General features: G+C 33.6%; 7 protein-coding genes across 7 annotated transcripts; all 7 read right to left on the bottom strand.

The window, feature by feature from the left end:
- Window positions 1–5,975: 5,975 nt before the first annotated feature.
- Window positions 5,976–6,821, bottom strand: LOC122141223 (C-C chemokine receptor type 8-like). Its single transcript, XM_042747845.1, has one exon. It carries the CDS (start codon window positions 6,819–6,821, stop codon window positions 5,976–5,978), a length of 846 nt encoding a protein of 281 aa, XP_042603779.1.
- Window positions 6,822–29,415: 22,594 nt separating this feature from the next.
- On the bottom strand, window positions 29,416–32,580 carry LOC122141224 (chemokine XC receptor 1-like). Its single transcript, XM_042747846.1, has 3 exons — window positions 31,905–32,580; window positions 29,670–29,704; window positions 29,416–29,544 (listed from the first exon to the last, which is right to left on the bottom strand). Exons 1-3 carry the CDS (start codon window positions 32,578–32,580, stop codon window positions 29,416–29,418), a joined length of 840 nt encoding a protein of 279 aa, XP_042603780.1.
- Window positions 32,581–33,526: 946 nt separating this feature from the next.
- LOC122141327 (uracil nucleotide/cysteinyl leukotriene receptor-like) lies at window positions 33,527–34,444 on the bottom strand. The gene has a single exon (XM_042748462.1). It carries the CDS (start codon window positions 34,442–34,444, stop codon window positions 33,596–33,598), a length of 849 nt encoding a protein of 282 aa, XP_042604396.1. The 3' UTR covers window positions 33,527–33,595.
- A 14,154-nt stretch (window positions 34,445–48,598) lies between these two features.
- LOC122141225 (C-C chemokine receptor type 8-like) lies at window positions 48,599–49,469 on the bottom strand. Its single transcript, XM_042747847.1, has one exon. It carries the CDS (start codon window positions 49,349–49,351, stop codon window positions 48,599–48,601), a length of 753 nt encoding a protein of 250 aa, XP_042603781.1. The 5' UTR covers window positions 49,352–49,469.
- Window positions 49,470–55,355: 5,886 nt separating this feature from the next.
- Window positions 55,356–56,195, bottom strand: LOC122141226 (C-C chemokine receptor type 8-like). The gene has a single exon (XM_042747848.1). The coding sequence runs from the start codon at window positions 56,193–56,195 to the stop codon at window positions 55,356–55,358; it is 840 nt and encodes a 279-aa protein (XP_042603782.1).
- Window positions 56,196–61,578: 5,383 nt separating this feature from the next.
- Window positions 61,579–62,536, bottom strand: LOC122141273 (C-C chemokine receptor type 8-like). The gene has a single exon (XM_042748136.1). It carries the CDS (start codon window positions 62,516–62,518, stop codon window positions 61,682–61,684), a length of 837 nt encoding a protein of 278 aa, XP_042604070.1. The 5' UTR covers window positions 62,519–62,536; the 3' UTR covers window positions 61,579–61,681.
- Window positions 62,537–63,428: 892 nt separating this feature from the next.
- Window positions 63,429–64,569, bottom strand: LOC122141205 (uracil nucleotide/cysteinyl leukotriene receptor-like). Its single transcript, XM_042747769.1, has one exon. The coding sequence runs from the start codon at window positions 64,405–64,407 to the stop codon at window positions 63,562–63,564; it is 846 nt and encodes a 281-aa protein (XP_042603703.1). The 5' UTR covers window positions 64,408–64,569; the 3' UTR covers window positions 63,429–63,561.
- Window positions 64,570–72,089: the final 7,520 nt, after the last annotated feature.

Consider the following 72,089-nt stretch of genomic DNA (forward strand, 5'->3'; position numbering starts at 1 on the left):
GCAAAATATCAGTGCTGGTATTGCTAGATCTCAGTGCTGCGTTTGACACTATCAATCATAACATAATACTAGAGAGACTGGAAAAAACTGGGTCGGGCTTTCTGGGATGGTACTCAAATGGTTCAGGTCATACTTAGAAGTGAGAGGTTATTATGTGAGTATAGGAGAGCATAAGTCTAAGTGGACGTCCATGACATGCGGAGTCCCACAAGGCTCAATTCTTGCACCACTCTTGTTTAGCCTGTATATGCTCCCACTAAGTCATATAATGAGAAAGAACCAAATTGCCTATCACAGCTATGCTGATGATACACAGATTTACCTAGCCTTATCGCCGAATGACTACAGCCCCATTGACTCCCTCTGCCAATGTATTGATGAAATGAATAGTTGGATGTGCCAGAACTTTCTTCAGTTAAACAAGGAAAAAACTGTAGTTACTGCATTTGGAAACAAAGATGAATTTTCAAGGTGAATGCATGCTTTGACTCTAGGGGACAAACAACTAAAAATCAAGTCAGGAATCTTGGTGTGATTCTGGAGACAGACCTTAGTTTCAGTAGTCATGTCAAAGCAGTAACTAAATCAGCATACTATCATCTAAAAAACATTGCAAGAATTAGATGTTTTGTTTCCAGTCAAGACTTAGAGAAACTTGTTTATGCCTTTATCACCAGCAGGGTGGACTACTGTAATGGTCTCCTCACCGGTCTTCGCAAAAAGACCATTAGACAGCTGCAGCTCATCCAGAACGCTACTGCCAGAATTCTGACTAGAACCAGAAAATCTGAGCATATCACACCAATCCTCAGGTCCTTACACTGGCTTCCAGTTACATTTAGGATTGATTTTAAAGTACTTTTACTCATTTATAAATCACTCAATGACCTAGGACCAAAATATATTGCAGATATGTTCACTGAATATAAACCTAACAGACCACTCAGATCATTAGGATCGAATCAGTTAGAAATACCAAGGGTTCACACAAAACAAGGGGAGTCCGCCTTTAGTTACTATGCCGCCTGCAGTTGGAATCAGCTTCCAGAAGAGATCAGATGTGCTTAAACATTAGTCACATTTAAACCTAGACTCGAAACTCATCTGTTTAGCTGTGCATTTATTGAATGAGCACTGTGCGATGTCCGAACTGATTGTGCTGTATTTTATGTAAAATCATCTTCTATTTTTAACTGTTTTAAATTCATTTTAAATAAGTCAATTTTTAAATAATTTCCAAAGTTTTTATTTATTATTTTTCTTCATGATTATTTTACTTTCTTTTATGTAAAGCACTTTGAATAGCCATTGTGTACGAAATGTGCTATATAAATAAACTTGCCTTGCCTTGCCTTATCTGGTAAGTTAAGCTTGGGTCGTCTTTATCTGTGTAGCTAAAGGTTAGCAAGGGACTTACTGATTCCATAGCTGATCCAAAGTTGTACTCTACAGTGGTGTGGTCATGATACTTGGACTCGGGATCGTTAATGGGAAGGACTCATGCGATGGAAACATGCTGCATTAGAAGATCAAGGACCTCTTCATCCTCAAGAGTGTTAATTGGTCCGCTGACTAGAAGAGCATTTAAGATTTTGAAACTTTCCTTCTATACTATCTCCATGTTTTGAAAGTCAATTCACTTGCCACACTAAATAAACTGATTTGAATGTCTGGTTTGTTGATTTTTCCTTGGATGTAAAGTATAAAAAAGCTATTAATTACACCTCCTGGCTGGCTCGCTACTTTTTATGTAACACCTGCGTCAATTGACAGGCACTGATAATATACTTATATCTATAGGCCAATAGGTTCGGCTCAGAAGGCATAAATTAAACAGCTTAACTTTGTGGGGAAATAAATCTGTATTGAAAATAAATTGATTCTTTGTAGAGAATAAAGTAAAAAAAATGTATCAGTATTCACAGTTTAAATTGAATGAGAGGTCGTAATAACAAAGAAACTCAATCAAATTGCAATACATGGATTATGAGTTAACAAGAGCAATTCAGGAAATTTTGATTCAATAGATTCTGTTCAATAACTCTGTATTTTACATTCAATTTGGTAAATAAAATTCAAAAAGGTTTGGTTCAATACATTCAATTCAAAAGATTTCAAGGGTACAAAGGGGGTGCTGATGAGCACACTTCAGAGCATTAAAATGCTGAATGGGACAGCCTGCGGACTCATAGACACGGCGAGCACGCGCAGTTTAAGTCCACTAGACTGAAAATCCACATGAAGTGCGTCATTTGGGACAGAGCCTCAGTAATCTCAGTTCAAAAAGATTCAGTTCAAGTGACTCGGTTCAAAATGGTTCAGTTCGATAGATTCACCAGGAAAATGATTCGATTTCACAGTTCTGCAAAACTCCGTGGTACGAACAATAAGGAACAACAAAAAAATTGTTCCGTCTTCACAAAGATATCCCTTTGAGCGGTCTCTTGAAGGAAAAATAAATAAAGAAAATGTGGCTCCGTTTCTGTGAACTAGCAGGTAATTGGAATTTTCCTACCCGGTTCCTGGGTTAGATTCAACTGTTTCGCCTCAGTCAGCATTAGTCTCATGTGGGTTGACTCGCCATCTTGCATCCTCCTCAAATTGAAATGATCGGAGTTCCAGCATGAAGAAAAAAAAAAACCTGACCTGTATACACAGGCAACATTAAGTTCTCAAGCATATCAATTCACTGTTTCTAGTACAACAGTACAGATAGCATTCATCAGCCTGCTAAACATTTAACAGTAACCCTTTCACCGTAATTCAACAACTCAGTCGACATAACGCCATCTAATTAAACAATAAATGATGTTTTATTAACAAGGTTCGGGAGGAGCACAGATACTTAGCCTAATTAGCACAGGTGGAGCTCACTTAAGTTAATCAACACTAGGGTATAAATTCAGCTGACTTACCTCTATCCATTGATGGTTTATCAGCATCCACCCTCCACCCCATCTCCTCCACTTAGAGCAGGTGGTACACTTATGTAGGGTGGGGGGGGGGGGGGGGGTACTCTAGGTTCCGGTCATTCCCGAGCTCGGAGCCCTTCCCCGGACTGCATGCAAAATATGCATTATAATACTTCAGCTAATTATATGTAAGTGTGAACTCATGAAATATCATCATCATACAGTATTAACACTTGCAACTCATACACATTATTGCTTAGACAACAAACCTCTTCTAACCAGAACTCATCAGTATCACATTATCTCTCACTCAAATACATCGCTGCTCTAATTTATTCCTTTTTTATAATAAATTTAAATTATACAGGGTTACACATGCAGAACAAACAAGAGCCAAAAATAAATATCCAGGCCACAGTGCAGCAGATCACTCTGTATCTGAGAGGTTTGTACTTCAGAAAGGTTGCAGGATGAACCACTGCCAGGTAACACTCAACACACATCAGACACTTAAACAGAGGACAACCAGTGAAAATAACTCCAAACAAAAACTGTGTTACTGATGTGAGACTTGGAAATGGAAACCATTTTGTGATTAGAATGAGCAAAGATTGCACAGAGAAAAAGATCCCACAAACTGACATATTAAGGTTGAAAAATTCTAATGCAATTCCACTTCCTGTTCCTGTGATGATGAGTCAGATTACATAAGAGTGTATAGGAAGACCAGATAAGAAGTTGAAGGTCAGCATCCAAATATCTAATATGTCCATTTTCCAAAATGAAGATACTGTGAGGTTGGCAGATGAACGAGGTTCAGTTAAGTTCTTCATTAGTTCCATGTTTATCTTCTCCAACCACAACCAGAAGAAAAAATTAAAAATGTTGTAGTTGTGATCTATGGAATGAGAAATGTTCAAGTGCTTCAAAGAACATCAATAAAAAGCAGATTATGAAAAAATAGTGTAGGTAAATTTTATAATTCTACACAATACCCCAATTATATCCAGAAAATAAACAAATGCATAAATATCATGCTATAAAATATACTAATTTAAATGTTTAACATTCAAAGATTAAGTTCAAATTATTATTAATATTTTTTTTCCCCACAGTTCAATAAAGTTTTACTTAACTAATCCATCGAGCATGCTCATAACCCTTGTCCTGTCTCAACCACAATGACTGTTATCATAGAGTAGAGACAGACAATGAATCAAAGAAAAAAAGAGTTTGTCACCTGAATAGTGAATGTTCAGTCTCTCTGGTTTGACTGCTGTTTTATATAGTGACTTCATAGCTGTTACAAGACCATATGTGCATGATTTTATGGAGACAGATTAGTCTCAAATATAATTCACGCAAAAAACACGATTCACACATGCGTAGACAATTTCACATGCATGAAACCTAATTCACGTACACACAAAAAAAATTCACGTGCGTGAAAAAAAAAATATATTCACAAAAAGCAATTCACATGCGCAAAATAAAATTATATATTCATAAAATACATTTCACAAATGCAAAACACAATTCGTAGATATACAACTGTGCACAAAAACCTTTGAATGTTTAAAATGTACGAGTGTCTGAATGTACAAATCGTCATTTACTACGAATCCACTCTGATTTGTGTGTGTGTGTTTTTGAGACTTTCCTGGCAGAGCTCTCTTCCCACGTGGGTCTGTCGTACTCTTTAGCCAATCAGATGCGAGCTTAACCATTCAACCAATCATATCATAAGCCACCGAGAGTGCATTCACGGAGCACGATTCTGCGCACCTTTTGTGCAATATGGATTAATTAGAATAGAAATTAAGCCTTTACATCAGTAATCCCATAGACAGTAAAAGAAATGGACACAGCGACCCAATTGGAACTCAATTGAGACAAGTGAAGCCCATTTTTAGCGATTTTTAGAACTTCCATTTCTGACGCGCAGACTCAAACTAAGCTTGATGACGTCAGCAACCTGTCTGACAGATGTAAATCTTCTAGTAGCTGTGCGTGCAAACTGCCATCGTTAATCTTGCAGAGACTGCGAGCTTGAGCGGGGAGTTCTTTGGCGTGAGTGAGCAGGAGTAAGTATTCTGATTAATTATTTTGTATAGTGTTTTAAAATGTAACGCCAGGGCTTCTATGGGCTTCTCTCTTGACGTCTCCCCGATTGCCTGCGAGCTTCTGATGCACTCTCAGTGGCTTATGATATGATTGGTTGAATGGTAAGCTCGCATCTGATTGGCTAAAGAGTACGACAGACCCACGTAGGAAGAGAGCTCTGCCAGGAAAGTCTCAGAAAACACACACACACAAATCCGAGTGGATTCGTAGTAAATGACGATTTGTACATTCAGACACTCGTACATTTTAAACATTCAAAGGTTTTTGTGCACAGTTGTATATCTACAAATTGTGTTTTGCATTTGTGAAATGTATTTTATGAATATTTAATTTTATTTTGCGCATGTGAATTGCTTTTTGTGAATATATTTTTTTTTTTCACGCACGTGAATTTTTTTTGTGTGTACGTGGATTAGGTTTCATGCATGTGAAATTGTTTACGCATGTGTGAATCGTGTTTTTTGCGTGAATTATATTTGAGATTAATCTGTCTCCATATGATTTTGCTATGTAAACATCACATACAATAGAACATCAGCTATGCAAATATTTAAAGTGAAAATCAGGAGGTTGAAAAAAGACAGTCTTGAGCAAACATGAACAGATTTTTTATTTATTTATTTATTTATTTTTTATTCTCTGTGGAAAACTAGCAATTACCAACTAAAATACTACTGACAGGATAAAAAAAAAAAAAAAGTATTACAGATTAAGTACAAGTATAAGCCGATTACTAAGACTATTCTGTCTGTTTGTCAGAATAAGCATACTGAAGTAATTGTAAAGTATATCTCTGATTACTACATAAAACATGGACAAAGTACACTGTCCTATAACAGAAGTTATAGCACACTTAAACTTTATTTAATTATTATTTTAATTATTATTTTATTGTAATTTTTTATTATTATTATTATTATTATTATTTGTAGAGGATGCTTATGAGGAACAGCGGCAGGAGAGTTTACCAATGCGGTGCAGATAAAGAACTGGCTGAACAAAACCACCCAGTGTGTAACAAATCACAACAGCAATTCGCAGTTCCAGACTTTGTTGCTGTCTTACAACACGATACAATGAAAAAATAATAAATGGGACATTTATGAAAATCGTGTTCAAACTAGTTATTAGAATGAGATGAAATGCTTTTCTCTTCATTTTGTTTTCCTCTTCTTTCTCTTTCACTCTCTCTCCTGGTCCTGACTGCTTCAGAGCTCTAAGAACAGCCACAAGACAAAACAACTGGATAGAGAAGAAAAGGAAAAACTGCAGTGTAAGGAACCATCCGTGTGCAATAATATTGAGCGCCATTAAAATGAACATGGTGTACAAACAGGAGCCAAGAGTGAGTATCCAGACCACAGTGCAGCAGATAACTCTATATCTGAGAGGTTTGTACTTCAGAAAGGTTACAGGATGAACCACTGCCAGGTAACGCTCAACACACATCAGACACAAAATCAGAGAACGACCAGTGATTCCTAGCCCTTGGATAAAATTTGACACTATCTTGAGATTTGGAAACCAAATTGCCATTGTATCTAAGAAACAGAATATACAGATTCCAATCTCACAAACAGACAGATTGAGGTTGAAGAACTCTAATGCAACTCCACTTCCTGCTCCTGTGATGATGAGCCATATAACATAGCAGTGTGTTGGCATACCAAACAGGAAAGTAAAGCTGCACACAAACAATTGTAGACTGTCTATTAGCCCAATGGATTGAGTTGTGGGATTTGCAGATGCTGCAAGTGTGATGAAGGTCACTGTAGAGTTATTCATCTTCTTGTCTTGTATAAGACCCCTGACAATAAATAATAATTTATCTATAGGAAAAGATAAGAGTAAGTATATTAGATAAACAAGCTACTAGATAAAAAAAAGGATGCACTTTATAATAAGCACTAATAAAGTACTTACAAATCATTTGCAAACTATAAATAGTTAATTCATACTTTATAAACTGTAGTTAATATATTAAAATAGGAAGTTTGTATAGTATTAAAACGTTTACACCTGTGGAGAGCCCCTGTAAACCACATATGCCAATGTGTGTGTGTATCCTTAATGCACTTGTAAACATTTTAAGGAAGACTAGTGCAATTAATGTTCAATAAAGTTTGGTTTAAATGACTTAATTACATTTTCTCATTTTCTATTTACATTTACATTTACATTTAATCATTTAGTAGACGCTTTTATCCAAAGCGACTTACAAATGAAAACAATAGAAGCAATCAGATCAACAAGAGAACAACAACGGTATACAAGTGCCATGACAAGTCTCAGTTAGTCTAGTGCAGAACACGCAGGCAGGTTTTTTTTTTTTAAAGAATATGATAGACAAGAAAAGAAAAGGTAAGTACTAGTATTAGTATTCTATGACTGAATCTAAACTGAGAACTATTCACTGATAATTCCTAATTAACAGTTCCTTTACTACAAGTTAATTAAATTGTAATAATTGTGTTAATTACAGAGACAATGAATGAAGGATTTACTATTTGTATGGAGTATATTGATGTATTATCTACAGTTTATAAAGTATGCATTAACTATAAACTAATAGTTTGCTAATGATTCGTAAGTACTTTATTAGTGTATATTAGTGTTACAAAAAAAAAAAAAAACCTTGCTTTGTTTTACTCAACAGCTAATTCATCTAAATAGCCCCTAACTCAAACTACAATATGTCTACAAATCACACTGATATTTGCATTTCACTGAATGGAATAAAAAAATAAGTTAAAATATTTCACCTGAAGCGTGAATGTTCAGTCTCTCTGGGTGTAAATAATACCGGTCCTGTTTGTGTAGTCTCACTTCAGAGTTGCCACAAACATTTATCAAAGACGTGTCACATTACACAAAACATAAGCAAATGCATGTGGTTGAAAAATATGTGATTTGAATGATGTTCATTCAAATTAATTAAAACATTTGAATAGACTGAGAAATGGTGAGCATCTTTTCCCCCCTGTGGACATTACATAAATACTATTAAATGTTAATGATGAATGAGACTTTCATTCCAAGTGACTATGCATTCAAGGTATACATTTCAACGGTGTAAACTCTACTTAGCTCATATGCAGTGCTGTGAATATATAAACTTGTCTATGTTTTAAATATAATGACATATTTGTATAATTTTCAATATAATTAAATATTTTTCATGACCCACAAACTAGAAAAATCAGATACTGCATTACTGCAGTTTATTTAAAAATAAATAAATAAATGAATAAATAAATACAAATATGATAACCACAGACCACACTATTACATTTTGTGCAAACAAATAAAACGGTGCAAAAAATGTTATGCACAAGTCAATTTAATGTGATGGACCTCTCTAAATAAAATGTGAATGTTATTAATAATTACAATTCAGGAACAAAGCTACATATTTTGAAAGGAAGAGAGGCAGGAGAGTTTTCCAAAGTGGTTCAGATAAAGAACAGGCTCAACGAAACCAGCCAACAAATAAAAAAACAAACAAATGCACCAAAGTGCACGAATATTGTTAAAATGGTAAAGAATCCTGAGATTGTAAATGGGACATATATGATTACTGTGTTCACAGTAAATATTAGAATGAAATGAAAAGCTCTTCTCTTCATGTGGTTTTCCTCCTCTCTCTCTCTCGCTCTCTCTCTCCTGGTCTCCTGGAGAACAGCCACAAGACAAAACAGCTGGATGGAGAGGAAGAGGAGGAACTGCACTGAAAAGAACCATGTATGTGTTATAGTATATGGTGAGATGAACACAGAGAAAAGACACGAGCCAAGAATAATTATCCAGGCTGCAGCAGAGCAGATCACTCTGTATCTGAGAGGTTTGTACTTCAGAAAGGTTACAGGATGAACCACTGCCAGGTAACACTCAGCACAGATCAGACACTGAAACAGAGGACGCCCAGTGACTGCTAGTCCTATTAAAAAAACATATTAATTTTGTGAGATTTGAAAACCAAAATGACAATTTAAAAATCAAACTTTCCACACAGATACCAATTTCACAAACAGATAGATTAAGTTTGAAGAACACCGATGCAACTCCACTTTCTGTTCCTGTGACAATGAGCCATAATACAAAGGAGTGTATTGGAAGACCAACCAGGAAACTTAAACTGCACGCACACATTTCAAGAATGTCCACTAGCACAAAGGAATGAGTTGTAGAGGCTTCAGGCGTGGTGAAGTTCACTGTAGAGTTGTTAATTTCCTCCTTGTGTTCTCAAAATCTCACAAAATTAATAATTAGTTGCAACAGTCATCTAATTGAAAAGAGAAGAGTATTTTTTCTAAGCAAAAGGGGCTAATGATTTTATTTAATATAAAACAAATATAGAGTATTTCTTCAACCTTTTTATATATTTTTTTCTTAAAATGCCTGGTGAAATAATACAATTCAGACTCTTAACTTATTTTACCTAATTCATCTAACTCACCGATAACACAAACTACATCTAATAATCACAAAGATTTTATTGCATATTACTTAATGGAAAAACAAACAAACAAATCCATCAAAAAGGAGAGTTTGTCACCTGAAGAGTGTATGTCCAGTCTCTCTAGGTGTAAATGATAGTCTGTGCTGTTTTTGCAGTATCACTTTACAGCTGTCACAAGGCATGGCTTCATATATGTCACATAAAACAAAACATATGCAAACATATGCAACATGCATGAAATTCAGAATTATCCATGGGCTTCTATTCAAATGGATTAAAACATTTGAATACAAGTGAGAAATTGTGTGCATTTGTTTTTGTGGACCAATTTAACCACAGAAATGAAATTATATATAGCACTAGTGTGGGTTTGAGTCTACATTTTTCAGAGTGAAAAATTATAGGGTGGGACTTGACTTGATTCATTGTTTCAGTAAATGTATAAATTCAAGGGTGGGGGTGGAGGGAACTTGGAAAAAGAGTCCTGAAGTGCAGAAAATGCACCTCTTATCTTTGAGTTTTATATGATGAATGGTTAAACCTTAGACAGGGTAGACGACATTTAGATTTTTTTTTTCTTTAAAATGAGGCTGTGAGGGATAAACCTAGTCTTTACAATGACACACTGTGTATAAAATCCCTACATGTACTTTAACTCACCACTGTTTTATTTTTGAATGCATTTAAAGTTAATAAACTGCATTATGTAAGTAGTAATTAATGATGGGCGATTGTATTATTTGAAAATAATGCACACTCAAGGTGGTTTTGGACCCATAAAACTATTTCCGCAAAGATGTTAGAAAAATATTTTTTCTTGGAAGCTAGAAGCTGCCAATAATAATATCAAAACAACAGCAAAAACTAATACTAATTTAAGTAAAACATTCTCAAGCTTGCTGAAGGGAAGTAAATTGTCTAATTATTAATTAATAAATTAATTATTAAGCAATAACATGCGAAAGATAACTTAATTTGGTCTTCGCACACTGACTGAGAGGCGCTTTGGGTGAGCACACTTTTGTGTGTGCACATAAACCTGTCGGTTTTCAAGTACTAGACTAGACAAAAAACATACAAAAACTGAATATCATTTTTTTGAAAATGCATCAGTGACATTTCCATCAACTGCAACTGGACTCAGTTAAACTTAGTTTTCTGAGTCCCAAAGGCTGGAGTCCATGTCAAGTCCGAGGCTATGACAAGTCCAAGTCCGCTACAAGCTGTACTCAAGACCAGACTCGAGTACGAGTCCAAGTACATTGAAAAACCATCACAGGTCTCTCTTATCTCAGCTACTCTACAGTATGGTCTGCGTTCATGACTCTATATAAATCTATCATCATAATATTATAAGCCTTTTTCATAAGATTCCTTAGACAAAACTATATATATATATATATATATATATATATATATATATATATATATATATATATTATATATATATATATATATATATATATATATATATATATATCTGAGAGGTTTGAACTTCAGAAAGGTTACAGGATGAACCACTGCCAGGTGACACTCAACACAGATCAGACACTGAAACAAAGACCGGCCAATGGTGGAGAATTCAAGTTGACACTATGATGATCAAAGTGTTCAGACAAGCACAAATATCACAAACAGAGAGATTGAGGATGAAGATCTCTGATGCAACTCCACTTCCTGTTCATGTGATGATGAGCCATATAACATAGCAGTTTGTAGTAAGACCAAACAGGAAACTAAAGCTGCCCACAATTACTGCCAGTCTATTAATGAGTTAAGAAGAAAAATGTATGTATCCTTCAGGTTCAGTGAAGTTCATTGTAGAGTTATTAATTTGCTCCATGTCTTCTCAGTTCAGAATATACTGAGAAGACAAATGAGAGCCAAAATCATCACAATTAAAAGAACCAAAGACTTAAACTACTTCAGTCTGTGTGCATTGCATTTATTTAAAACACGAGTTTCACAATTTGAGTTGAATTACTGAAATAAATGAATTTTTCCACAACATTCTAATTTACTGAGATGCACCTGTATAATTAGCTGTAGCGGTGATCTGATGGTAGAAAGAAGTGTAAATGTATTTGCACTGAAGAAGCCAAAACAAATGGAATCAAAATCAATCAACCCATTCTCTAATTGAACAAAACTCCACATAACCAGAGTCTTCCAATATTAAATTATTCTGGCATAAAGGTAATTTTCAATTAATTATAAAATAAAAATAAAAAAGTAGCTAAATTCTATTCCATAATTAGTAATGTAAATATAAAAAGACCTAAATATTACAATAAAATAATTAGTATTATATTTATAATCAAACTAGTGAAACAATACATTTCAGACCAATTTTACTCAATAGCTAATAAATCAAACCTGCCAATACCACACTACGTGTGACAAAATCACATAGATTTTTTTGCATACTACTCAAAAAAATAAATCAATCAAAAAGGAGTTTGTCACCTGAAGAGTGAATGTCCAGTCTCTTTGGATGTAAATGTTACTCTGTTAACTGTGCTGTTTTGTAGTCTCACTTTACAGCTCTCACAAGCATATGTGACCGCGGACAAAAAAACAGTCTTAAGTGTCAGTTTTTCGGAATTGAATAAATAAGCTTTCCATTGATGTATGGTTTATTAGGATCGGAAAATATTTGGCTGAGATACAACTATTTAAAAATCTGGAATCTGAGGGTATAAACAAAAATCTAAATACTGAGAAAATCGCCTTTGAAGTTGTCCAAATTAATTCTTAGCTCTGCATAGTACTAATCAAAAATTAAGTTTTGATGTATTTACAGTAGGAAATTTACAAAATATCTTCATGGAACATGATCTTTACTTAATATCCAAATGTTTTTTGGCATAAAATAAAAATCTGTAATTTTGACCCATGCAATGTTTTTTTTTTTTTTTTTTTTTTTTTTTTTTGGCTATTGCTAAAAATATACCCCAGCGACTTAAGACTGGTTTTGTGGTCCAGGGTCACATATATGCAATATGTCACAAAACAAAATATATGCAAAATAAGGTCTTTTTTTTTTAAAGATCTTGGGGCATCTCTCACCTCAGCTAAGGTCTGTGTTCATGACTCACAAAAGCAAAACTGGAATCCTTACTCAAGAAAAAAAAAAAAAAAAAAAAAAAAAACTTTGCCTTTTGTTTACCAGGATCATCCCTTAAGAATTCTGGAACTACACTCTAAAACAAAGGTTTCAAAAGAGGGTTTTCACAGCAATGTCATAGAAGAACTACTTCACTCTGCATTGCTTTGTATAAGACAGAAAAAAGATCTGAGACTGCACATATTTATTAGAGCATGAAACGAAATTATATATTTTTCACAATGTATGTCAATGTTTTTCTGTAACTTGTCTTATACAAAGCAACCTCTTGCTAGATGTATCTATTTATTTTGATATTTTAAACTATCTTGATGTGGGAATTGGTTAAATATTGAAAATGTGACTTGTCTTATCTAAAGTAACTTGTTGTAATTGCTCTTTGTCAGGTGATACCTGTGCAGATGAACACCTGTGCTTCTAGGTCATGTGACCACATGCGATTGGGTCATATATATATACATATATATATATATATATATATATATATATATAGCATGCAGTCTACAGACTGCCATTTTGAATTTGCATTGAAGAAGGCCACAGAGGCCGAAACATGTTGGCATGTGTTAAATGGATAGCCAAGTTTAAATAAAGGCTTTTTAACTTACATTCCTTTTGAGTGCCTCAGAACTACTGATTATTTGGGGCAACATGTATATTGAAAATAGCAGAGGACCTAGGACAGATCCTTGTGGCACTCCATATTTTACTGGTGATAAATGAGATGACTCCCCATTTAAATAAACAAAGTGGTAACATAAAGTGCATGCATAATTATTATGCAAGTAGATATTCTGATCATATTTTTTTCCAAGCACATTTTACCAATTTCAAACAACAGCAATCTTAATAAGTACTATTTATCTCGTATTTAATCATTTATAATTGATATATAATTATTTATGAAGGCTGGAAGTGAAAAATGTCTTCAGAACTAATACAACACTAGAAATTGCAAAGTTAATGCATAATCATTGGAAAGCAAAATGCTCAGTGGGTCAGTCAAAAACAGGTGGAGAAGAAAGGATGCCTGTTAATAGCGAAAGAATTAGGAATTAAGGTGAAGAATTAGGTGTGAAATCACCAAGAACCATTTAGTCTTCAGCGCCACTATTTTCCAGAACTGCAACCTACCTGGAGTCTCCAGAAGTACAAGGTTTCAGGTTCTCAGAGACTTAGGTTAAAGGGATACTCCATCCCAAAATTAAAATTTTGTCTTTATTTACTTACCCCCATGTCGTTCCAAACCCGGCAAAGCTTTGTTTGTCTTCGGAACACAATTTAAGATATTTTTGATGAAAACAGGGAGGCTTGAGACTGTCCCATAGACTGCCAAATAAATAACAGTGTCAAGGTCCAGGAAAGTATGAAAAGCATTGTGAGAATAGTCTATCTGCCATCAGTGATTCAACCGTAACATTATGAAGTGACCAGAATACTATTTGTATACGAAGAAAACAAAAATAACGTCTTTATTCAACAATTCCTCTCCTCTGTGTCTCTCCAAATCAGCATAGAACCATTTTGACAAATCTGACTAGTACGCAAGTGGCTTACACTCTTCTGCTTCAGCCACACCACAAGGAAAATTTTTTTTACGTGTATTTACGATTTGGTTTGAAAGCAAACAGTGTATCGGCGCAGCACGGCTGACACAGAAGAGCGTACACCATCTGCGTATTGCTCAGAGCTGCCAAAATGTCTCTACGCTGATTTGGAGAGACACAGAGGAGAAGAATTGTTGAATAAAGTCGTTATTTTTGTTTTCTTTGTGTACAAAAAGTTATCTTGTCGCTTCATAATGTTACGGTTGAATCACTGATGGCAGATGGACTATTCTGAAGATTTTTTTTTTATACTTTCCCGGACCTTGACACTGTTATTTATTTGGCAGTTTATGGGACAGTCTCAAGCCTTCCAATTTTCATCCAAAATACCTTAAATTGTGATCCGAAGACGAACGAAGCTTTGACGGGTTTGGAACAACATGGGGGTAAGTGATTAATGACAAAATGTTCATTTTGTGGTGGAGTAACCCTTTAAGTATAGGATCCTAAAAAATGATCCCTACTCAATATGAATCACATTCTGAAGTGTAGTAAAATACTTGAATACTTGAAGACTTACGAAGATTTGCATAACGCCGCCCAAATTTTCACACAAAGAAAGAAGGTGTAACTTTACTGTTGTTGCCACCGCAGCCACCATGTTGTGAAGTGTAGAGTGTGTTGTGAAGCCGCTGTGTGTTTCATTGTGAAAGCGAAAATACTTTGTACTCTTCCAAAAGAGGACACAACTAGAAATCAGTAGTTAAGTTGTATTTATAAAAAGTTATACCTAAATATTCAGATGTGTGCAGCACATTTTATGGAGGACTGTTTCCTGATCCTGGTAGAGTAGACTACAATGCCGGCTGTTTCAACTCACAGTCTGTAAGTACGTTTACATATTTAAAGGATTTGCCACTGATGATTCAAACGCGAGTGTTGAGCACTGTAGACAGTAACGGTTTTTGGCACAGTCGAACCGGGCAGACGCCCGGGGCAGCATTTTATCATGATATATGGGGGGTGGCATGAGCAGTTAAAAATAATCATAATAATCCTCTGCACCGCCGCCGCGAAACGGTTTTCTATTATCTATCATTTCACTGTGTGGGGAATTGGCAAATTGTCGCCCCCTGCTTGCTGAGAAGGTGCCGTGCACAGAAGCTGTGTGAGAAGGGGAAAGGGGAGCGCGGCGCAGCGCGGGGGACCCTTCACCTCTGGGTCTCTCCCAAATGGAACGGACAAGGTCCACTGTATAGAGCAATACTCTAATGGAATTAGTGGGCTAAAGTCAGTCACACCTCGACTTTCTTCCACATAACGCACATTTCATTCATAATATTATAGATACAGGCCTATAGTTCCTGTGAATTTTTGTTTTTCTGAATTGTGTGAAATGGATAATAAAAATAGGTAATACGAAACGATTATGTGGTCACCACGATTAATTGGTTTAGTCTTGACTTCTGGTCGTGAGTGACAGTTTTGGGGGGTTGGGAAATCTGTTGATTGTCGAGTGCCAAATAAACACAGAGATGGACAGGAAAACGCCAAAGCCATCAGATGCCCAATTTAGATAAAAAGAAGAGGAGGAGAAACGAGCAAAAGATAAAGGTATGCAACTATGTTCTCTCTGTATGATTATTACGGTATCCATGTCATGAATGAAGGGCTAATGTTCATTGGTGGGTATAACTCTTAAGTTTGTTAGCCTTTTTGCTATGATGCTTGCTATGCTTATGCAACAATAATTTGGTTTTGTAAGGAGTGAAATTATTTCCTTATGAAATGAATTCTTTGTGAAGACAAACATTCAGGAACTCTCGCAATGCAAATGGAAATGCAACAAGACAATGGGCTTTGATCTCCTCGTGGAGCCAAACACTCCGAAACTCTCGCAATGATTTGATCAGATAGGAAGATCTAGAAGAAAGACCATTTACTCTTTGGTCCCTTCACTCATCCTTTCCCCCTGGGTACATGGTCCAGGCCACTAAAAGTTGACAGAGAAATGCCAAGAACTCAAGTTACTATTCTTACATGAAACATTTACTATATCTTCAGGATTCATGATCGTAAACTTTTCATGCTTGGTATCATTTTAAAGGTCTCTGTGTGATTGGTACAATTTCATAGTAGTCATTTATATTATGAGAAAGATTGAAAACTTTTGTAGAATTATGTTCTGCTGAGAAGGGGGTGTGTCCCCCTTTAGGGGTCTGTGAGAATGTTTATCTCAAGCTAGGTGTGACCCTGATGTGACTACGGGAACAAAAAAACCTCAAAAACCTCAACAGGGCAATCAGCACCCAACATTCAATTGGGAAAATGGTGAAACTGGGTGAAGCAGGAAGTATTTATTCAAATCAAATAAACCACAAATAAGTGAAACAACCACATCTGACAAACATGTACATAAAAGGCTTAAAGTGTATGCAAATAACAGTTAATTATTTAAATCACAAAGTGGTTAAAGTGATGGACCTCTCTAAAGAAAGAATGACCATTTTATCTACACTAACAAGTTTTGGGATCACAAACTCTGAATAAAGAGAAATTATATAATTCCAGACAGTTAAAAATAAATACATAAAATAAAAGCATTAGTGACAGCATGTATGATTAGGAACAGGTTAATTTTCCAGTTCGACGCAGAAAAAGAACAGGCTGCACAAATCCATCCAGCAAATAACCAACTGAAGTGATAAACCACAGAGCCGAAATATTACTATGTGTTAAAATGAATGCTGAGATTTTATATGGGACTAATATGAAAACAAGGGCCATAGTGGTTATTAGAATGTGAATAAATGCTCTTCTTTTCATTTGGTTTTCCTTCTCTTTTTCTTTCTCTTACTTTCCTGGTCCTGACGGCTTCAGAGTTCTGAGAATTACCACAAGAGAAAACAACTGAATAAAAGTGAAAAGGGGAAACTGCACAGAGAATAACCGTGTATATGGACTACTGTTGAAGGAGATAAACATGCAAAACAAACAAGAACCAAGAGTGGATATCCAAACAGAAGTGCAGCAGATTACTTTATATTTGAAAGGTCTAAACTTTAGAAAGGTTACAGGATGAACCACTGCTAGGTAACGCTCAACACAGATCAGACACTGAAACAGAGGACGACCAGTGATGGAGAGTCCTTGCAAAAATTGTGACGATGTGTTGAAAATCGAAAACCAAAATGACAGAATATCAATTAAACATTTCAGACAGTTTGCAATTTCACAAACAGACAGATTAAGGTTGAAAAAGCCTGTTACGATTCCGGTTTCAGTAACAATGAGCCATATAACATAAAAGTGTAAAGGAAGACCAAGAAGAAAATTGATGCTGCACACACACAGTGTCACACTGCTCACTAGTCCAATGGAATGAGTTGTTGAGTTTGTAGTGAAGTTCACTGTAGAGTTCATTTCTTCCATATCTTTTCAGCTTAAGACGGCATGGAAAAACAAGATGAAGATGTAAATCCAAATTTAAAATCCAAATACCATAACAAACAAAGAGTACAATTTAACTTAACTGTCTCCCGTCCCCTCTGTGGGACGCCTAAGTTTACTTCACTATTACAATTAAATCCTAATCTAATCATGACAAACTATATATCATTGGAAATGTCTAAGACTCCTAAACAGATATTTTACCAATGTTTTTTGTTAAAAAATTATGTAGGAAAAGTAATAGATTAATTTATGACAAGAGTGCACCCTCAAAAATCTACATCATAAAAGGAGTTCTGGCCTTTGTCAAAAAAAAAAGTCTTATCCATTGCCTTTTTCTCTATCACACTTTAGAAATCATCAGAAATTATAAATCAACTGAAAACTTAAAATCTCAAAATTCACCCTTTAAAACCCATTTTTAAATCAAACATTGTATTACCATGAAAATGGTACATCAATATCATGTTACAAAATGTTTTCGTTCATGAATTATAAAAAATTAAGTTGGGATCGTGCACTTTCATGTCTATGTTCAAAAATGTGAGTTGCAGTTAAGGGGTTAAAATATTTTCGTGTGCAGGTATGATCGTTAAGGTAACTTAATAAATGCACACTTTCAGTAATTGTGCTGTGCAATACCCAAATCACTTAAAAAATATAATTGCATTCATTAATATCAAACAAATGATCTTTATCTGATGATCACATTGGTATTTGCATATTATTGACTGTAAAACTAAATCTATCTGTTTGTCACCTAAAGACTGAATGTCCAGTACCTCTAGATGTGAATAATACTTACTGTGTGCTGTTTTTGTAGTCTTTAAAGCTGTCAAATGAATAAATGGTTTTATGTGCATAATGATACATTTGATTCAACTTCTTGATGACTTCTATGATAAACATTTTGTTAAAAAATTACTACATTGCAGTTGGTCCAAAATGCAAAAGCATGGCAAGGTATTAAACTTGTGGTATAAACACAAATGCAAAACAATGCAAAGACAAATCTGATAGAATCTCTTAGACAACTCTTAAACTGGAAAATGGTAAGCCTGTCATGCTTCATTCAAAAACAAAACCACATAACAAATAACCATGTATATTAGCTATATCTGATAAACAAGCATAGAAAATACATAATTTGCATATGAATAAAACAGTCGATGAAAATCTGTGACAATGTCTTGAGACTTGAAAACCAAAATGACAGTAGAACGAACAAACCTTTCAGACAGTTACAAATTACACAAAGTGAGATACTGAGGATGAAGAATACTGATGCAACTCCACCTGTTCCTTTGATAATAAGCCATAAGAGTGTGTAGGAAGACCAACCAGGAAACTGAAGCTGGACACACACATTCTGCTGATAAAATGAATCCATTGTGGAGTTTGTAGATGTGTCAGGTGTGGTGAATAACTATAGAGTTATTCATCTCCTCTCTCTTCTAAGCTCAAAAGTTTCAATAGTCATCTACACTGAACAAAATTATAAATGCAACACTTTTGTTTTTGCCCCCATTTTTCATGAGCTGAACTCAAAGGTCTAAGACTTTTTCTATGTACACAAAAGACCTATTTCTCTCATATACTGTTCACAAATCTGTCTAAATCTGTGTTAGTGAGCACTTCTCCTTTGCCGAGATAATCCATCCACCTCACAGGTGTGTCATAAAAAGTTAACGATGCAATGCATCGATTAAAAAAAAGTGAATTGGATACAAGTTGGCATTTTAATCGCGATGCATAATTTCTAAAATATTTGCATCGGTAAAACCAATTTATTTATATAATTACTAGTGGATGCACTATACTGTGCACATGTGTGCTAAACGGAGTGCAATAGAGTACTAGCATAATAATTTTAAGTAAAATATACATTTTGCTAAAATATTTGTTGTTGGACATTAAATGTCCCTTTTGTAGAATTTTAAACCTATACATACAGTAAGTGTTTTTATGATAGGGAGTATTGTAATGGGTAAATAAAATGTTAGCTAATACAGTAGCCTACTAAAATTACTAAGCTCAAATGAGTTAATGTGGGTTTCTTATAGCAGTTAAAATTGAGTCTTTTTCTTTATTTATTGTCATTTTAATTTTGTGATTGTAACTTTTAATTTTATGACTTTAATGCTTTAAAGAACAATTATAGATTAATTTTCTGCTATCTGTTCTGCTAAAAGGTGCAACTGTCATAAAAACAGAGAAAAAGGCTGCATGGCTGTAAAAAGTAATACCTAGATCTAACTTGTAAAAAGTGAGGCAAGTGGCTGCATTGGATGTTTTAAGTTGAGTCGACCTGCAGCCTTTTTTAAGTATAATAAACATTGTAACATTACTAAACACAAACGCAACAAAATCAAGTTGAGTTAACTGATAGTACTAGTATTACTCAAGTTAGATAAAGCTACTTTTCTTGGTACAGGTAACATATTTATGGGTTGCTACAAGTAACCTGTATTAATTTTAATTAGGTTTTAATTAACCTAATCATATCTGAATAAACATTTTAATTGAGTGCTGGCTATAACCTCAGAAAAGAAATCTAAATGTCTATATTCTAAGCACTACAGTGATTAACTTTACATAAACAGACTTTGTCAATAATAATTACAAATTCAACTGAAGAAGAAAAAGATGGGAAGATAGATTGAAGACAATAACATTTATTCAGTGTCAACCAGTGTCACTTTTTCTATTCTGAAGTTTTTCTTACCTGGATGTGAAGCTTGAAGACCCCAGGTAACAAAAGCACTTGGGTATCTAAAGACCAGGAAAATGCATATTAGAATAAGGTTAAAAATAAGTGGTAAATGTAACTTAAGTAATGTTTTAGAAATAGTTTTAGAGTTTTTTTTTTTTTTAACCAAAAATCTGTAATTAATTGACTATGCAGCATTAAAAAAAAACGTGGATCAAATCTCTAAAATCAGAAGGACTACTAAGCATAGATCTCTACAGTCAAATCTGTGCATCTGCTTTAGTAATGCAAAAGTACACTAACATGATCTCTGATTCCAGAGTTCTGTCAAAGGCACACAGCTAGCTTGTTTTGCCTGCTGTCCACAAAACACTATATCTTACTTTCCCTTATTTGCCCACACAACTATTGCCTGAAGGCTCGAAACTGCGACCGTTTTGATCGCGTATGATCCCGAAATTAAATCTGTGCAATCTAAATCTAGGCCTAATAAATCTATTATTCTCAATTTATCCAGAATCTTCCAGCTCTAGTTTACATGTTGTTCATCGCTGCATATAATTCATTAAAATAGAAGTTTAATTCCATTAAGTACAAGTTGATTTCAAAATGCATATACAAAGTTTATTTTTCCCTATATATTTCATCATTGAGGATTTCTTCAAAAAAAGTCTAAAAATCTCGTCTCGTCTTGTTCTCTTGAACCCAGTCTCGTCTTGTCTCGTGGGATAGGTGTATCGTCACACCCCTATTTGACAATAAGCCAGACTAACTGAAATAAACCTGGTTAATTTGGTAAACTTGAAACAGACCTTGAGGCATTAGAAGTTAGAAGACACTTAAGTTAATTTATTATTTGCAGTCTGTCTGAACCAGAGAAATAAAAGTGATCATATTTTTTCCATTGCATCATATCACATTGTGTTGAATCAAATTGAATCGAACAGAAATCAGATCACACTGCATCGTAATAGGGGGGAATTGTTTCGCATGGCATCTGTAGCTGCTTCATATGTATCAGGGTATAGTATCACTGGCTATGCATCGAGATAGGCCTTAGTTATGAGATGCACATCCCTAGTGTATTCAAGCCACTCACCTTACATCATGAGGCGATTCAGCATGATTCAAATCGCTAAACAAACATGCAGACGAAATGTAAATGAGGATTATGTGTAGGGGTAGGGTTAGGCCTGAGGGTGGGGAGTGTGTGTGTGTATAGGTTTAACTATACTTGTGGAGATCTAAAATCTCACTATTAAAAAATGTCCTCACTAATAAAATGAAACCTGTTGAAAACCAACTTATGGGGCAGACATCACTAGTTTAAATAAGAATGTCTCTGAACAGATTCACGCCCACTTTTAGGGGAAAACAAACCGCCATACAGTATCGGATCGAGGAAGTGGACTAACCTTACAACATGCCAAAGAGTTGTTGTGTGGTTGGGTGCACAAATAATGTTTGTAAAAACCCAGATTTAAAAATTAATTCCTTTGCCATGTAAAAAGAAATATCCGGACAGAAGGCAATTATGGCTGCCTGATTTAAATTTTGGCGACCTGGCAATTATGGCTGCAGGCGATGGCTGTGGGAACCTGTATCTCAGCACACTTATGTTTGCGGATAACATTTCATATCAGGTAGGCCATCATTAAAATAAAGTATGATCTACTCTTCACAGCACAGACAGGCTAAACATTATTGAACAATATTATCTCAATAATAATGTATTGCATGACATCTCAAGCTTGATTAGAAAGCAGGACACTATGAAACCTTAAACATACAGTTTAAGTTATTTAAGTTTCCCACAACTCCAATATTTTACAACCAATCATGATCATAGTGTTATTTTAGATAGATAACTCTTGGGCTGTCTTAGTGTATGTCCGTTATCAACTAGCCCAGGCTACCTGCCAACGGCATTCACTAAATTCCAGGGGTTTCATTACCACGACGTAAAATGGGCGTTTCTGATGGTCTTGGTAGTGTTAAACGCCCTCTTTCATTACCCACGTAAAAAAAAAAAAAAAAAAAAAAACAAGAGGTCACCGATCTTGCGCAGAGTGCGTTTCTTTTTTTTTTTTTTTTTTGCAGCCATTTTTAATCCCAGGATCAACTCAGATGGATAATGAAGGAGAAATAAAAGCATACCTACGATGGATAATGAAGGAGAAAACAGTCATACAGGTATATATTATATTGTATATCTATTATGTTTTATTGTCTTACAGTTAAGCTATTTTCGAAAACAAATAAACAACCAAAAAATGTAAAACGTGCCATAACGTTAGTACTCTACTTATGTTTTACCTTAAGTTTTACTACAAACCAAACATGGTTATTGACGTCCATGGTAATCACAAAATAATCATGGGTTTGATAAGCCACTCACATTCAGACATGTAAAACAGTGCTCCTGTTCACACCTTTCACTCCTCAAATATTTTATTATCTATCTCTTTCTCTGTAGTGTGACAGTCCACTCTTCAGAAAAGTGATGGTTTGGGAGATAATACCTCAGAAGATCCTGTAAGCCCTGAAGCAACCAGTCCTTCAAACATTATTAAATATCTTATGTTCTTTCTGTGTAAATTCAATTTAGGATGGAATTATGAATAATTACAAGAGTTTTCTTTACAAGCAGTGGGCTTTGGAAAAGTACTGAGATTAATAAAATCTGAGGTTTAATTGCAGACTTGTCTTGTGTGATAGAACTCATGATAGAATGGATGTGAAGTCAGTAAGCTTATTGAAGTGAAATGGGTATATCATAACTGAATAGTATATTGTGAACATAGGACGATCAGGACAGGGATCTGAAGTCATAACTGTATTAATGTAATCTGACACGAAACACCTGAGATCAGGACAGGGATCTGAAGTCATAACTGTATTAATGTAATTTGACACGAAACACCTGAGATCAGGACAGGGATCTGAAGTCATAACTGTATTAATGTAATCTGACATGAAACACCTGAGATCAGGACAGGGATCTGAAGTTATAAGAGTGATAATGTAATTTTAACAGTATGAATGTAATTTGACACGAAACACCTGAGATCAGGACAGGGATCTGAAGTCATAACTGTATTAATGTAATCTGACATGAAACACCTGAGATCAGGACAGGGATCTGAAGTCATAACTGTATTAATTTCAATAATTTCGAAGATCAATAAAAATAATTAAATGTACATCTACTAACAGCATGCAGTGGTGTTTTCCTCCTTGATAAATCAGTACGTTTGAACGAATGGTTGACCAAATTGATTCAAAAAGAAAAGGTCACTTTGCGCCACCTACTGGCGAAAAAATGTAACTGTAGAAATTGAAACTATAATACTAGCAATAAAAATATAAAATAAGGTGTAGTTCCTAATGTAAAATATACAATATCGTGTTTTATGACTAACAGTGGCAGAAGAGTTTTCCAATCTATTGTAAATAAAGCGCAGGTGGCACAAAGCCAGCCAGTACATACAAGAGAAAAGCAGGAAACCAAATGAGTTGAGTTAGAATGGCAAATAATTATTGAATAATCATCTTCATTGTTGTTATTAGAATTGGATGAAATATTCTTCTCTTCATTTGGTTTTCCTCTTTTCTTTCTCTCTTTTTCTCTCCTGGTCCTGACTGTTTCAGAGCTCTGAGAACAGCCACAAGACAAAACAACTGGATGGAGAGGAAGATGAGAAACTGTGTTAACACAGAAAAAAAAAAAAAAAAAAAAAAAGACAAATAATTATCCAGGCAGCAGTGCAGCAGATGACTCTATATCTGAGAGGTTTGAACTTTAGAAAGGTTACAGGATGAACCACTGCCAGGTAACGCTCAACACACATCAGACACTGAAACAGAGGATGACCAGTTATACCTGGTAATGATGAAAACTGGTAAAAAGTAAAAAAAAAATAATAATAAATAAATGTTGTTAGGTGTGAAAACCAAATGCAATTATAGATTTTATACATACTTTTGTATAAGTTTACAAAACAAAGAATTCAGACAGTTACCAATTTCACAAACAGAGAGTCTAGGTTGAAGAACTCAGATGTAACTCCACTTCTTCTTCCTGTGATGATGAGCCATAGAACCAAAAAGCAAACTGATGCTTAAGCCACAGTTTTCCAGACTGTTCAGGAACCGTATGAGTTGTAGAGTTTGTAGATGTCACAAATTATTTATAAATAATGATACAATTGTGATCGAGAGAAAGGGGAGTATTGTAAATGTATTCAAGACTAAAAATAATAATGTTAATTATAATTATTATTATTGTTTACCATTAAATGTAAAGGTTTTCAAACAGATTGTAATTCCATAATTCCACATAATTCCAAATAATTGTAAACATTCCAGAATTATAGTCTAACAATTACAGGTTCAAATCCAGAGTCATTCTGCTCTATACAACACCCAAATAACTTAATAGCATACAACACAGTCTAATATTATATGACTTATATTATAAAGTAATATAACAAATATAATCATGATTTTTTTTTTGTTCATAGCTTATGCTTATGAGCAAATTTATCACTTTTGTATTTATGATATATGGGACACGCATCACTTTGAAAGACCATTACTTAAGACAAGCAGATTTCAACCCTCTTTTATTGAAAAACTAAACCATATTACATGCTCATAAACCTTATACAATACATCATAACTGCAGCAAAATTGTTGACTAATACTGAAGGAAAAAAAAGTGACATTAAACATGACATTAGTTTACACTGTTACACTGATGATACTCTGTTTCTTTGCAGCCTGATGAAACATACCAATTCACAAAACTGACAAAATGCATAATCATGCATAACACTCAACACACATCAGACACTGAAACAGAGGACGACCAGTGACACCTAGACCTAATAAAAACCATGCTAATGTTGTGAGGTGTGAAATCAAAATACAATCATCTAGTATACAGAACAAACATTCCAGACAATTACCAGTTTCACAAACAGAGAGACTGAGGATGAAGAATCCTGATGTAAATACCCTTCTTCTTCCTGTGACGATGAGCCATAGAACATAGGAATGTGTAGGAAGACCAAACATAAAGATTGATGCTGTACAGAAAAATGTCCAGTCTGTTCACAAACCAAAAGGCATAATCTGTGGAGTTTGCAGATGTTTCAGGTGTCATGAAATTCAATGTAGAGTTATTCATCTTGTCTGTGTCTGTCTTCTCAGTTCAAAAACTCAAGAAATATATGTAGAAAATACAGCTTCTGTGATCAACAGTAAGAGAGAAGTGCAATTGTAATTCAGACTGTATGAAAAAGTCTAAAGATTTTCAAAAAAATATGTAATTCCTCACAATTCTATATTAAAAGCAACATTTCGATAGTAAACAGAACACATTTTCAGGTCATTATAATATACTTTCATACACCACTGTGAGTCATTCTGTACAACACAACACCGAAGTGAATAAATAATAAGACCAATGCAATCGATACTAAATGACATGAATGTGAAATGACAGAATGTGAAATGATTGTTTAAATTCAAATACAGTAGTATTTTACTTAGACTGTGATTGCATGAAAATTCCATACAGATTGTTTATATTTCCCTTAAATGGCTTTCACATTCTTACCTCTTTCACAAATGTTAAAATCTATCATATATAACAAGCAGATCTCAACAGTTACCTGAAGTGTGAATGTCCACAAATCTCTGCTGTGTTGTTCTTGACAGCTGTCATAAGAATATATGTGCATGAACCAGACATGAAAATAACTCCAGATATGAAAATATTAGAAGTAAATGTGAAATTCAAAAAGATGGATAGACTTATGAGTAAATATAGAAACAGGGGAAAAAAAGCATATTAGTTCTAAGTGGAAAATTGGCTGTTGATAAAATAGTTCGTTTACAATTATGCAAACAAATGACACTTTATGGGTCAATTTGTAACCATCATATGGGTTATTTTGCACAGAAAAAGCATGGAAGACTAAGAAAAGTTTGTGGCTTCATTATATTATGAATAATACCTCTTCTTAGAAAATAATACAGAATTGTGAGTTTTCGTATTTTATCTCATATTGTAATTTGCTGACTTATCTTGACTTGACGTTTATCACCAAGCTACATTTGAACATCATTTATCATCTCAACATTAATTTCAATAATAAAACTGGAAAAAATGCTATATAATCTTAGTTTGACAAGCTAAAAACATCAGTCTTCTTAAGCAATATATAATAACACTGGTTTGCACAGCTGCAACACATTTACAATCTACAATGCAAATCTGAAAGAGTGAAAAGTCTACTGTAGGTATGTACAGTATCTGCGTGTGATTTAATTTAACGTTTGAAAAAAGTAGTAATATCTGTGTCAACCCTCTAAACTGAAAAATGAGACAGTCAAGGACTTTATTCACAAATAAATCATTGAGGTGGTGATTCTCTCTCTAAAAAAAACAAAAAAGAAAACAAAAAATTAAATTACAGGTTATCATTAATGTGTTTGGTGCAATATATGTACAGGACTTCATCTGCTGCACATCACATAATCACCAGATATGCAAATATTTACAAAACTAATTTAAAAAAAAAAAAAAAAAGACACAGTCTTATCTAAGTAGTTCTATATAGAAAATTATCGGCTGAATGCTATTTAAATTCATGCAGTAAATGACAATCTGAAAATCATATAATGATAAGAGAGATAATGCAAGTAAATTAAGTGACTTCATTATCCATTTAATAGTACTTCTCTTAGGTTAAGAATACAAATTTTTGTTCTATAACCATATTTTCATGTTTTGTTATTTTATCAGATCTGGCTGGTTTATGTTGATATGCTATTAAAATAGTCTACAAAACAACATTTGAATAAAATCTTTCAACTGACAATCAGCTTAAGCTTGACAAAAATGAGTATTGTAATATAATCTCTAAAAATATAGACAGTCATCTTGCACAATCTTGCCAATTTTCCTGCTAAAGATGATTAAAAAGTTTCAGTAATTTAACTTGGAAAGACAAAATAATGTTTTATACAAAGAAAAGACAGGAGAGTTTTCCAACACGGTGCAGATAAAGAACAGGCTGAACAAAACTAGCCAGTGCAAAACAAATAAAACCAAAATAAAACAAAGTTCCTTAATATACTGTGATGACAAAATAAAAATGACAAAGAATCTGGATATAGAAAATGGTGCAGAAATAATAATCATGGTCACAGTAGCTATTAGAATGAGATGAAAGGCTCTTCTCTTCAGGTTATGGCTCTGAGAGCAGCCACAAGACAAAACAACTGGATTGAGAGGAAGAGGAGGAACTGTGTTGAGAAGAACCACATATGTACTGTACAATGTAGTGTGAGATTATGGTAAATATGCAACACGTGCAGGATCCAAGAGTGATTATCCAGACCACAGTGCAGCAGATCCTTCTATATCTGAGAGGTTTGTACTTCAGAAAGGTTACAGGATGAACCACTGCCAGGTAACACTCAACACACATCAGACATTAAAATAGAGGACACCAAAGGTTGCCTAGGCCTAATAAAAATCATGTTAATGTCTTGAGATGTGGAAACCAAATGTCAATTATAGAGAGCAAGCTATTCAGACAGTTACCAATCTCACAAATAGAGATATTGAGGTTGAGCAACTCTCATGCACCTCCACCTCTTGCTCCTATTATAATCAGCTATATACAGGTGCTGGTCATATAATTAGAATATCATCAAAAAGTTGATTTATTTCACTAATTCCATTCAAAAAGTGAAACTTGTATATTGTATTCATTCATTACACACAGACTGATATATTTCAGATGTTTATTTCTTTTAATTTTGATGATTATAACTGACAACTAAGGAAAATCCCAAATTCAGTATCTCAGAAAATTAGAATATTACTTAAGACCAATACAAAGAAAGGATTTTTAGAAATCTTGGCCAACTGAAAAGAATGAGCATGTACAGCACTCAATACTTAGTTGGGGCTCCTTTTGCCTGAATTACTGCAGCAATGCGGCATGGCATGGGGTCGATCAGTCTGTGGCACTGCTCGATCAGTCTTTGGCACATTGCCTCATAGAGTCATGATTGATGCATAGGAAGAGATACAGCTGCCTAAGATCTATGTAGACATAATAAAAGATGCATATAGTGACTCCTACCTGCAAGTGATCTGTGGAAAAGACCTCACCAGACCAATACCACTTTAGGCAGGAATCAAAACTGGCTGTCCATGGAGTGCTGTAAACTTTATCATTGCAATAAATCAATGGCTAAAATGGCTCTGTACACATGCGCCACCCCACATCCTGTCACCGAACCCAGTCCAGGGTTATGTTGATAATGTGGCCGTCGCATCCCGAGATGAAGGCGTGATTAAAAACATGTTGTCATGCACTGCCAGATTCCTGACATGGTCTGGCCTACAAGTAAAGCACAGTAAATGTGCAGTTTTCTATGAGAGGAGGAGCGGTGGCAACCGTTGGTATCAATCAAGGGCCGACCAACCCCCCTCTTTTACCATCTTAGACCAGCCACTCAGAGTGTATACTAGACATGAGACCTACAACTACCTGGGTCACAAGTTTAACATTGCTGGAGAATGGAGTCTGCAAGTGGCACATCAGTTTATGACCAGACTGGATCTCATTGACGTATCACCTTTATCCGAGACATAACTTTTTCTAAAATTCAATTTTTGCAAATGTCCATATCCCACAAAAAATATTGCGTGAAATGGACAACAAAACCGTAAACGTGGTTAGAAAATGGCTTTGTCTCAACATACATTCTACAAGATGTTTTATCTTACAGAAAATACAGGACAGGGGGCTTGGAGTTCCAAACTGCATGTGGGAGTACATAGCCACTAGGCAGTCTCACCTAATCAACATGCTAAACTGTGATGATGTCATCGTGGTGCGAATGGCCAGAGCATCCTTGTTGCTAGATTTAAAAAGACGGAAGTTGCCACACACATACGGTGGGGAAGACAGCTTCCTGGGTTTTAAAAGAAAGACCAATGGAAAGCTGGATGGATGGGCACAGGGATTTGATGTGTCATCAGACCGGCCTTAAACGACCTATGCTGGAGGACAGGTACTGAACTGAAGTGGACCTCCCACTACCAACCTGTAGAGGTCTCTGATGCAGTCGTAGAGGACCCATCTGTCATTGTGGAAGCCATAACAACATTGTTCACCTGCTCCAGCCTAAAACATCAAGACAGACTCTATTGTCTATTCAAAGAGCCCAAAATATGGAGTACTGGTCCAATCTAAAACTCCAGGGAAAGCAGGCAAAACTGCCCTGCCACTCTGTATCACACACCATTTACAGCAATGCCACCATCAGTGAGGAGATTCTCACTTTCTGTGTAAAAGCACGTCTACAGGTTCTTCCTACAAAATACAACCTATCACTGTGGTTTCCCTCCAGCCATTACCCCCTCTGCCTGCTGCATAACCCTCCTCAACACCTGGAGTCAGTAGCCCTCATCATGAACAGCTGTTCATCATTTAAAGAACTATATACTGCCATACATGACAGATTGTGGACCTCATTGCTGCTCAGATTCCCTGCATGGCTGATGAGCAGATCTTTAAACACACTACTGTACAGTCTGAATGGTTTAACTCACCTGCAAACACTTTTCTAGTAATTGCTAATACACCAGATATTGTTAACATCTCTCAGAATGGCAAAACAGTTACACTATTTTAGGTGTCATGTGCATTTGACTTGTTTATGGAGGATTCTTACTGAGACTTTAAGACTTTAAAATATCAATCATTGATATCTACCATTGAGAAACTTGTTTTTTTTGTGTTGTATTCTTACTGAGACTTTAAGACTTTAAAATATCAATCATTGATATCTACCCATTCTAAAAAATGTTGATTCCTAAGGAGGTCCATGTTTATTTGGCAATGGTTTCCTGTATAACTTTAAAATATCAATATTTGATTTTGTGGATTTGCTTTAATCTGTTGGATCATTCTAAAAATTTGATTCCTAATGAAATTTGACTTGTAATGTGGAATCAAATAAAGTATAAATACAGTATATGCATGAACCATGAAAATATTAGAAGCAGATATAAACTTGATAAAGATGGATCGCCTTGTGGGTGAACATAGAAAAATAAATAAATACATAAATAAATAAAATAGACTCTAAACATTCCAAGTGAAAATTCCATGTTGAATGCTTGCAACACCTCATTTACATAATGCAAAAATGCCAGTGATGCATTAGCAATAAAGCAATTTATTGGAAAACAAATGCCAGCAAATAACCATTACATTTACATAGAATAGATTTAATCTGAATCCCTTATGAAACAAACAAAAAAATATATATATGGTAATATACTGCAAAAATTTCATTTAAATATAATTACATTAATCTGGATTAGTTTTAATCATTTTTATATATTTGATGCTATTTATTATATTTTTCAACAAACAGCAATATATACTTTGACAATATATAGCAATTTATTGATGTATACATATGGTATATTTAGAAATGGAGAGAAAAATAAATATTAATTGTTTGATTCTTTAGTGTATTGCACATAGATGTTCCAATATATATGTACACACATATATACACACATTCACGGAATGAGTTACAGCAGATTTCTAGTTCCAGGCATGCTTTTCTTCTGACTGTTAAAGGAGAGTAAAAATGTTAAAATTAAGTGTTATTTCATGTGTTTTTGCTCAATATTAGTACAGGGGGATTTTTACTAGTGTTAATATTGTATTATTTTGAAATGTAAAAGGGTTTCAGGTATATGTGTAAGTTTGTGGGGTTACCATTGTGCAGAAGAGTATAGCCTGTGGTTAGGAAGACGATTGGCCAAACACTGTTAAATTATGTGTTAGTCTATTTAAAAAGTAATGGTAGAGTACTGTTCAACACAGTGATAGTCTGTTCACCAAGTGCTTTATTATGAGCAGGTGTGCTTATACTATTGTAAGCTAGCTATATTTTAAAATATGAAACATGTATATCAGAAATGATTGTTAAATATAAGAAATATACATTTGCATATATGTGCATGTATATACTGCATGAATATGTGTTCAGTATATTTTTACACATGCAGTACCATATCTTATCACATGCACATCTATATACAGTATTACAAATTGTATTACTGAATATAAAACGACATATATTGTGATATATAAGTAAATATATTGTCATATATTTTGCAACATATGAAAAGCAGCAATTCCTTATATATTATTCAATATATTGTAATATATTTACACAATATATTTTTCTGTATAATTTCTAATATACCATTATGTTGTTTAATATATTGAACATTCATATATTAGGAAATATGTTTTCTTTGTGTAATGGATGAGACAGCCAATTTAATGTTTTTTTGGAAAGCAAAGGCAGAAGAGTTTTCCAACTCTGTGCAGGTAAAGAACAGGCTGAACAAAACCGGCCAGAATATAACAAATAAAATTAAAAGAAAAGAGTTCCTTAATTAAGTGCTGAGTCAAAATGAAAAAAAATCCTATTATTATGTATTGTTCATATATAATACTCATGCTTACTGTAATTATTAGAATGAGATAAAATGCTCTTCTCTTGATGTGGTTGTCCTCTTCTCTCTCTCTCATTCTCTCTCCTGGTCCTGACTGCTTCAGAGCTCTGAGAACAGCCACAAGACAAAACAAATGAATGGAGAGGAAGAATAGATACTGTGTTGAGAAGAACCATGTGTGCGCTGTAACATTCTTTGAAATGAACATTGTGAGCAAACAGGATCCAAAAGTCATTATCCAGACCACAGTGCAGCAGATCACTCTATATCTGAGAGGTTTGTACTTCAGAAAGGTTACAGGATGAAGCACTGCCAGGTAACGCTCAATACAGATCAGACACTGAAACAGAGGACGACCAGTGATGGCGAATCCTTGAAAAAAATGTTGTCTTATCATGAGTTTTGAAAAGAAAAATGACAGTAAATGGAAAATAGCACTCAGACTGTAAGCAGTCTCACAAACAGAGAGATTAAGGATGAAGAACTCTGATGCAACTCCACTTCCTGTTCCAGTTATGATTAGCCATACAATATAGGAGTGCGTTGGAAAACCAAACAGCAAATTGAAGCAAAACAGAGAACTCTCCAACATGCCCCAACTGGACAGCCCAAAAGAAACATTTGTGGAGTTTGTAGATTCTTCATGCATGCTGAAGTTCAGTGTAGAGCTATTCATCTTCCCTGTTTTTGTCTTTTCAGCTGAGAAAAACAACATATATTTAGGCTCATGAAAGGATCCTGTCAAATTCAAATAAAGTAGTTTGACATTCATTTGTCAAATTTTACTTTTATAGTTCATATAGAAGATCTCATTCATTTATTATATTATCTTTAAATGGATGTTTTCTCGACTAATCTAAAACTCTACCAAAATAAATCAAATCTGTTTTGCTTTGTAGTTAAACCATCTTACATGCAAAACCCTGAAGCAAAAATGTTGAATATTATGGAGTTAAAAAACACAATATGGAATAAAATAAAATAATAATAAATAAATGAAACAAATAATAAAGATTTGTCACCTGAAGAGTAAATGTCCAGACTCTCTGGATGTGTATAAATCCGTGTGCTGTGTTTTGTAGACTGACTTCACAGCTGCCACAGGGACATAATATGTGCATGATTTTATATGCTACACCTCACATAAAACATCAGATATGCAAATATTAAAAGTAAAATGAGTTTGAAAAAGACGGTATTCTTTGTGTTAACAGGAAGAGAAAAACAAAATCATTTTATTGTGAAAGCTGGAACTGGTCTCACTGAAAACTCCCTGAAAAAATAAAACTATATTTTGTTCGTGCTATAAATGACCAACAACAACTACTTGATACATATTATGATTACGAGCTAGTTACATTTTTGAACAAGGACAACACTTTTTTTTAGATTAATGCAAAAAATGACAATTCTGATAAGCTGTTTTGATATTCTTTATTTTATCAGACACAATCTTAATTTTTCTTAAAATGGTTTTAAACAAAATTAATCAACTGATAACTTCTACATCTAGGCTGACAACAGAACAAATTATTGTTACATAATTTTTTTGAAAGCTAAAAAGAGGTGTCTTTCTAAACCTTATAAATCAGGTTTGCACAGGTGCAACACATTTAACACATGCAATGCAATTTATTATTATTTTTTTTTTTTTAGAGCGTCAAATGTTCTCCATTGAAAATTAAAACATACTAAAAACAACAAAAGCAGGAAAGCTTTCCAGCCCGGTGCAGATAAAGAACAGGCTGAACAAAACCAGCCAGAATAAAACAAAGCAAACCAACAGAAAAAAGGTTCACAATAAACTGCTGAGTAAGAATGAAATAGAATCCTGAGATAATTAATGGCATATATATATTAGTCATAGTCACGGTAGTTATTAGAATGAGACGAAATGCTCTTCTCTTCATGCAGTTTTCCTCCTTTCTCTCTCTCCCTCTCTCTCCTGGTCCTGACTGCTTCAGAGCTCTGAGAACAGTCACAAGACAAAACAACTGGATGGAGAAGAAGAGGAGGAACTGAATCAAGTAGAAGTATATGTACAACTCATAATTAAATTGTTCTGTAGTAAACATGCAGCACAAACAAGAGCCAAGACAAATTATCCAGGCCGGAGTGCAGCAGATCACTCTATATCTGAGAGGTTTGTACTTCAGAAAGGTTACAGGATGAACCACTGCCAGGTAACGCTCAACACAGATCAGACACTGAAACAGAGGACGACCAGTGACAAGTAGTCCTAATAAAAACCCTAATAATCGTAGATATAAAACCCCAGTAAAATAATAAAATACAGAAAACAAAGAGTTCAGACAAATACCAATCTCAGAAACAGAGAGATTGAGGATGAAGAAGTCTGATGCAACTCCATTTCCCGTTCCTTGGACGATGAGCAATATAATATAGAAGTGTGTAGGAAAGCCGAGAAAAACATTGAAGCTGTAAATATAAATGTCCAGTATGGTTATTATCGCAAATAAATGATTTGTGGAGTTTGTAGATGCTTCAGGCGTGGTGAAGTTCATAGTCGAATTATTCATCTCCTTTGTGTTTGTCCACAAAACTGGTACTAATTTTGCCTCTACAGGGGGAAAAGTAGGGTAATGTCAGGAAGACTGGGCCATATAAATTTTGTCCCTAAAAATTAAATAGTTTTAATATCATTTTCTGTTATGAATGTAGATTCTGTGTAGTTTATGAAATGTAACATAAAAAGTTTAAAAGATGAGTAAATTAACTTTATAGTCTCATAAAAATAAAGAGCACATTCAAGTTTTTCTGGATGCCCAGATGATTATGTCAATATATTTCAAGACCATGTAGACCTCGTCATGGTCTATAAATACTGAAATTTGCAAAGTATCCCAACTGATTTCATATAAGCTGCTGTCCCAGTTTATCAGAACAGCTGAAATGAGCCAGTTCTTTCAAGACATTCTTGCTAGACTGCAAAACTGATATGTAAAATGATTAACATTATAAAGAAAAATTCTCAAAACACACATTCTCAGGTTGAACCAGAATAGACTGGTCATTCGAAAAAGATCCAATTATATAGGTTTTATTTTAAAATTAACAAAAGTAACATTTCAGACTGCAAATGGAACAAAACAACAATCTGAAGTACAATTTTACATTTTCAATACATTCTAAAAAATGACTTTGAAGTATCATGTTTATTAATAAAAACAAGCAAATGTTCACTTATGTTGCCTACAGTCATACATAAAATATTTAAAATATCTAAGAAGAGTTTTATCACCTGAAAAGTGAATGTCCAGCCTCTCTGGGTGTATAGAAATCTGTTTTGTGTTTTGTAGATTTCACAGCTGTCCCAAGAATGCATATGAAAGTTCTGCTGCATGTCACATAAACCACCAGATATGCAAATACATATATGATTTAAACAACGTGTTCAAATAGACAGACATATTTTATATCAGACTAAACATTTGAATTGACAGCCAATCACTGACTTGAATTTAAAATACAAAAACAGGAAGAGTGTTAACAGAATGAAAAAAATTGCATATTATTATATAAATATAAATGAACAACAACATTTTGATACAGATTATGATTACAAGCCAGTTACATTCTTGAACAATGACAACACTTTATTTACAATGCAAAAAATGACAAATCTGATTTTGATATTTTGTTATTTCATCAGACAAACTTTTTTTGCCATGAAATGGTTTTAAACAAAATGTATCAACTGTAAAAACTGTGTGATGTAAAAACTGTAAAAAATGTAAAAACTGTGTCTTCCTGAACCTCATAAATCTGGCCTGCACAGGTGCAACACATTTATCACATAAAAAAAAAAAAGAAAAGAAAAAAAAAAAAATCAACAGCATCTCATAAAAACAACGACAACAACAACAAAAACACTGTAGTGGTGTTTCATTCGTTAATGAATCATTTTGTTTTAAAGGGGTCATATGACGTTGCTAAAAAGAACATTATTTTGTGTATTTGGTGTAATGCAATGTGTTTACGTGGTTTACGGTTCAAAGAAACATTATTTTCCAAATAAATTTACATTATTGTTGCTCCTCTATGCCCCGCCTTTCTGAAACGCTGGCCAATTGGCCAGCTATCCAGTGCATTGTGACTGGCCGAATTCTTTAAATATGAAAACATACTTACAAACTGTGAGTCAGAAATGCCAGACTGTCCTTGCAAAGTTGCAATTGCCCCATTTTATAGAAAGTGGGGCATAGTAGGCTACTGGTTCAGAAAACAACAACAACAAAAAAAAATATTTATTTATTTATTTTGCAAATTAATGGAAGTAGATCTATGTAAGTAGAACCCTGTTTCATGTGAAAGTTAAACCATCTTACATGTTCATAAACCTTATAAAATACATAATATTCACAGCAAACTAGAATATTACTGAGTTGAAAGCAAGAAATTATTAACGTTTGTCACCTGAAGAATGAATGTCCAGTCTCTCTGGATGTATACTGTATAAATCTCAGTGCTGTGTTTTGTAGACTGACTTTGAAGCTGTCATAAGAATGATGTGCGTGACTTCATCTGCTACACATCACAAAAAACATCAGATATGTAAATATTTATGAAAATACATTATCTGTATGAACAGGAAAAAATAAAAATAAAAAATGCATTTTGGTTTGATGGGGAAGCTGCAACCAGATTTCACTGGACAAAGCAATAATTGAAAAAAAAAAAGAATCAATCAATCAATCAATAAGTCAGTGTCAGGAGGCCATTAACTTAGTCATTTGTTAAATTCTCAAATCCCTATATAGAATTTCAGATTTCTGCAAATCTCACTGGACATTTCATTTCTGAACTGGCATAAAACGTCACCCTGTTCATGTTTTAGAGAATATTGAACTTGCTTTCATGTTGGAACATCTGCAAAACATGCAAAAAGCAACGTAACAGTAACAAAGAAAAAGTTGATTTATGTAATGAATCACCTCTACCTGTCTTTGGAGAATATAAAATTGTGTTGTATAACAATGTTTTCATAAGAATGTTTATATTTTGCAATTACTCTGATCTGATCACCTACAATTAAACTTGATTTTGACTTGACACTTGTTCCCCAAACAGCACTTAGACATTTATCATTTGACCCTTAACTATATGTGTGCATGTAACTAAATACTTTAACCTTAGTTTGATGTATATGCAAAAAAAAAAGGTGCAACACCTGCTATGCAAATGTATATAACATTTATCAAATTAAAGATGTATATTACTAGAATATATGTGTGCTGGGATTTCAGGTCCAGTGAAATAATCTCTGACTGTCCTCAAACTGGAAAACACAAATACATACACATAATTATACAATAAACACACACACAAACATACAAAATAGAGTTTATCTGAATGTAGAATGAGACAGTCAAAATTATATGCATAAGTAAATCAGTAAGGTGGAGGATCTCTCTAAATAAACAATATTAAATTACATATAGGTTCACATCAGCATGTTTCATTGTCATAAAGGAGTATGAATATTTATTTTGTAGAAACTAGGTAAAAGTTAACAACAACAAAAACAGTAAAATGTTCAGTAAATGAAATTAGTAAAATAACTGCATGTTTTATGGAGAACAAAGATTGTAAAGTTTTCCAGTCCTGTGCAAGTAAAGAACAGGCTGAACAAAGCCAGCCAGAATAAAACATAAGTAACAGAAAGAAAAAAGGTCCCCAATAACCCACTGCATAAGAATAAAAATGAATCCTGAGATAAAAAAAGGTAAATATATAATAGTCATAGTCACAGTAGTTATTAGAATGAGGTAAAATGCTCTTCTCTTCATGTGGTTTTCCTCATTTCTTTCTCTCAATCTCTCTCCTGGTCCTGACTGCTTCAGAGCTCTGAGAACAGCCACAAGACAAAACAACTGAATGGAGAGGAAGAGAAGGAACTGAATCGAGTAGAAGTATATGTACATCTGTAAATTAAATTGCTCTGTAATAAACATACAGAACAAACAAGAGCCAAGAGTAATTATCCAGACAGCAGTAGAACAGATCACTCTATATCTGAGAGGTTTGTACTTCAGAAAGGTTACAGGATGAACCACTGCCAGGTAACGCTCAACACAGATCAGACACTGAAACAGAGGACGACCAGTGATGAAGGGTCCTAATAAAAACCATGCTAATCTATTGAGATGTGAAATCCCAATGTAAGAATAAATTAAATACAGCAAAGAATTCAGAGAGATACCAATCTCACAAAAAGTGAGATTTAGGTTGAAGAATTCTGATGTAACTCCACTTCCTGTTCCTGTGACAATGAGCCATGTAACAAAGAAGTGTGTAGGAAAACCAAACAAGATACTGATGCTGCACGTACAAATGTCCAGGTCTTTTATTTGCCCGAATGCATCATATATGGAGTTTGTAGATGCTTCAGATGTGAAGTTCACTGTAGCGTTATTCATCTTCTTATTTATCCCTCAGTTCAGAACCTCATAAAAATTGTAATAGCATTGCAGGCATAATCTATGGAGGGAAAAGTGTAAGGTGATGTCAGGTAAACTTATTAAGGATTCAGTCCTTAAACATTCAATAACTAAATGCGTATTTTCAATGATATGGATGTAGTTTCTGTCTAATTTGTTCTGAATGGAAATATAACTGAATTAAATCTAATTTGAAGTCCCATAGAAATATAGAGCACATAAATTAATAGATTCCCAGAGGATCAAGAAGGAAACATAAAGACCATAAAGTATCTTATTTTCGAGAATAAAGTCGTTGTGTTTATTGAAGGAGTTGAGATGAAGTTTATTGAAATCAGAGTCCAGAATGTAGGCAATGGCTACGAAGGTCGACGGTGGCGTGAGAAGAGCTGGATGGTGAAGTCGCAGGTGAAGGTGAAGACGGTCAATGGATGAAACCAGGAACAGACCGGAACACTGACACGAAGACGACAACACGAATACAATCCAGCACACGAACACGGAAGACGGTAAACCAACTAGGCAGTGTAGACATGAATGAGGATCTGACAACAGACAGAGAGATGAGTGAGTATATGTAGCTGAGTGGAGATGAGGATCAGCTGGAGCGAGACAATCAAACACACAGGTGACAACAATCAACCAAACGAGCACATGGAGACTACGTGAGTACAACAACAAACACAAAACATGACACGGAGGAAACAATGGATTTCCTACCGTGACAGTATCTTCATGAATTATATTTTCATAGTCTGCTTAAAAATATTTAAAAGCATCCTGTGGTTTATTATTGTGTAAGAAACCATAAACGTAGAGATAGTATGTGTACTTCAAGACTAAAACAATACGCTCAACATGACACTCATCTCTGTCTCAATCACACACACACAGTTTCCTGTTTACACAGAATTATCAAAATGAGTAATTTTTTTTGTATGTGCTGTTTATCAGACGTGTCAACCTCAGAAAAAAAAAGGTTTCATTATATCCATTGTTTTAGCATTTTAAAATGAACAAATGTAACTCAACTGTTACTGAAATAAATCCAATCAAGTCAATGTGATTTAACCATACATTTTCAATACATTCTATACTTTGAGAGTCCAATGAAAATGAAATAGAAAATGTCTGATATTCTATTAATAATACAAAATTCTATTAATAACAAAAATCAAGTGTTTACTCTTGTAGCCTATGCAGAAAATACCAAGTTTACAAGAGAAGTTTATCACCTGAAGAGTGAAGGTTGAGTCTCTCTGGGTGTATATAAATCTCAGTGCTGTGTTTTCTAGACTGACTTCACAGCTGTCAGAAGAATGTATGTGCATGACTTCATCTTATACATGTCCCATAAAACACCAGAAATGCAAATGTAAAATGTAAACAGGTTAAAAAAGAGTCATATCTCAAACTACTGGCTGACATTCATCAAATCACATTTCTAAGGTAAAATCAGTATTAGTTTTAGTAATATATCAATATACAAAGTACATAAAATGAATTATAGCAAATGATAGAAAGTCACACTATCATTTTCTAAGACACTTTACACTGCACAGATGTCATACAAGCCACATGCAAAGTATCTGATTTCATTAAAAGGCTATTTAGATGATGTCCCATTTTAACAGAACAGACTAGTTAAATGGGACACAGTCCCTTCAAGCACATCTTTTAGGATGTAAAATCAAAAATGCTCACTGTCTCAGGTGCATACACAATGCTCAAAATAAGTAAAATGAAGTTGAAATAAACAGCAGTTTAGTAAATGGGTTATTCTCAGGAATGGGTCTGATTATATCTGTTGTTACTGTATATCATTATTAAATTAACAAACTTCACATAATTTAGTCTGTGTGAAACAAAGTCAAAGATGTAAGATTTGAATATAATTTTAAAATGAATATGGCAAAGCCTCCAATTTGAATACAATTTACCAAAATCAGATATTCTAGTATCAACAACAATTTAAAGTTTACTAGATAGTCTGCATTCATATAGAAAACAGTTTATTAAAGGAGTTATCACCTGAAGAGTGACTATTTTAATATCAGTGAGAATGAGCAATGTATGAATAAAACTCACAGACCGGCAACACTTTCTTTTCCTTGTATCACTTTATTATATTTATGTGCGTGTTTACAGACAAATAATATATAACAGTGAAATCGCACCATATATCTGTCTTGTCTTGTCTGCAAAGGAATATAGCTGTATACATGATCTCACGTCGTAAACAGTTAAAAATCATTGAAATGGAAAATATATGTATAAATGTTTTATTGAAAACAGAAGAGTTTTCCAACCAAGTTCAGATAAAGAACAGGCTGAACAAAACCAAGGCAGTATATATATATATATATATATATATATATATATATATATATATATATATATATATATATATATATATATATATATATATATATATTATATATATATATATATATATATATATAAGAAAATAACCTTGAGTCAGAATTGAACGCAATCCTGTCGGGTTGATCAATGTGCGCTACAATGCTGTGCTGCGGAGACGCGGAAGGTATTAATTTATATTTATTTATAATTGAAAGTAATCTTTATGTGTTTATCTTTCTTTGATAAAATAAAAGTGACGTGACATGCAGCCATGTATGGTGAACCATACTCAGAATTCATGGTCTGCATTTAACCCATCCAAAGTGCACACACACAGCAGTGAACACACACGGAGCAGTGGGCAGCCATTTATTCTGCGGTGCCCAGGAGCAGTTGGGGGTTCAGTGCTTTGCTCAAGGGCACCTCAGTTGTGGTAATGCCAGCCCAAGACTCGAACCCACAACCATAGGGTTAGAAGTCAAACTCTCTAACCATTAGGCCATGACTTCCCCAGCAATCAAGACTAACCGATTTATGATTTATTATCGAGTGAAAAATGATCAAACTTTGGTACATTGCGAAGGCATAAATATAAAATATTAATAATACTAATAAGAAATAAATAAATAAAATAATGCCCAGTCCGGACATGCACATATGTGATAATTATGATCACAGTAGTTATTATAATGAGATAAAATGCTCTACTCTTCATATGGTTATCCAGACTGCAGTGCAGCAGATCACTATATTTGAGAGGTTTGTACTTCAGAAAGGTTGCAGGATGAAGCACTGCCAGGTAACGCTCAACACATATCAGACACTGAAACAGTGGATGACCAGTGCTGCTTAGTCCAAATAATAAATAAATTATAGTTTTGAGACTTGAAAACCAGTGATCAACTACATGGAGAAAAATGTTCAGAGAGTTGGTCAGCTCACAAACAGAAAAATTGAGGTTGAAGAACCCAAATGCAACTCCACTTCCTGTTCCTGTGACGATGAGCCATATAACACAGCAGTGTGTAGGAAAACCAAACAGGAAAATAAAGCTGTGCAGACAAAGATCCAAAAATTTCAGCAGCCCAGTGTGAGTTGTGGAGAATGTTTCATGTAAGAACTTATCTGTACAGTTATTCGTCTCCTTTGTGTTTGTCTCTCACCTCAAAATTTCACAGAAAATGTAGCCATTCTATCAAAAAAAAGAGTAAAGAAATAAATAAAAAAATAATAAAAAAATAAATAAATAAAAATGTTAACCAATACATTAACCCTTAATTGGCATGTTTCAGCGCTGTGTAATGAAAGATTTTACAGCATGATTTGTACAATCGCCAAAAACTGGTGTTCCCAAGTTTGTACAAAATAATTTTTTATTTGTGTACTTTTGGAAAAGACATTTTATACAAAAAATAATTTGTTAATTAATTTAAAGTCTCTGGAAATGTAGAGTGTATGAATTAAATTTGTGGTCCTACATTCTCAGAAAAAAGGTACAAAAGATGTCACTGGGGAAGTATCTTTTCAAATGGTACACTTTTTAAAAACCTTATTTACCTCTATAAATGATGCATATTAGTACTTCAAAAGTACATATATTTGTACCTAGCGTTTACAGATTAATACCTTTTGAAAGGTTACTGCCCCATTGACTGCTTTGTATCTTCATGGTCTGCATCATCAAAAGGCAGTTTAGCTGCCATCCCATTTTAACAGAAAAAAAAATTGTCATTGAGTCTGGGCCCTGGGTTTCTCCCTCTCACCACCAGAGGTCGCCATCTCCCGTCCTCCCGGACTCCATTCCCCAAACTCCACAAACCTGTCACTTATTACACCCTCAGCTGTTTCTCATTGTCATGGACTATTTATACACCGCAATCCCACCACTCTGCCTTGCTGAACTGTAATTGTAATTATTTGTTTGAAGGTTTGGTTGATGCAAGCTCTAGTGCCATATTGTATCCCTATCCTGTCATTCAGTTTGTAACCTGTTTTTTATTTTTTATTTTTTCTCTGCCTTTCTATTTATTAAGTTAATAAGTTTCTCCTGCATTTGGACCCCAACCCTGTTTTTCTATGGTGCTGCCTTACTGCACTGACAGAATTCTGCCAGCAGAAATGGGTCCATATAAAATATATGTAAATAATATACGTAAATCAACAAAAATGTCACTTTTTTACTACATAGAGAGTCAAATTTGATAAAAAAAAGTCCATCTTTCCAAATAAATGACCAATTTAATTATCATGTAACACCACTTTTTGAAAAACCTACTTCCCCTTGATGTTGTAGTTGTGCATAACTGACCATTTGTGTAAATAAACATAAATTAATAAATTTAATCTGTTCAATTTAAATTGTAATTCTTTTCACACATCATTTTATTATAACCATGTGTGTGTTTACAGACAAATATGTGATAACAGTGAAATCACACCATACATTGTCCTATCGTGTCTGCATTAAAGACGGCTGACATCAATGACAGATGAATATACTTACATGTTCTGACATCATAAACAGTAAAATAAACAAATAAATAAATAAATAAATAAACAATTCAGTTGAAATGGGAAAAAAGAAAAGAAAACAAGATTTAGTAATTTAGGATCTAAAAGCTAAACAACTTAATGTTTTATTGAAAGTAAAGACAGGAGAGCTTTAGATTATACCAGATAAAGAACAGGCTGAACAAAACCAGCCAAAATGAAACAAAATCATTTAACAATAAATAGTTACTTAATTTACTATTGTGTAAGATTGAAAAACAATCCTGAGATAAATGGCACATACAGTATACGATAGTCATGCTCACAGTAGGTATTAGAATGATATGAAATGCAATAACAACACACACAAAAACAAATCATTAGCCTTTGATGTAATCTTATTTCTAAAAGAGTAAAAATACAAGAAGATAAAATAAGATAATTAGGTAAACTTTTACAATTGTACATTCTATGAGCAACAGAGACAGGAGAGTCTTCCAGTATGGTGAAGATAAAGAGCAGGCTGAAGGAGAGTCTCACAGCCAAAATAACAAATATAAAATATAATACCAACAGTAATATTACAAGATCTTGCCCCCCTTCCCCAAATACTCTTGAGTCAAAATGAACCAATCCTGATATAAATAAAAATTTTGTTTTTGTAAATGTAGTATGCACAGGGGCGTCGGCGCGTCCGCGTCGCTATATGACAGCCATGTTCACAGTGAGTTATGAAGAATGAGATGAAAATGCTCTTCTCTTCACGTGTGGCTATTTCCTCCTATTTCTCTCTCTCCCTCTCTCTGCAATAGGGCACCCAAATGGCTAGCGCCGGCCCTGCAGCCACACAGCAGAAAAGCTGAACAGAGAGGAAGAGGACGAACTGCAGTGAGAAGAACCATGTATATGTAATTGGAAACAAGCCAAAGGACGAACTGCAGTGAGAAGAACCATGTATATGTAATTGGAAACAAGCCAAAAAAAAAGATGCAGAAAAAACAGGAACCAAGAGTGATTATCCAGGCTGCAGTGCAGCAGATAACTCTATATCTGAGAGGTTTGTACTTCAGAAAGGTTACAGGATGAACCACTGCCAGGTAACGCTCAACACAGATCATACACTGAAACAGAGGACGAGCAGTGATGCCGAGTCCTATTAAAAAATGTGTTATTGCCTTGAGACTTGGATTCCGAACCCAACTGTTAAGTAGAGAGACGAGAGAGTTCAGACAGTTACCAATCTCACAAACCGAGATATTGATTAAGAAGGATTCTGATGCAACTCCAGTTCCTGGTCCTGTGATGATGAGCCATAGAACACAGGAGTGCATAGGAAGACCAAACAACAGATTGAAAATGTCCAGAAAGATTTGTGGCCCAAAGTAAAGAGATGTGGAGTTTGAAGATGCTCCAGGTGTGAAGTTGTTCACTGTAGAGTTATTCATCTTCCTAACTGCCCCTCAGCTCAAAAGCTCACAGAAAATGTAAAACGTCTATGGGAAATTGACAGAAAAAGTTTGATTTCATAATCCTTGTTTATACAATAATTTAAATGGATAGTTCACCCGAAAATGAAAACTCTATCATCATTTACTCACTCTCATGTCATTCCAAACCTGTAAGAATTTCTTTCTACTGTGAAACAAAATATATTTAGGGGTGGGGGTGTCTGTTTTATTTGTTCATACAATTAAATATTGTTTATCGTTGTCAGTATTGTTTATCATTGTCAATATCGTTTGGACATAGATTCTTCAAAATATCTTCATTTTGTGTTACACAGAAGCACATGAAAGAATTTTCATTTTTGACTGAACAATATAAATATCACATTTTCCCTCATCTGTATCCATAGCAACTGTCCCTTAGCAGACTGTATTTAAAAAAGAATTATAATAAATCCTTACATGCTAATTGGTACAGTACAATCACATTTACATTTTGGTTTCAGGATTATTTTCCTTCTTAACATTTTTTTTTTAAACACAAACATGATAAAAATGAAGAAAATATTCCTGCATTTTAACACATAATCAGAATGTTTTTCAGCACTTTGGCACATAAATCTCTCTCTCACTATACATACACAAAACTTTGTATATAGTTTCAAAGCTCCAATCTTTGAAAGATTTTACAGCTCAATTTATTGAGTGAATCTGAGTGAATACATAGTCCAAACAAGTAAAAAAAAAAAAATTGATTTCAAGTTACATTTTAAACATTTCCTTGTGCAAATAACCAGAGGACTGGTTTGAGATTCTGTTTGAGTTTTTCTTATTATTTATTTATTTATTTATTTATTTATTTATTTATTTTATAGCCACAATCACACAGAAAATATCATGAGTTTGTAAGAAATTATTTATTTATTTAAACTTAAAGAAAAATTCTGCTGATTTTCAACCACCTTTGTTGGTTATAAGTAAATTGCAATGCGTATTTAAAAATGTCACTTTTTACTGCATAGACAGTCATGAACCACCATGTTTTGAAAAACCTCCTTCACCTCGATGGTTTAGTTTGCACTCAGCCAGTGCATAACTGGAAATATGCTAAACTAACAAACATGAATAAATTAAAACAGTTTCAATATGAACTATATGTTAATCTTTTTTGTATTTGTATAATTGGTGTGTTTTTTTATGTGAATTGTTCTTTTTATGATTTAATCAGTGAGAATTAGCAATGTAATAATCACTCTGTTGCCTCATAACTGCAATTGTAGTATTTTACCAAATTCTCTTGTTTTAGCTTCTAGTATTTTTCATTTAGAAATAAGATTACATCATAACAATCATGCCAATTTTTTTATTTTGCAGATTTGGGTCAATATTTTAAATTTGCCTTTGTGAATTTTTTTTTACATTTGTTTGGTTTTAATTTTTTTGTTTTTGGTGTTTTGTTGCATATTTGGTGATTTACATGTATGTGACATGTAGCAGATGAATTCATGCACATATATTCTTGATGTAAGATCAGTCTACAAAACTCATCACAGACTGACTGGACATTCACCCTTCAGGTGACAAACTATTATAAATATGAGATCTAGATTGCTATTATAATTTAGATTATTATTAAAAGAGTCATAGCAGATTTGAAAGAAGTTAATACTTACAGTATACAAAACGTGATGTCAATGACTGTACTTGATTATGTTTACATGTCTGACATTATGTGAAATTTATAAATGAAAAAATTACAAAGTAAAAAATGAAATGGGTTCCTTTTCTGAGATTTATCATTTCATGTTAAGCTAAACAACTTTTTTCTTATCGTTTCGACCACAGCAAATGTTTATTACAACAGATTTTATTTCAGAGATTTAGACACAAGCTAGGCAAAACCAGCCAAAATAAAACAATAATATATAAATAAACTGTTCTTGTAAGTGCTCTCACAACAAACATTGAAACTACATGCAAAGATTTGGGTTGAGTGTATGATAGTCAATGAATGTTGTGATTTCAGTGTCAAAGTTGTTGTGGTTTTTTTTTTTTTTTTTTATCTACAGGAGTAGTAGAAGATACAATGAATGTCACCACATTTGGAGCATCTTACAATTCCTCACTCTTTACTTTGAGCAACATGGACATTCTGCAGATTTTCCAGTGTTGTTTGCAGATCCTAGAACACTCCTATATCATACCAACCAAAGTCACAACAAAATAATCCATTGAGTAAAGTTTTTCATTAATCTCTCTCTTGCGTCAGATTGTTGAAAAACTGAACCTGTGATCAGTAAATGTTTGTTGTGTTGATAATCAAGCAAGTCAGTAGAAATTAACACGATATGAAAGGAATTGCTATCATGTGGTTTTCCTCTTCTCTCAGTGTCTGATCTGGTCCTGAGCGTTGCTTCAGAGCTCATCCTGTAGAACAGCCACAAGGAACAAACATCTGAATGATAGAGGAAGTGAAGGTTGCTCTGAGAAGAACCATGTATAAATTATATAAAGCCTAAAGTAGGCATGCATTAAACTGGAGCCTTTATATATATTTATCCATGACATGCAGCCTAAACTGGAGCCAAGGATAAGTATCCATGTTCCTTCAGAAAGGTTCTCAGAGCTGAAGCAGTCAGGCCAGGTAACGAGAAAGACAGATCAGACAAAAAACACATGAAGACCAGTGATAGCATTTTGTAAAAATTCTGTTATTTTCTGTGAGACTTGATTCCCAAACACAACAAATTTATTACTGAACTCAGTGTTCAGACTGTAAACATTCTCACAAACAGTATATAATGAACTGTGAAGAACTCAGATTCAATTCCACTTCCTGCTCCTGTGACAATGAGCCATATAATATAGGAGTGTGTAGGAAGAGCAAACAACAGATTGAAAATATGCAGAATGCCCATTTGCTCAAAGTAAAGAGTTGAGGAGTTTGAAGATGCTCCAAATGTGGTGACATTCATTGTAGAGTTACTCATCCTATGGTGATAAAAAAACCAAACAAAAAAAAAACAACAACTTTGACACAGAAATCGCAACATTCATTGAACACATACACTCAACCAAACTTTGCATGTAGTTTCAATGTTTTGTTGTGAAGGACTTTACAAAAGCACAGTGTATTTATATAATAATTGCTTTCTGACTTATTGCCTAGCTTGTGTACATAAATCTCTTACATAAAATCATGTTGTAATAAACATTTGCTGTGGTCAAACGAAAGAAAAACATATAAGCATAACATGAATTATATTCTCAGAAAAGGAACCCATTATTTTTTATTTTTAATATTTCAAAATAAATTTCACATAATTCAGACTGTGTGAAACTAATCAAATACAGTTCAAATAACCAGGACACTTACTGTAAGTATTAAATTATTTCAAATCTGCTATGACTCTTTTAATAATAATCTAAATTATAATAGCAATCTAGATCTCATATTTATAATAGTTTTTCATTCTGAAGGGTGAATGTCCAGTCAGTCTGTGACTTTTTCTTTGTAGACTGATCTTACATCAAGAATATATTGGCTGGTTTTGTTCAGCCTGTTCTTTATCTGAAAGAATCTAAAACTCTCCTTTCTTTCATTTCGATAAAACAAAAGTTGTTTAGCTTTTAGATCTTAACTTTTTCTTTATGTGTATGAATCTATAATTTTTTTTTTTTTAATTTAGTTAAAGTTTTTTATTTTTCTGTTTCTTTTTTTATTTATATTATTATTTATGATGTCAGAACATGTAAGTATATTCATCTGTTTTCCCATTTCAATTTTTGGTAAAATCACTGTTACAATTGATTTGTCTTATGAGCAACAGAGACAGGATAGTTTTGAAGTCCGTGGCAGATAAAGAACAGGCTGAACAGTGAGTTTGAGCCAGTACATAACTAAAACTCACCTGATCCAATGATGCAATAATTCTCACTGATTATATGATGCAATGAACAGTTTCATCACAATGATAAAGAAGCCAGTGATAGTAAGTGGAACATATATAATAACCAAGTTCCCAGAAGTTATTAAAATTAGATAAAATGCTCTTCTCTTCATTTGGTTTTCCTCTTTTCTTTCTCTCTTTTTCTCTCCTGGTCCTGACTGCTTCAGAGCTCTGAGAACAGCCACAAGACAAAACAACTGAATGGAGAGGAAGAGGAGAAACTGCAGTGAGAAGAACCAAGGATATGCAACCATGATATTTAGCAATAAAATCAGGCAGATCAAACAGGATCCAAGAGTGATTATCCAGGCAGCAGTGCAACAGATCACTCTATATCTGAGAGGTTTGTACTTCAGAAAGGTTACAGGATGAACCACTGCCAGGTAACGCTCAACACAGATCAGACAATGAAACAGAGGACGACCAGTGATGCCTATTCCTTGCAAAAAATTTGATAATGTCAGAAGACTTGATAAATGAATTGATAGTACAGATATCAAACCATTCAGAGAGTTGGCAATCTCACAAACAGAGAGATTGAGGTTAAAGAACTCTGAAGCAACTCCACTTGCTGTTCCTGTGACAATGAGCCATATAATATAGGAGTGTGTAGGAAGACCAAACAGGAAACCAATGCTGAACAAAAAGATATCAAGACTTTTCAGTAATGCAGTGGACTGAGTTGTGTAGTTTGTAGATGCTTCAGGTGTGGTGAAGTTCACTGTAGAGTTATTCATCTCCTCTGTGTTTGTATTCTCAGTTCAGCAGCTTACATATAATATTTCTATGGAAAGGGTTTTAAAATATTCATATTCAAATTATATAATATATGCATTCTCCTACATTCTCAATTTAATTCCAAATAACAGAACCACTCAAATATTAAATTACTTAAGAATATAAAAAGGATTCCATTGATTTAAACAAGTGGTTTACATTCATAGCTTTAAAAAAAATAAATAAAAATATTTAGTTGAAAGCAAGAATTTAATCAAAATATAATCACCTGAAGAGTGAATGTCCAGTCTCTCTGGATATGTATAAATATCTGTGCTGTGTTTTGTAGACTCACTTCACAGCTGCCACAATAATATATTTGTATTACTCCAAATATATAAACATCATATGCAAATATTAACAGTAAAAGGTGGTTCAAAATGACAGATAATGATCTGTTTGTACACTGATACAGAAAGAAATACAATGCTTGCAAACAATGCTAGACATTTTGAGAATCACTTCAAGGAAAGAAGTTTGACCATATTATGGTATTATGTTTACATTTCTTAAGGCTCAGTTATCTTGACTTGATATTGTAATTGTTCACCAAGAAACAGGGCTGGAGGATTTTGAGGTTGAGTTCAATGAGGGTAGTATGTTTGTGTTATTTTTTGTGATATGTTTAAAAATGCTGAAAATTTTTGAGAAAAATGGTTATGCATTTAATACATGCGTTATAGAATTTTTCATTGCTTTCAAAGATTGTATAGATTTAAACCTATATGAATGCTTAGGATAAGTGTACATCTCAAATAATAGTGTATTTTCAGCATATTAGAATCATAAGCAACCACCTGTATTAATCAGCTCTTTATCAACATCTCAACTTCAGTATTGAGGCTTAAAAAAAGTGTTATGTAATGGATTGTCTCATTTTGACAGGCCAGACCATAATCTGCAAAAACAATATATGTAAATCAATATGTAAATCTTTTTTACAAACAATATAAGAAAAAAAAAAAAAAAAAAAAAAAAAAAAAAGGACACCTGCTATGTAATGTGTAGTTTGCCAATTAATATATTGACAAAGGTTTTTTTTATTTTTATTATTATAATAATAATTATTATTATTATTATGGTTAATAATTGTTAGCTCTGTCCAGTCTCTCTGGATGTTTATAAGTCACTATGCTCTGTTCTGTAGACAAGAGGAATATATGATTGCATCTCCTTGATTTGTAAAATGTTTATCTGAAAAAAAAAATGCTACTCTACTTGTACTCTTATTTTATGTTATTAATTTTATTTGCATCTTACTTAACTGACATCCTGTAATTTACATTTGTACTGTGTGCCATTTTTAGACTAATTTAATGTTATTTTATACAGTAGATCTTTAATCCATACTGTAACTTGACTAGTGATTAGTGATTTTTTTTTTTTTTTTAATTTTTTTTTTATAATAAATTGTGTTTCTATATGGACAACAAGTTTATCTTTGTGGCAATTTTTGATATGGAAAGGGTGGCACTTGGCCACTGATAAAATGTTTTATTGGAAAAACAACAGTAATTTGCATTTTCCATCCATAAATAAATTAAAAAATGTATCAGAAAAAAAATAGTAATAATACATAAATGAAAAATCACAATAGCAGGATTTATGGGGAGCACAGGTAGGAGAATTTTCCAGTCCAGTGCAGATAAAGAACAGGCTGAAGAAAACCAGCCAAAACAAAACAAATAAAACAAACAGAAAAGGGTTGCTCCATATTCTGTTTTGTCAGAATAAAAAAGAATCCAGGGATAGTAAATGGCCAATATGTGATGGTCATGCTCACAGTAGTGAGTAGAATCATATAAAAAGCTCTTCCCTTTATTGTTTTTTTCCTCATTTCTTTCTTTCCCTCTCTCTCCTGGTCCTGACTGCTACAGAGCTCTGAGAACAGCCAAACAGCAGAATGACTGAATGGAGACAAAGAGTAAGAACTGAATCGACTGTATGCATACATGAACATAAAAGTTGAAAGATACTAAAATAAACATGCTGAACAAACAGGATCCAAGAATGATTATCCAGGCCGCAGTGCAGCAGATCACTCTATATCTGAGAGGTTTGTACTTCAGAAAGGTTACAGGATGAAGCACTGCCAGGTAACAGTCAACACACATCAGACACTTAAACAGAGGATGGCCTGTGTTGCCTAGCCCTAATAAAAGCCATGTTAATAGTGTAAAATTAAAAAAAAAAAAAAAAAAAAAAACACAAGATCAAATACAGGCACAGACACCAATCTCACTAACAATCTCACAAACAGACCAATCTCACAAACACATTCAGACCTCAGATTGAGGTTAAAGAAGTCTGATGTAACTCCACTTTCTGTTCCTGTGATGATGGGCCATATAGCATAGGAGTGTGTAGGAAAAAAACAAAAAGGAAATTAATAATGTACATACATATGTCATATATATAAATTTGGAAAGCACAATTATTAATTAAGATAAAGCTTCTAATGTAAATAATGAATGCACGAATGAAAACCCGACTCAGGTTCACAGATAATAGTCTAAATGAATTAAATGAAATAATGTCTTGTTGCAGTTTATGAAAAACTATTCTCAGGAAAGTGTCTTGCTTCGTCTGTTGTTTTATCATTCTAAAACTAACAAATAATGCAAGACAACAAAATAACATTTCAGGATTTTTTAAAGACTGTTCTTTCAAATAACCTATTCTATTAATAAGTATATACAGAATTTTTTAAAGACTGTTCTTTCAAATAACCTATTCTATTAATAAGTATATACAGAATTTAAAAGAGTTTTTCACTTGAATAGTGAATGTCCAGTCACTTTGGATGGACTGTATTGTCCAGTCACTGCGGATGGGGAGCAGTTGGGGGTATTTAAACCTAAGTCTGTGCATTGAAGGTGGAGAGAGAACTGTAGCACTCCCCCCACCTCACAGCGGCCACAAGAACCCTTATGTGAATCCGACTCTCTACCATCTTCCCTACATGACATTGTGCAAAAGAACATTTTGTGACTGACCTCACAAACAAGAAATACGTGAAACTGTATTTACAACATGACATGTGACATGTGAAAAAAAAAAACGTAAATATTTACAATAGAAAAGAAAGGTCAATTACAGTAATGCAGAAAATATACATTTTGATAACCCCCACTGTGTTAAGTACACTGATAAAGTTTCTAAAGTAAAGGCAGTCTATAAGAAATTATTGCCAGAATATAAAGTCTTTCCGATCTTTAAAGAAACATACTGGCCAGAATAAGTGCCATTCATTAAATCTGACATTCCATCATAACACAGATGTATAGAGCACTTTTTCATTCTCATTTTAAATGCTTGATGCATATCATGTTTTAAATGAGTGGCACCTGTGGTGGCCAGTTTCATAATAAATTTTTTTTGGCAAGACTGATCATTCACTGTTCCAGTGATGATTTCTTTTTCAAAGATTTAGATAACTATTATATTTTTAACTTGTAAATAATAACAACATTTTTTGTTTTAGTGTCAGCCTCAGTATTAAACTTAAGGTCAGTTAAATGTTAAAATGTCCAATTAATCAGTCTCATAATTATATCAATTATACACAGTACAAGTATACAGTAACCAAACTGCTAAATAAAACCATGGCATGATTTTATTATTTTTTCATTTTCTTCAACTTAGAAATGTCAGTCTTCAAAGGTGGTAATCAAAATTGATTTCACAATATTGAATGCAATATAGAAATGTTTTGCAATTATTATTAATATTGAAAATAAAGCTTTTTTAAGTAATAAACAGGTTACTGTTTTACAGTAGATCTATAGACAGATAGGCTATAAATCTTGTTAACCTGATGTATGAATAGATATTTTATAAGTATTGTTTAGGTTATTTTTTTAATGTGGATTTATTGTCAGATAGGTATTCGTCAATCTCATTGACACATAAGGATTTATCAATAATATTTTACTGGTGCACAGCTGTTTTCCACTGGGCTTCGAGTAAAATGGGTCTAAGAACACCCCTTGAAATATGACACAAAATTACATTTTACGTATGATTGTAGGCTCTGAAAGAAAATATTACTAAATTTCTAAAACCATATTTTAAATAATTTTATATTTGCATGAAAATGGGGATTCCACTTGAATTCCCTGGTTTATACATCTCTTTTTATAATAGGCCTAAATCACAGTTGCAGTAGACCTAAGTATTGTGAGTTGCTGAAGACAAAAACAGAGGAGATGAATAACTCTACAGTGATCTTTACCTCACCTGAAACATCTACAGACTCTACAACTCATTCTGTCTGGTTATTAGAAAGTCTGAGAATTTGTATGTTCAGCATTAATTTTCTGTGTGGTCTTCCTACACACTTCTCTGTTATATGGCTCATCATCACAGGAACAGGAAGTGGAGTTGCATTTGATTTCTTCAACTTCAGTCTCTCTGTTTGTGAGAATGGAGGCTGTCTGAATTGTTTGTTTCATATTGTGTCAGTTTGCTTTCCAAGTATCTCAAAATTACCACACCTAGGTTTTTACCAGGACTTGTCTTCACTGGCCGTCCTCTGTTTCAGTGTCTGATGTGTGTTGAGTGTTACCTGGCAGTGGTTCATCCTGTAACCTTTCTGAAGTACAAACCTCTCAGATATAGAGTGATCTGCTGCACTGATCTGCTGTTTCTTTTGCTTATTTATTGATTCCAAGAAAAACAGTCAACTACATTCACAATTCTTCTTGCTGCAGTATAATTCTATTCTTTGGATCACTGGTTTGGTTTGTTATGTACTGTGCAGCTTGTTCTTTATCTGCACCGGGCTGGAAAACTCTCCTGCCTTTGTGTCTAATAAAACCTGCAATGGTGATATTTTAATAAATTATATCATTATTTGACTGACTTTGTTACAGCTTCATTTGGTTGTTTTTATTCTGCTATATTTTGTCTGCCTATAGTCAATGTGATCTTATTAAAAAGTCAGGTTTGTATATAAAATTTTATTCTAGTACACATTTTATCATGTGTTTTCACTGAATGATAGCACTGGCTATTGAAAAACATGTATCTAAAATGAATTTTACATAGAAATGCTTATGAATCATTTGATTTTATCTGGAATGAATACATTGATTTTATTACATGTAAAAACTTGTATTAATAAAATATGTCATCACATCAGTTTGTTGATAGATACTAGTCTTTTTATATCCAAAAAAATATATAAATGATGCAGCGATCAATGTGGATTTTTTATTTATTTATTTAGCTACACACATAGCTACACACTGCAAACATAGGCCTATAAATTAACATGTCTCAAACCTGAGAAATGATGCACATACAAGTAAAATGCCAAACAAAAATATGCATATTCAGTTATTGGTTAAAATACTTGCTCAGGTGCATTAACCATGATTGGGACAGTTTTTGAATTTCCACCTTGTGCAGTCTTCTTGCCATAAATTTAAAATATCAGCATTAAAAAAAAAAAAAAAAAATCAACAATTGATGATCCATCCTATGAGGAAACAATGTCATATTATAATGAAATGATGTGTGAAATACACTTTTAACTGAGCTAAAATCCTTTGGTGATTGGGACAGCAAATCTTTTCATTGGTTTAGGCTCGTGTAAGCATATTTATTTCAAGCAAGTTAGTTCATACTTTGATATAATTTCAAGGCAAGAATAATTATAACAATAATTCTGTTCATTATTATTATTAGGAGTCCATGTTTATTTCTCAATGTTTATAAATCAATTCACAATTCAGTACAACATATGCAATTACTAGCAATCTCTCAATGTAGAAAAAGTTACGGCTGTTTAAGAATTTAATTGAAAAATAAAAATAACTGACAAGGAGCAACCATGCCTTACTAAAATAACTTAAAACAATTATATTAAAATGATAAAAATAACTGATTTTACTTCATTTATATAGCAATAAATATTAACATAATAAAACATAAATTAATATATTATCGCAATTGCAGGTTTTATGAGTAACAGTGGCAGGAGAGTTTTCCAGTCCGGTGCAGATAAAGAACAGGCTGAACAAAACCCGCCAGTACATAAAAAGTTAAACCTATGTTCCAAAGCGCATGAGTGTTTTTTGGTGTCAGAAAGCTCAGAAATCCTGTGATAGTAAATGGGACATGCATAATAGTCATGCTCACAGTAGTTATTAGAATTATATAAAATGCTCTTCTCTTCATGTGGTTTTCCTCCTCTCTCTCTCTCCCTCTCTGTCCTGGTCCTGACTGCTTCAGAGCTCTGAGAACAGCCACAAGACAAAACAACTGAATGGAGAAGAAGAGAAGGAACTGCTGCGAGAAGAACCATACATATGCATGTAGTTTTAGTGATACTATAATGAATATGCAGCACAAACAGGAGCCAAGAGCGATTATCCAGACCACAGTGCAGCAGATCACTCTATATCTGAGAGGTTTGTACTTCAGAAAGGTTACAGGATGAACAACTGCCAGGTAACGCTCAACACACATCAGACACTGAAACAGCGAACAACCAGTGAAGACAAGTCCTTGTAAAACCAATGGTGTTATTGTAAGATTTGAAAAGTGAACTGATAGTATAGCGACCAAACCATTCAGACAATTAATAAACTCACAAACAGACATATTGAGATTGAAAAACTCTGATGCAACTCTTGATTCTGTTAAGATGAGCCATATAACATAGGAGTGTGTAGGAAAACCAAACAGAAAACCGATGCTGTACACACCGATTTCCACACGGCCCATTAGCCCAATGAATAGAGTTGTGTAGTTTGTTGAAGTTTCAGGTGTGGTGAAGTTCACTGTAGCGTTATTCATCTCTTCTGTGTTTGTCTTCTCAGTTCAGCAGCTCATAAGCATATAAAATTGAAAGTTTCAAATGGAAATGGAAAATGGAATGCCAAATCTATGGAAAAAGAGAAGTGTAAATAAACTAGCCCATCCAGACTAAGTAAATTGAGTCCAATATGTAAAATTAAAATAAATAAATACATAAAAAATACAGCATTAAATCCAAATAACCAAACCGCACAATTATTAAATTACTTCAAATGTTTTTATATATGTTTTGCTTTTACTTTGCATAATAGTTTACATCCATATCCAAATAATCCACAAATATTATTTGTGTGTGTTCCAGTTGAATTTATTTCAATTAAACTTTTACTTCTTTTTAGTGAAAAAAAATAGCTCAATTTAATTTTTCATAATAACACTGAATTTCACCCAAAACATCAGATAAACGCTATGACAACAATTAAATGAAAAACAAGAAAATATTATGAATTATTAAAAATTGTCACCTGAAGAGTGAATGTTGAGTCTCTCTGGATGTACTGTATATACATCTGTGTGCCGTGTTTTGTATACTGACTTCAGCTGTCACAGAAAATATATATGTGCATGACATCTGTAACATGTCACATAAAACACCATAAATGCAAATATTTCAAGTAAAAATGAAAAGGAGTTAAAAACAACCTAATAAAACACAAAGACTTTTCTTTTATCATTTGAATATCCACTCTTTCTAAGCAACCTTTAACAGCTAGAGCAGGTGCCACACATTAAACACCTGGCATAAAAAAAAAAGCCTTAGGCCTTTTTATATTTCCATTAAGAACAGAAAGATGGGTTCTTTAGCTGTTAACGTCATCAGGTAAGTATGATATCAAGGTGCCATGTGTAAGCTTTAATGATAATAATAAGGGTTTAATTGTCATTCTGGGCTGTTTCGGTTAAGTTATTACTATATGAAAATGTTGCATTTGGTCACAAAACACAGCAAAGCCAATGACATCTGACATCAAAGTCATTAAACTGTCATTATAGATATGAATAGAGGCATATGGCCATAACGCTTGAGGAGGGAATTTTTTGAATGCTTAGGCCTAATATTTGCAATGTTAAGCCACAGTTGCCACACAGCTAACAAAATAAACATTTAATTATTAATACTGAACAAGTAATGATTTTGTCCACAAGGCCAGTGGACTGAATTGATTGATTTCACTGAAGTTCACTGTAGAGTTATTCATTCTCGGCTCAACAGCTCACACAAGTAATCCACAGCTGTGATTTACAGAAGTGTACATGAGGTAATTCAGACTAAGTCATTTAACGCAACATTAATAATTCAAATGAATACATTTTAATACATACAGTACAGTTTACACAATCCATTCGGTAATTCTACAAAAATGTCCTATTTGCAATCAAATAGTCAGAGCACATCATTATTAAATGAATTCAAATTACGGCTACACAAATTCAGTAATATTTCCCTTTTGTAGCCTACATTCATATGCATAATCAAATTTTGTATCATATTTTTCCATGAGAAAATTTAAATAGTTAATTCTGTTCAATAAATCAGAAATAGCCCAGTCTTTTTAACTTAATACTTTTTTTTTTTTTTTTTTTTTTTTACTTTAACAACAAGAAATAAAAAGTTAAGAGTTAAGAGTTAATCACCTGAAGAGTGAATGTCCAGTCTCTCTGGATGTATATAAATCTCTGTGCTTTGTTTTATAGACTGCATTCACAACTGCCACAAAAATATACAGTGTGTGCATGACTTAATTTGCCACACGTCACATAACACACCAATTATGGAAATTTTTATGTAAAATTTTAAGGGTTTAAAAAATCAATGGCCAATTACGTCTTTGAAACAGAAGCTACCACTGGAAAAGAGAATGTTCAGTCTCTCCAAACATTCTTTATTCTGAAACTGGTGCCACTCATTCAACACATGATATGGAAATTGTATGACCAACCAGGTCGAAATGAAAGAGAATAATACTCTACACATCTTTGTTATGATGGGATGTCAAATTTTATGTGAGGTGGCAGTGTGATGAATTGATGAATATCAACTATGAAAAATCTGATAAACAATATCTGTTAAACACACTTAATAAAAAAAAAATATTATAATCATAATAATAATAATATTATTATTATTATTATTATTATTATTATTATTATTAATACACATTTTTTTTCATTCATTCATTTTTTTTGTTATGTTATAATTAAAATTAACAATATGTAAAATAATTTAAATAGAAAACTACATGTAGTGTTATTAATCAATTGATAATTAAATTAGTGTTTACAGGTACAGAAGGTACATTATTTAGTAAACTATCACAATAGGAGGTTTTATGGAAAACAGAGGCAGGAGGGTTTTCCAGCCTGATGCAGATAAAGAACAGGCTGAAAAAAACCAGCCAGCACATAAAAATAAAAAAATAAATAAATGAACCAAAGTGCTTGAATATTGTGATTTAGAATGCTAAAGAATCCTGTGATTATATATGAAACATGTATGATAAACTTGCTAACAGAAGTTATTAGAATGAGATTAAACGCGCTTCTCTTCTCTGGGTATATATCAAACAATTCAGACAGTTACCAATCTCACAAACAGAGAGGATGAACAACTCTGTTGCAACTCCACTTCCTGTTCCTGTAATGATGAGCCATATAACATAGGAGTGTGTAGGAAAACCAACCATGAAACTGATGCTGTACACAGATTTCCAGAGTTTCCTCTGTGTACTTTGCAGATGTTTCAGGTGTGGTGAAGTTCACTGTAGAGTTATTCATCTCCTCTGTGTTTGTCTTCTCAGTTCAACAGCTCAAAAAACACATATAAAAGTGAGACTAATTATGGGAAGAGGGAAGTGTAAATGAATGAGGTAATTTGGACTGAATCAACAGAACACAAGTAAAATATCCAAGTAAAAAATCCATAAAAAATCTACAAAGATTTCATATAAATCCAGAGTATATCATTAAAATTTGGTCAAATTCTGTGAAATTTAAATTCATGTGAAATCTAAATTTCTATTGTATTTCCTTTGGATAGATTTCATTTAAATATTAAATTAAACAAAATCAAACCAGGGACCTATATGCATCAATACTCTTTTCTGTGACAGTTGTAAAAAATCCTACAACACAATATTTCTTAAAATATCACCATGTAAAAGGTTCAAAGGCTGGAGAGTTTCCACTGGAAAAGTGAGGGTTAAGTCTCTCCAAACATGATTTATTCTGAAATTGGTCAACACAGGTGCCACTCATTCAACACAAGATAATTTTATGCCCATGCATGTCAAAATGCAAAATGCAAAATGCAAAAAAAAAAAAAAAACTCTGCTCTTGTTATGTTGGGATCTCATAAACAATCTGTCATCAGCTGTTTTCAGTCACACTAACATGTTCTGAGCCACTTTACACTTCAAAAGACATAAGCTGCAAAAATACCACTAAAATGATACAATTACAGATTTTTTTTTTTTTTTTTTTAATGTTACACATAAATTGTTCATACAGGAATAGTTGAAAGAAGCAATGAATCATGTTCTAAAAAGATTAAATTATAACTTTCAACAATATGTATAAAAAAAAGGTTAAAAGAGAAAACTAAATAGTGTGTCAAATTATTAATCAACTGATAAATAAATTAGTGTTCAGGAGGTACAGAATTTAGTGAACTGTCACAAGCAGATTTTATGTAGAAAAGAGTTTTCCAGCCTGATGCAGATAAAGAACAGGCTGAACAAAACCAGCCACTAATTACGGAAAGAGAGAAGTGTAAATGAACCAGGTAATTCAGACTGAATAAACAGAATACAAGTAAAAATTCCATAAACGTTCTACAAAGTTCTCAAATCAATCTAAATACCCAGAGAACACTTTTAAATTACTTAACATATGGTTCTATTAATTCAGTAAGATTTAAATTTAGTCTCCTATGTGGAATCTATTTTTCTGTTGTATTTCCATCAGATGCATTTCATTTTGTATTTGCTTCATTTTGTGGACTGACTTAAAGCATTCACGTTAATGCTCACAGCCTTATCTGCTAATCATCACTTTAAAACACAATTTTTGATATGCAAATATTTAAAGCTGCATTCCGTAAGTTTTGTCTTGGAATATATGAGCCAAATAAGAATTTTCACTGTATATTGTCATCTGGACAAGTAAGTAACATGTCTGCCACGTTTGTTCTGACCAACTGAGGAAAAAAGCATTATAATAAATCGTGCTATATAGTGATTTAATCTAAAGACCAGTTAGCTCATATCACATCAAACTGTGCAAATTATTATTATTGTTATACTTTATTGTCAAATTATTAAGGTTAACAACATCAGCATTGCATGACTATAAGTACAGTGTGTATTAGCATGTAGATTTCAATCTCTGTACAGTCTAATCTTTAATTGTCATACCATTCTAATTTCATATAAAGAAATTATTTTAACCCAAAAGGCAAAATATTCTTCCTTCCAACTGGTTCTCTTTAAAATAGGAATCTTGTGTAATCCTAGGCTATCTAATCAGAAGCACATTTAAAACGGCAATATAATTTAATTTCATTCACACAATCCTTTCTGGATTACAATCCACCATCAAAATGATAAATGTAATTATTCTGTCTGATGTGAGAAAAGGCTATAAACGATCCGCCACCTGCAGCATTCTCACATGTGATATTGCCTACAAGCCGGGACAGCTTCTTTTTGTTTACAGACATGACGTAATGACGCGGCAGCATGCTCAAATTTCCCACGAAAACCTACCCGTACCACTCAAATTAGAAAACATTATTATAGCTAACTGTTGTGAATCGGGCTAAAGTAAGGTGATAGTTTTGAACACTGGCTGGTTATGTACTTGCTCAAATATTGATTTCGAATAGTTTTTAACCAAAAAAAGTTAAAGACTGCAGCTTTAAAGTAAAACAACAACAACAACAAAACTTTTGAACTGGCTAAACATTTGAAAAAAAAAATGCAGTTCTATACAGAACACAAAAAAAAAACTATATATCTGTGTTGTTAGAGGTTGTCAAGTTTAATGTAATAATTTCTTAGGCAACCATCATTAAAAGGTGACATTGGGCCATTGATGAAGCTAGAAAAACAAACCACAAACTAAAAGCAGCCACTCATTCTTATTTGTTAAACACACTCAAAATAAACATGTGTAAATAACTTCAAAATAAATACAGATTCATCTCTCTAAATAAAAACAGTGAATGACAGAGGCCCAAAACTGCAAAGGCACACAAAACTGGAAATAGCCTACAGTATATGCCACAAAAAGGTAAAATTGCACAGGCATTTGGAATTTAAAACATAATGTATTGCATAGATTAATGAAGAAAAAAAAATGTATTTCATAAAACAACAAAACCTTAATTAAGAGGGGAAAATGAGCTACAAGGACACACAAGTGATTTTTTTTTCTCATTCTTTCATAATATATAACAATAACATGTCTTACAAGACACAGGAGAGTTTTCCAGCCTGGTGCAGATAAAGAACAGACTGAACAAAACCAGCCAGCACGTAAAAAACCAAAACAGGGACCCAATGTGCGTCAAGAAGCTTTTTTGTGACAATGGTAAAGAATCCTGCAATAAAATATGGGACATATGTGATAACCATGTTCACGGTTGTTATGAGAATGAGATAAAAGGCTCTTCTCTTCATGTGGTTGTCCTCCCCTCTTTCTCTCCCTCTCTCTCCTGGTCCTGACTGCTTCAGAGCTCTGAGAACAGCCACAAGACAAAACAACTGAATGCAGAAAAAGCTGAGGAACAGAAATGACAAGAACCACAAATATGCAATGTTGTGTGAGACTACAGTAAACATGCAGCACAAACAAGAGCCAAGAATAATTATCCAGGCTGCAATGCAGCAGATCACTCTATATCTGAGAGGTTTGTACTTCAGGAACGTTACAGGATGAAGCACTGCCAGGTAACGCTCAACACACATCAGTAACTGAAACAGAGGACGGCCACTAACGATTAGTCCTACTAAAAATAGCCTAAAAACCACTATAAATGAAAACCATTCTGACAGTACAGCGATCAAACTATTCACGCTGAAACCAATCTCTGCAATAGAGAGATTTAGGAAGAAGAATTCTAATGCAACTCCACTTCCTGCTCTTCTCATGATGAGCCATGCAACATATAAGTGTGTAGGAAAACCAACAAGGAAATTAAAGCTGTGCACACATATGTTCACACTTTCCACAAGCCAAATGGAAGGAGTTGTGTAGTTTGTAGATCGCTCAGATGTGGTGAAGTTCACTGTAGAGTTATTCATCTCCTCTGTGTTCGTCTTCTTGTTTTAGCAGCTCACAAAACATTATTATCTAGCTGTGATCCATGGGAAATAAGAAGTGCATTTAACCAGGTTATTCATAAATACTTAAATAAAACTGAAATAACCAAAGCAAATCAATTTTAAATAAAATAAAAAGTAACATTTAAAGTAATTTCTCAGTTTCTATTCTTCTTTTCAATAAAAATAAAAAGAGCTCAACTTTCTATTTACTCAATTAACTTTTTCTAAAAACCCAAATCAACATAGTGACAATGTTTCTTCTTTTGAAATGTAAAAACAAGACACTGAACTAAGAGTTTATCACCTGAAGAGTGAATGTCCAGTCTCTGGATGTACATGCATCTCTCTGCTGTTTAGTAGACTGAATTCACAGCTGTTGAATAAATATCTGCAAGACATTTGCCACACGTCACATCAGATATGCAAATATTTAAGGTAAACAAATTAAAGGTTGAAATATATGAATTTTAATCTAAAGATGTCAAGGAAATTGGAATAGTCTCGGTGGCAACAATTAATAAGGAAAAGTGACACTGGGTCATTAGTGATGTGTTTTATTGGATACACGATCTGATAATCACACTCAGAATAAATGTAATCTGCAGGTGAGTAGAACAAATAAAAAGTACATCAGTAAACGAGTTTGTGAATAAACAGTGAATACAACATGTTCTGAGCCACTTTACACCGCAAACACATAGAAACCGCCTCTGAAGTAGCATACAGTATATACAACAAAAGTTACATTTACACAAGACTTTTTAATGCACAAAAAAAAAAAAATCTGAAGAAAACAGACATAGTAATTTCCATGAAATAAGTAAGTTTAAGGGACACTGTTATGATGGGTTATAAACAGAATTTGGAAGGGGCACTGAGCTGCTTTAATTTGTAAGACAAAAGACAATTGAGATGTCAAAGACCATAATTTAGATAAACAAAATGACAAAAACTGTTATCAATAATAATAAAAATATATAATTAAATGAATAAAGTTCAGTATCTTAATGCAACAGAAAATATTACAGCAAACGTAGACAGGAGACTTTTCCAGCACGGTGCAGATGAAGAAGAGGGTGCACAAAACCAGCCAGCACATAACAAGTCAAACCAATAAACCAAAGTGGTTGAATAAGTTGTTTTATCATAATAGTTAAGAATCCTATAATTAAATATGGACCATATATGATAGCCATGCTCACAGTAGTTATAAGAATGAGATGAAAGGCTCTTCTCTTCATGTGGTTTTCCTCGTTTCTCTCTCCCCCTCTCTCTCCTGGTCCTGACTGCTTCAAAGCTCTGAGAACAGCCACAAGACAAAACAACTGGATGGAGAGGTAGAAGAGAAACTGCAGTGAGAAGAACCATGTATATAAATGCATGTCATCTTCACCTAAAATATACATGCAGAACACACATGAGCCAAGACAAATTATCCAAGCCACAGTGCAGCAGAACACTCTATATCGGAGAGGTTTGTACTTCAGAAAGGTTACAGGATGAAGCACTGCCAGGTAACGCTCAACACATATCAGACACTGAAACAGAGGACGACCAGTGATGGTAAGTCCTACAAAAAATAGTTTAATGGTTGAGACACTTAAAGACCAATATGATATTGCATATACAAAACAATATAGAGAGATACCAATCTCACAAACAGAAAGATTGAGGATGAAGAACTTTGATGCAACTCCACGTCCTGTTCCTGTGATGATGAGCCATGTCACATAGGAGTGTGTGGGAAGACCAAATAGCAAACTGATTATGTAGACACAAATGTTCAGACTGTCCAGTATCCCAGTGAAATGAGTTGTGGGGTTTGTAAATGCTTCAGTCGTGGTGTAGTTCACTGTAGAGTTATTCATCTGTGTTTGACTTCTTAGTCCTCACAAGTTAACCTCTATTGGCTCTTAAAGGTTCCACTGTGGAGGGGGAAAATAATATTACATTACAATCAGGGCAGACATGGGATTTGGGGGCCCTAAGCAGATCTCAGTTATAGGGCCCCAACTCAATAACTGTGTGCTCTTTTCTGCCAAACCCTTATTTTGCTTGCTTTTTCTCATAGTTTATAGTTTATTTACCCCTTCACAATGTAAGTTAATAATTAGTCAACATGATGCTGTTCTAAAGCAATATTAGAATACCTTATTTTTTTCGGATCACAAAAGATGACATCAAAAAAATGCTTGCTCGCAATTGTCTAGGCTGTTTAATGAATTGCAACCTTCTTTAATCTTTTTACAACAAGGATGCAAATGTCATAAAATTATCCCAAGCACCATATATGGTAGAGTTTGCAGAGAAACGAAAAGAAAATTAAATCTATTATCAAACGAAAATCTCCAGTCATTACATGTGTGCATTTGTATGAGTGCACAACAGTTCACACCAGTGCGCATAGGAAAAATCATGACAAGAAACAAAATACTTTCTTCTCTGAGGTTAATTTATCCATTCTGAAACAATCAGACAGGATTATACAGCCTAGATAGAGAGCAAAGTCACTCCATCTATAATCACTTAAAGCTGTAATTCACTTCAGTTCATCGTGATCTCACGACGTTCCGTTAATCAATGAAGCTGTCTGCACAACACTTGACAAAAATTTGGTGTTTTGAGCAGTGAATGAATATTTGATGCTATCCAGAACACAAATACACATTGGAGCATTTCCAAAATGTGTTTTGACAATATCAGATGGGCCCTAAGCGGCCACTTACCTCTCTTATTGTTTGTCCAGCTCTGATTACAATGTTCGAAACAATCGGCTTACTGTAGCAGCAAGATGAATACTGTATCAATGAAGCACCAGTTTAGGTTATCTGAATGTGTGGCCTCCGCTCTGATATACAGTGCTGCTGTGATCAATAATAAATATAAAAAGAAAGGCCAATCTAATCGCTGGATGGCGCGATTGGCCGATCAGGTATTCCAGTTTTGTGTAGGGTAATGCAAATGAATAGCAGTTTAGAACATTCACATCATGCCTAGTATTTTACAACATTTCCTGTTTAAAACACAGAGAAACATTATTAAATGACTTCAATATAGCATTGCCTTATATGCATTTTTTTTTTTTTTTTTTGCCTTGCTTTGATCTGTTTTATTAAATAGGCTAAAAAGAGTCTCTTTTTTGTTTTTCGCAATAGCTAAAGCCCCTAAAACACTTTGTAATTATCAGATGTATTTGCTTATCAGGGGGAAAAAAATAATAATAATAAAAACAGGAAATCGCCTGAAAAAATTGTTTGTGTGTGTGTGTGTGTGTGTGTGTGTGTGTGTGTGTGTGTGTGTGTGAGAGAGAGAGAGAAAGAGAGAGAGAGAGAGAGAGAGAGAGAGAGAGAGAGAGAGAGTTTATCACCTGAATAGAGATTGTCCAGTCTTTCTGGATGTGTGTACATTTCTGTGCTGTTTTGTAGACTGACTTCACAGCTGCAAACACACACACACACACACACACACACACACACACACACACACACACACACACACACACACACACACACACACACACACACACACACACACACACACAAACTGGTATGCATATATATAATTTATAATTTCCCAAGTCATATTTACAAATTAAGTTAATTTGATCCTGAACTTCAAAACAGTATTTTTCATATGATAAAAATAAAAGGTCAATGTTGTCTTCCCAAACAATTTATATACATCTTGGATGCCCTGGGGGTAAGCAGATACACATCAAATTTAAATTTTTGGATGAAATATCGCTTTAAGCACATCAAATGTTGCATTTTAGTCATTATTATGTAATTTTTACAATAATAATTCTTAAAGAATCTATATTACAAAATACTTGTAGCAGCATAAAAACTCTGTCCATATGGCTCCATAACAGAAAAGATTAGGTTATATCTCAAAAACTTGGAACATTAACTTTTTTTTTTTTTACCCTCTTTTCATCTTTCTCAAAATAACTTCATTCACATGCAAAATATAATTTTGGATCATGTCTCTAAATTTAAATTATCTCTGTTCAATGAAAGAAAAAGACCTCAATCTCAAAAGCCCTCTCTGAACATATTTACGGACATTTTTAGATGAACAGTGTGACATTTTTGCTTATTATTGAGGGTAAAAACAAGTTGTTGTTGTTGTTGTTTTTTTTTTGTTACCTGAAGTGCAAATGTCGCAGTCACAGTTCACAGTCGTCACAATGATAAAGTAAGGAATGACTTCATCTGTTAGTCTACATGCCCCATAAAACGTATTAAATAAGTATATAAATATTGAAAGTCTGTGTAAACATTGGAACAGAATGTTAATCTAAAAGCTTGTGATTTAAAATGTGAAGTGTGACCATGCTTGACCAATGAGAATCAAGTAATCCAGAGTGCATTATGATGTTATATCATGTTGCTTCTAGACAATAAAAAGCAAATTCAAATTGATCACCTGAATATTATTTTTGTCTGTGTACATCTAAACTGGCCAGCACAGGTGCATCTCATTCATCATGGGATATGCAAATTTTTAGACAGAGAAATTAAAGGACCAAGAGAGAATGAAAGAGAGAAATAGATTTAATATATATATTACATTATAAAACATTATGTCATATTTATATAAAACCAATGCTATTTAAACTGATTGCAACCATTAGACAGTCTTATTGTCAAGGCAGCCCTGAGACAAATAGGAAAACTAGGTCATGCAAAAATACAATTCCTTATTACAAGAATAAATAAACAATATATATTTTTTAAAAATAGAAATATAGAATAGAAATTATAGTATGATATGAATAATGATAATAAAGTGGTAAACACTTTTTGCATAACTTTTCTGCAGTAGATACACTGGAAGTTCACGTTCTGACTTTATTTCAGTATGGTAACACATTTAAAATAGAATACTGAATTAAGAAAAGGATTTATTTTATCACTTCTCATCTCTGTCTCTCACTCCTGTGGATTGAGGGTCATGGTTAAGAATATTCTGCCCACGCTGACAAATTTACATAATCAAAGAACTTGAGAAGGAATGCCATTCCAGAGAGGAAGCAAATCATTTTGATTAAAGATTACAGACAATTTTTTTTCTTTCTTTTTTTGTGCACATATTAATTGTTCACCATAAAACTAGCAATGTGCGCTAACAAAATAAATATATTTTGATTTCATGCAGACGTTAAATTTTTTTTCTAACTTATCATTGCCCTAATTGCCATTACTTTGTGTAACCTGATGCTTTGGGGTATTTGGTAGAGATAATTATAAGATATGGCTTAATTTGACATAGTAAAAGCTATTTCTAACAGAAGTAACTACCAATAAATTCAAAATATTGTTTTTGTTGCTCATAATGTAGTCAATATCAATTGAAGCACAAATGTATTAACAACTTGTTTAGCCAGGATTTTCCATTTTACATGCAAAATAACCAGCTTGCTATTTAATTTGTGTTAAAATCAAATGCAACTATATGCTGTGGTTTACAACATTTATTTTAATATATTTATTCAATTGCTTTACAGGCAAACATGCTTGAGATTTGGGGTAGGATTAATATTTATATTATTATGACTATTAATACCCATTACCATTTGATAATAATTGGTAGCCAGTACCATTTGTAATTACAAAAATAAGTACTTTGGCAATTGACAAATAATTCAGAAATGTGTTGTTACTATTTATTTATAAAAGAGAGCATGAAAAACAATGTACATGAAATATAAAGTAAAATAAATAGTAATGTATAAACCTCAACATAAGTTCTTACAGGATGATAGGTGACAGGTTAAGGGAACTTCTGCCAAGTAATGCTCAACACAGATCAGACACGAAAACAGAGGACAACCAATAACAACAGTCCAAAAAAAAAAAAAAAACTGTAAAGGCTGTGAGACTTTCCAAAATTGAAACTATTTTGTAATTAGAGTGACCAAAAAAAAGAGAGAGGGAAAAAAAAAAAATTCCAAAGAGAGATTGAGTTTGAAAAACTCTGATGCAACTCGGAAGACCAGATATGAAGCTGAAGGTCTAGAAATTACGAGATTCGCAGATGAAAGAGGTTCTTCATTAATTCCATCTTTATCTTCAAAGGCAAAGGAATAATGTTGCAGCTGTGATCTATGGAAAGAAATCTAAAGGCAAAATTACACATGACTGTAGTTATTTTTAATAATTCTACACAATACTCAAATTGTACCAAATTATGTAAGTTACATTTATGCATTTAGCAGAAACATTTCATCCCAAGTGATTAACATTGCATTCAAGGTACACATATAGGGTAGTTTTTCCCCAAATAACCACAAGAAAAAATCAAGATACATTTTTATTGTAACTATGGACTACGTTGACTATGTTGACTACGTTGAGAATGATACAGTTACACTGGTGCTGGTGCGGAGAGAAAACAGATTTCACAGTAAATGTTCTAATTTTCAGCAGTAAGAAAATAAAAAGTGTTTTAAAGCTTGTTGTTTTGTGAAACGTCACAGTTATATATGATATGAGAACAGTAGGGCCTGTAGATAGGGAGTACCTGTTATTTAATAAAAATAATTATATTTTCAGAATGACATAATTTTGTTTTCAAACAGTCTGTGTGGTAAAAAGCAATGTGTGGGCAATTACTGTAGTACTTGTTAAAAAATTAATTTAAAAATTACCTCAAGTTAGCACCAGTCAGTTACACTAATGTTGTTTTTCAATAAGCTTGTCTTTGGTTGTTGGTGAAGAAAACAGATTTCACAGTTCTAATTTTAAAAAGTGTTTTAAAGCTTGTTGTTTTGTGAAACGTCACAGTTATATATGATATGAGAACAGTAGGGCCTGTAGATAGGGAGTACCTGTTATTTAATAAAAATAATTATATTTTCAGAATGACATAATTTTGTTTTCAAACAGTCTGTGTGGTAAAAAGCAATGTGTGGGCAATTACTGTAGTTATTCTGTTTTGAACATACAATACATTGTTTTCTTTTTTTCCAACAAATGTATTCTAACTAGTTGGTTAAATAAAAATATTTGGATTTTATATTTAAAAATTACCTCAAGTTAGCACCAGTTAGCACTAAAAAAAATGTTTCAAATAGGCTATTATTATTTTGTAATTCAAAATTATTGATTATATTATTTTACTCTGATTTTGCTGTAAATGTTTAAAGTAAATTGCTTTGTCATACTGAGGGGCATTTTACCCCACCCCCCTAAGGGGCAAAATACCCCCCCCCCCCCCCCCTTGGTACAAATTAAATTTTTGTTAAAAATCTAGTAACATGAAAACTCTGGACATTTTCACTTTTTATTTCAATTTATGTCATTTTCACAAAATTTTTGATAACTTTTCTGAAAACATTTAATTTTTGTTTCACATAAAAAAAAAAAATACACAGTCCTTAAAGGGGGAGTTTCCCCCTACTCTACCCTACATTTTGATAGAAGGATAATTATTTAATGAATAATTAAGTCAAATTATTACAGATGCTAGGGCAGGAGAATTTTCCCAATCGATGCAGATAAAGAACCGGTGGTAAAAATCCAGCCAGCATAAAACAAATACTACCAACTGACCAGAGAATCTGAGGTAAGTGCTGTGTCACAATAAATATCAATGCAGTTATAGTTAATGGAGCATATGTAATAACCGTGTTTACAGTAGTCATTAGAATGAGATAAAACGCTCTTCTCTTCATGTGGTTTTCTTCTACTTTCTCTCTCCCTCTCTCTCCTGGTCCTGACTGTTTCAGAGCTCTGAGAACAGCCAAACAGCAGAACAACTGAATAGAGAGGAAGAGCAGAAATTGCATTGAGAGAAACCACATATACATATATAGAGTAAATACAAGCAAACTGTGCATGCAGATTAAACAAGAACCAAGTATGATTATCCAGGCCACAGAGCAAAAGATCACTCTGTATCTGAGAGGTTTGTACTTCAGAAAGGTTACAGGATGAACCACTGCCAGGTAACGCTCAACACAGATCAGACACTGAAACAGAGGATAACCTGTGATGGCAACTCCTAAAAAAAAGTTAGCTGATGATCGTAGACTTGGAAATTTCAAAAATATTAGTGTAAAAAACTTTAGCAAAGAGTACACAGAGAAAAACAGCCCACAAACAGAGAGATTGAGGATGAAGAATTCTGATGCAACTCCACTTCCTGCTCCTGTGAGGATGAGCCAGATCACATAGGTGTTTGTAAGAAGACCAAACAAGAAACCGAAGCCCAAAATATTAAAGTTTATGATGTCAAATTCATTAAATACAAATGTTGCGGGGATGGTGGACGTATCATCTATGGTGAGGTTCACTGTGGAGTTACTCATGTCTTCTTTATCTTCTCACTACAAAAATAAATAAATATTGTAATTGTGAAGTGCAAATGCCAAAGTTAATGTTAGAAATCAGTTAATTTCTTAAATCACAACCTGTTGTGAAGGTAAAATAATGCAGACTAAAACAGAATTGGAATTGCATTTCAATGTAAAATCCCTCAAAACTATTATCCCTCAAAATCCCTACAAAATCAATTTCACTTGTTACAACACTACATTGGGTTTCAAGTAAATTACCTCAAGTAAATCACCTTCAATGACAAAAACAGGACTCGGACCATTTTATAAAATAACAAATCCATCTAACCTCCCCACAACCCCCACAGTGTGACTAATAACAACAATGGCATTTTTATGTATCACACAGCACAACAGAAGAAAACGATCTGAATTGAAAAGAAGAATTTGTCACCTGAAGAGTGTATGCTCAGTCTCAATGCCTTAGGCTTCACAGCTGTCACAAGTAATTGTGCATGATTTTATATTCTAACCATCACACAGTACATCAGCAATGCAAAAATAAGTGGAAATAATGTGTTTTGTGGTATTCAGTTTTTGTGGTACCATTTAATGGTACTCAAATTCAAAAGCCAATAGTAATGCATTCAAGCCACAGATGCAAAAGTACATCCACAGGTACAGCTTATTACTTTTATGCAAACACTCTTTTGTACCTAAGCATGCAGAGCACAATGAATTAGTAGTCCATTGCCTTAACCACTTGGTCACCTTGTCGCCCTAAATACATGAAAATACTGTACTTTTAAATCAAGTTTTAAATGAAATTGCCCATCAAGTTGAAATTCCAACTTGGAAACTCGAAAACTATCATTTGTGCAAGAAATGGTACATTCATCTTGGTTTTCTGACTTGCATCGTGACCTCACTACCAGCAACGTATCGAGCTAAATCTGGCAATAACAAATCTAGCAATAGTTTTGACCCATGTCACAATTTTAACAACTGATTAGTCAAAACAGAGTGGCGGTCAAACTTCAAAACATCGCTTTCTATTCCCATAATGTAGTCAGTGTGAACTGAAGCACACAAATGAACAATTTAACAATGCTAGAAGACTTGAAAACAAACAATTCCATGGAAAAAATGAGCAAAGAGTTCACAGAGAAAAAGAGCTCAAAAACAGAGAGACTGAGCATGAAGAAGTGTGATGCAGTTTGAAGATCACATAGGTGCTTACAGATCAATCATGAAACTGAAGTTCTAGGA

This window comes from Cyprinus carpio, chromosome B21, assembly GCF_018340385.1.
Source record: "Cyprinus carpio isolate SPL01 chromosome B21, ASM1834038v1, whole genome shotgun sequence".
NCBI lineage: Eukaryota > Metazoa > Chordata > Actinopteri > Cypriniformes > Cyprinidae > Cyprinus > Cyprinus carpio.

What these genes read in the sequence shown, in the direction of transcription:
- LOC122141205 (XM_042747769.1), bottom strand. Translation starts at nt 64,407, where the DNA reads ATGAATAACTCTACAGTGAACTACACCACGACTGAAGCATTTACAAAC.
- LOC122141225 (XM_042747847.1), bottom strand. Translation starts at nt 49,351, where the DNA reads ATGAATAACTCTACAGTGAACTTCACCACACCTGAAGCATCTACAAAC.
- LOC122141226 (XM_042747848.1), bottom strand. Translation starts at nt 56,195, where the DNA reads ATGAATAACGCTACAGTGAACTTCACCACACCTGAAACTTCAACAAAC.
- LOC122141224 (XM_042747846.1), bottom strand. Translation starts at nt 32,580, where the DNA reads ATGAATAGCTCTACACTGAACTTCAGCATGCATGAAGAATCTACAAAC. An exon ending in AATAATTACAGTAAGCATGA is followed by an intron (nt 29,705 to 31,904) that starts GTATTATATATG and finishes GCTTTTACACAG; the next exon opens with AAAGTGAGAATCTCCTCACT. An exon ending in TCACTGATGGTGGCATTGCT is followed by an intron (nt 29,545 to 29,669) that starts GTAAATGGTGTG and finishes TTGATGTTTTAG; the next exon opens with GCTGGAGCAGGTGAACAATG.
- LOC122141273 (XM_042748136.1), bottom strand. Translation starts at nt 62,518, where the DNA reads ATGAATAACTCTACAGTGAACTTCACCACATCTGAGCGATCTACAAAC.
- LOC122141327 (XM_042748462.1), bottom strand. Translation starts at nt 34,444, where the DNA reads ATGAATAATTCGACTATGAACTTCACCACGCCTGAAGCATCTACAAAC.
- LOC122141223 (XM_042747845.1), bottom strand. Translation starts at nt 6,821, where the DNA reads ATGAATAACTCTACAGTGACCTTCATCACACTTGCAGCATCTGCAAAT.